The sequence below is a fragment of the Cololabis saira genome, chromosome 3 (assembly GCF_033807715.1).
Source record: "Cololabis saira isolate AMF1-May2022 chromosome 3, fColSai1.1, whole genome shotgun sequence".
Classification (NCBI taxonomy): Eukaryota; Metazoa; Chordata; class Actinopteri; order Beloniformes; family Belonidae; genus Cololabis; species Cololabis saira.
Window position 1 is genome coordinate 47,263,807 of NC_084589.1, and position 72,089 is coordinate 47,335,895.

The 72,089-nt window shown below is 40.4% G+C and overlaps 2 protein-coding genes across 2 annotated transcripts; both read left to right on the forward strand.

The window, feature by feature from the left end:
* The first annotated feature begins 15,406 nt into the window (after positions 1–15,406).
* LOC133440446 (gastrula zinc finger protein XlCGF49.1-like) lies at positions 15,407–16,438 on the forward strand. The gene has a single exon (XM_061717705.1). The coding sequence runs from the start codon at positions 15,518–15,520 to the stop codon at positions 16,208–16,210; it is 693 nt and encodes a 230-aa protein (XP_061573689.1). The 5' UTR covers positions 15,407–15,517; the 3' UTR covers positions 16,211–16,438.
* Positions 16,439–24,449: 8,011 nt separating this feature from the next.
* On the forward strand, positions 24,450–57,709 carry LOC133440710 (zinc finger protein 883-like). Its single transcript, XM_061718030.1, has 5 exons — positions 24,450–24,786; positions 25,660–25,685; positions 34,245–34,858; positions 36,852–36,939; positions 56,675–57,709. Exons 1-5 carry the CDS (start codon positions 24,450–24,452, stop codon positions 57,470–57,472), a joined length of 1,863 nt encoding a protein of 620 aa, XP_061574014.1. The 3' UTR covers positions 57,473–57,709.
* Positions 57,710–72,089: the final 14,380 nt, after the last annotated feature.

Consider the following 72,089-nt stretch of genomic DNA (forward strand, 5'->3'; position numbering starts at 1 on the left):
ACTGTGTCTCAATAATGACATTTTAATACTTTTTCAGTGTGTTGAAAACTCAAATGTGCAAGAATTTCACTGTTTTGGGTTTGTCCCCAACCCAGACTTTTTGACCGCCCCTCTATAATAAAGCAATAAAAAGTGCTAAATTCATTAAAACTTTACTTTGCATTTCCTTGTAACAACTTAAAAAGGCCTTTTTCAAATTCATATAATTTATATTTGTTCAATTTGTAATTTATTTATAGTTAAATATCGCTGTCCCTCATACATCTGTCATTACCATCACACTCAACATTTTAGAGAGCAATAAAGTTTTTACAAACAGTTACTTACATTGTTGCATGCAAATTAGATTCTCCACAGGAACATTCCCAGACATGAGGCAGAAGCCTGATTTTTTGATGCTCACATATGTAAGTAATTTGATGTTTTATACATCCTAATCTGAGAGTAGGTTTATTAGGCGTCATTACCAAACAAGTCACTAGTTGAGTATTTTAATTCATTAATAGGAGATTTCCCTTTATTTACATATATTCAGTGTACAGTGTGCCTAGCTAACCAGTTAGCTTAGCTAATCAAAAAAAATTGCCAACATTTTCTGCAAAGAGGGAGAATTGTCATTACCATCACGTGTCATTACCATCACAAAAGTGACTGTGATGGTAATGACTATCAGTGATGGTAATGACAATTTATCTGTTAATCACCTTATAACTAGAATATATTAGCTTAATTTATCATGCACTACTTTACTATGATACATAATTGAACAGTGACAAACCATAATTTACATTATTTTTGTTTGAAGATGTCAACATGGCCCCAGCTAAAGCAGCTCAACGGTCAAAAAAATACAGTGACAAAATCAAGGAAGATCCTGAGAAATATCAGCAATATCTTGAAAGAGAAGAAGAGATACAAAAAAAGAAAAGAGACAGGAAAATTGAAAGCCATCTCACAATTATCAAAGCGGGAACAAAGATGCAGGAGACGACAGTGGAAAGTTAATCAAAGAAACAGTAGGGCCAGTAATAATTCTGCAGTGTCTGTACAACCGCCTGGATGAGCCATCCAGTGTGATGTGGATCTACGAGCCAATAAGATTCGCCGCGTTTTCATTACGTAACCAAAATGCAAACCACGCCCACAACTATAAAACCGTGTAACTGCATGCGAGCGTCCGACTATCGTAGCACTGCGTGACATCAGACGCTCTCTGTCCATCTCCCTCCAGCAGCTGCCACTTAATTGAGGTTTTTGTAGTGAAATGAGGAGATATCATAGAGATAACTTCTCATTTCAACTAACTGGATCAGCCGTTCCCCATCCGTGACCGTTTCCTACAGCGCTTTCAACCGGCTTTCAACGCGAGCGACAGGAAGAAAATAGAAGCAGGGCCAACAAATGTTCAGCTCAAAACGGCGCACTGCGTCGTGCTGCGTCCAGTTAGAACAGTCCAATAGAAAATAAAGACATGGAATTGATTTTGTCGCTGGCGCTCGCTCGCATCGCATAAAGCCTGAATTATGGTTCCGCGTTAAATCGACGCAGAGCCTACGGCGTAGGGTACGGCGTAGGGTACGGCGTAGGGTACGGCGTAGGGTACGGCGTAGGGTACGGCGTAGGGTACGGCGTAGGGTACGGCGTAGGGTACGGCGTAGTGTACGGCGTAGGGTATGGCGTAGCCTACGGTGCGCGTCGCCGCGTACCTTATGCCGTAGGCCAGGGGTGGGCAATCCTGGTCCTCGAGGGCCGGTGTCCTGCATGTTTTAGATGTTTCCCTGCTTTAACACACCTGATTTGAATTAATCAACGTCATCAGCTTGTCATCCAGGGCTGCACAATTCTGTTAATGACACGGTCACTTGTATCATGTTCCAATGAAGCAGGGAAACATCTAAAACCTGCAGGACACCAGCCCTCCAGGACCAGGATTGCCCACCCCTGCCGTACGCTCTGCGTTGGTGTAACGCGGAACCATAAATCAGCCTTAACTCCGCCGGCTGGAGCTTCCACCATTTTTTCGTAGCGGTGTATCTCGTCATTCAGGCAGCCAATCAGCACAGTGCCTCATTATCATAGCCCCGCCCACTCAGAATCCCACATAGAAAATTAGGTTAGAAACGGTAAAGATAAAGACATGGCCCAGAGGCTGAATTTCCAATTTATTTAGAAAAAACAATCAAAAGCTTGTTTTTAAGACATTCAAGGCCTGTTTAAAAAATACATTAAATGCCATAATAGATCCCCTTTAATATGGGTCACGCCACTGTTGCTGTGCATGAATTAAAATGCTACACACTAATTTGAGAGTGCTGAAATCTTTATTTTCTATTTTATCATTTTTGGATTGACACCCATCATATGGGAAATTTGAGTTGAGCATGCCAATTCTCTTGTTTGATCCTTTTTTATGTCAGAATCGAACCAGCCGGCCCGAAGAAGATATTATTACATAAGCAATGCTGTGGTAGTTCACCAAATAATTATTTTAGTGGAAGGTTAAGTGTTCAAAAGGTGTTGTTTTTAAAAAGTAGTGTTTTCTTTATCTTTGTTGTCAAAAAAACAACAAAAAAAACACCAGTGTTAATTTTTATGTCATTACCAAAACATGTTGTCATTACCGGAATACATTGTCATTACCGTCACAATACACTTTTTGACAGAAAATGTTGCTTTTTTGTTAACTTGGGTTTTACCTCAATCATTGTGGTAATGTTTAATTGTACATTTGCATTTTCTGAAAAAATATGCATTGCAATTCAAATATTCTCATTAGTATGCAATATTTCATTGTTGTGACGAGGCAATATATTAAAAAGTTAGAGAGAACATGGTGTTAAAATGTATTTTAAATGTACTTACAAATATTTAGAACATGATTCTTAAAGAGCATGTTTTGTACTTACTGGAATGATTGTGAAAACTTTGCTTGTCAAATCATTTTGTTTTAAAATCAGTGTTTTGTTTTTGTGATGGTAATGACATTTTACTGTGACAACTTTGAAAAAAGCATCATAATATCAAAATGATCATGAAGTACAATCAAAGCTATGCTAAGATCTTTGTTCCAGACCAATTGATAAACCTTTTGAAATAGAAAAAACAGAGATTAAAGAACTTTTTTTTTTCAAAATTCCAAAAGTCAAAAGTGCCCCGAATTGAATAATCACCCATATATATATATATATATATATATATATATATATATATATATATATATATCAAGCAGCCCTGTCTCATGGAGATGGGGTACCTTGAGACGGAGTCAGGTCTGGTTCTTCTAAACTTTTTATCAATTTTAAGACTCTTAACACTATGCTACCCCACTGGTGGTAGGCACTGCAGATATCTTTCAAATACTCCTTTGTTTGGTTGGATTTTGATAAGATGTGTATCTTGAGGGCCGTTCTTCCCAAGGTGTGACCTCACTTAAAAATGTCATGTGTCTTTCACTCTCCTTGGTTTAGACGAGTCTCACTGAATTCCAATCTCCCCCCTCACAGATTCACAGACTTACGTGCGCGCTCCCGCAACTTGCGTAAGGGTTCAGGGCTGTCCCATTCCTAAAGTCGTTAAGGGTTCAGGGCTGTCCCATTCCTAAAGTCGTTAAGGGTTCAGGGCTGTCCCGTTCCTAAAGTTGTTAAGGGTTCAGGGCTGTCCCATTCCTAAAGTCGTTAAGGGTTCAGGGCTGTCCCATTCCTAAAGTCGTTAAGGGTTCAGGACTGTCCCATTCCTAAAGTCGTTAAGGGTTCAGGACTGTCCCATTCCTAAAGTCGTTAAAGGTTCAGGGCTGTCCCATTCCTAATGTCGTTAAGGGTTCAGGGCTGTCCCATTCCTAAATTTGTTAAGGGTTTAGGGCTGTCCCATTCCTAAAGTCGTTAAGGGTTCAGGGCTGTCCCATTCCTGAAGTCATTAAGTGCACGAGGGCTCCCAGCAGATATTTTGAGCCCTTACTGCTCACTTACCGTAAGTCCGCATCTCCGCAGACTTTTGGAAAGGGAATTATCCACAGTTCATTGCGTTGTGACATAAAAGGAGGTTACCAGGGAGAATGTAAACAAAACAGGGGGCGGAGGAAAATAATTTATGTGCGACTGCGACACAAAAGAAGTTCACCTGTAAGTATAAATACATAGCCCACTGGTGATTTAAATTCAGAAACTGTTGTCCCGTGATGATTTTTCAACGGCCCTATTATTTCCTTTACAAACAGGGAGCGACCAACAAACGGAGGGAAGAAAACCAAAAGAAGGACAAATGAAATTTTGGACTTTCTTCAAGACTAAAGACAAGAAAAGAGGCTGAGGGAGCTGGATGAAAAGGAGGAGGAGAGGGAAAAGAAGAGGGATGACCAGTTATCTAAGTTAATTGACATTTTTGGGAAGATGGTGGAAAAAATGTAGTTTTCCTCATCATTTTTTGATTCATAATTTGAGGTTCAATTTCTTTTGTTTTCATTTTATATTAGACAAATCCTCAGTTGACCTGGGGCCTGTACTACGAAGCAAGTTCAACATATCCAGGATATCTTTTCCTTATCCAGATTCACTAAGCGGGACAATTGCAATCACGCTAAGCGGTCACACGACGGCGGTTATCAACTCGGTATATCGACCCAGGTTTTTCCAATCTGGATATGAGCGCGTGCACATAAAAGGGGCAGTGTTTTCAGCGCATGACCAATCGCAAGCATGGAGAAGTCCGCTGTCAGAGCCGCTTATTTCAGTAGCGAAGAGCAAACAATAATTTTACGGAAATATGATGAGTATAGGCATAGAATACAGGCAAAAAGCAACACAGTTGCAGCTGCAAAATGCAGGAAAGACAGCTGGCAAAAGATCGCTGACTGTATAAATGCGTAAATTCATAGGGATATAAACATATATTTGAATATTCTGGGAATCTTAATCTTAAACTGTAAACCATGATCAGCAATATTAAAATAATAAAAGGCTTGCAATATTTCAGTTGATTTGTAATGAATCCAGAATGTATGACATGTATTGTTTTTGTGTTTGCATTACAGAAAATCACAATATTCTAATTTTCTGAGACAGTCCTGTATATATTGGTTCTATAACTATTGTTGTTGGCCGATAACTTGTGCTGATGCTGTACCAAAGAATTGGGTTTATTTATTTATTTTATTTAATTTTTTATTTTTTCAGGAGGGGGGTATTTAGTATTTTAAAGTGACTTGAATGTTCGAGGGACGAAATTGAAAATCCCTTTTTTCCTATCCCCTTACAAATGCATCTTCTTTTTGATTTCTTCTTGATTTATTTATTTAATTGGTATTAGTTTTGGATTGACTGTACATCGGATTTTGGGTGATGATTTGTTTTATTTATTCATTGATTGATTTATTTTTTATTTTCTCCTCCACCTCTTTTTTCTTTTTTTCCTTTTTTTTTGGATCGTTCAGTACTCATCAGGGAAAGCAAAGGGGTTTTGGTGGCCCTGAATACGCGTTCTCTTCGGAGGGATCCTCTCACGATCCGCGCACCAAGCTCCACTGGATTCTCTTCGAAAGGGCATGCCATTTTCCAAGAGAGCTGATTGGTCAGTGGGCGGTGCTTTTATACCCGGCGATCTGTATCTCGAACATAACCTGCTCCGGAGCAGGTTAGCGGTTCAGCATAAGTTACCATGGCGATGTGCCCCGATAAGAAGTGAACCACCGTCGTAGTCCTGAAAACCCAGGGTTAAACCTGAAGTTACCTCGCTAACCCCAAATCCCGCTTCGTAGTACAGGCCCCTGGTCTGCCACAAGATTTATTATAAAGCCGATGTTGAGATCCGTGTTGAAGCTGCAGATCTGCAGGTTGGAGAGCAGGAAGAAGAGGGAGGATCATCGGGATCAGATTCCAGGAAGAGGACACACTTTGGATTTAACCCTTTTATATCAGACATCCGTTTAGGAGTAAATGTGTTTTTACCTCAACTCATATTTAGTCAGAAATAATCATGAAAAGTGTAATTACGTTTTCATTTTAGATGAATTATTTTATTGTTTATAATTCTGGAATATTACACTCTCCATATGTAGAAAGAGCAGCAGTGCCCCCTGGTGGTGAGTTATAAAAGCTCAACATAAACCCAAGATTGAACAATCTATAAGCAACCAACATATTAACCATAAGCTCCTTTATTAATGACACATCTGTGCATTATATCAGCAAAACAAAATAATCACGAATTATAGGAGGCTTAGAAGTCCTCACTTATTCAAATGAAAAAAAATTCAGGCCAATCCTAGAAGCCTAATGATGTAAACAAGTCCTCTATACAATGGAGGTTAATAATAATGTGACAAACATTAACACTGTGCAACACTGGCAAAAAATCTGAAGTAAAAAACATCTCCAACAGAGATTAACATGTACGAACACTATGCATCGTTAACCAACTAAAAAAAGGCTCCCAAGCTTCTTAAACTTAAATGCAATATGTTCTAGTGGTTAAATGCTTTAAATGTGTCTTGTGTATCTATATATTTCACACCAAAATCAGTTTGATAGTTTGATAGTTTGATATTTAAATGTTTTGATGTCTCAAAGACTTACCGTGTGTATTATTTTGAAGCCCATTGCAATAAAAGTTTCTTAACAACATAAATGTTTTATAACAAATAAAGAACACATGAATTAAAAAATATTTTTCTTTTATTTATTGATATTAACAATCAGAATCTTATCATATAAATTGCGTCAGCTCTCGTTGTGTCGGAAAAAATAAAACTCTTTCTAAACCTTCTTGCTTGTGTTGTTTTCTCAGATGTAAATCACTTTGGATAAAAGCGTCTGCTAAATGACAGAAGTCGTAGTAAACCAGTGATGAAAAGAATGTTGTATGCATTTTGTTCTAAATACTTTCGTTGGTAAATGAAATACTGACTGTAACTGCGAGAAGGAACTATGTCATTTGTTCAGACTCCACTGCAGCCCTTCAGAGTTTGACTTCAAATAAAACAACAAGAGAAGATCTAGTGTTGGAAATATTAATGGTATTGTGGAGGTTCTGCAGAACTGGAATTACTGTGCAGTTTTGTTGGGTTCCTGCCCACATGGGTGTTGATGGCAATGAGAAAGCAGACAATATTGCTAAAAGAGCATTGAAATTGAGTAGTGAGGTAATTATGGAAATTCCTTTTGGTAAAGGTGAAGCTAAATCATGAATTAGAAAGGCAGTGAGGGATTCATGGCAGAAGGTGTGGGACAACGGTGTAAAAGGGAGACATTTTTATAACATACACAAGTCAATTAACGTGAAGGTTTTCAAAGGAAAGTGTAGGAGAGAGGAAGTCATCATTTCTAGATTAAGATTAGGTCATACTAGTTTAAAATCAACTCTGTATTTAATGTCAAAGTCTGTGTGTGATAAATGTGATGAGTGTGATGTCACAGAGAATGTAGAGCATGTGATTCTTAAATGTGGCAAGTATGAGGTAGAAAGGAACGCTTTAAGAGACAGGATGTACGAGCTGGGACGGGAATGGAGTTTAGTAGGTTATTAGGGAGGAGTGAGGTGATGAGGGATTGTTATAAGGAAATCCTTGTCTTTCTTAAAGATGCAGGGATAGATAATAAGATTTAAATGTGGTTATCTTATTTTATTTAGGTATTTCCTTTTTTCCCCCTTTAAGTTAGACTGTAACCTGGTGTAATAATGATCCTGATGTTACACACTCCGGTACAGCAGGTGGCGGTAGAACCTAATAACGTTGGTTGTGATCCGCCATTATACCTAGAGAAGAAGAAGGAGAGGACGGTTCTGTTGTTTCCTTTCTTTTTCCTCTTCAACAATGTCTAAGGTGAATCATCTGAGAGAGTTTATCGGTCAGCGACTAACAGCAGCTGCTGTAGAAATATTGTCAGTGTTTGAAAAAAGCATCTTGGAGTATGAAGAAGAGCTCGACCGTCAGCGCAGACTGTTGGACCTCGCCTGGAAACCTGAAATCAGACTCCACAGAGTCGGTACGTAACCCTGGAAAGTTGAATGAATGAACACATGAGTATGACTCCTACAAGATCCCTTTGTTTCCAGTTAAAAGCCGTGGTGATGAAGCAAACCAACTAAATGGGAAACTCCCCAGCTCAAGCAGCTGCTGATGTGGGATTCGGAAACATCCCGAACTAACTTGTTGTTCTGTTTACTTGGTGCTGCCTTTCATGCTCCATTCACACTCTGGACCAGACTCATATTTCACACTTTACACTTAATCCTTATTTAGTAGAAAAGATGCAGATCACAGTGGCTCCGTGTAGATTTTCTCTTTTTTTTTAAAAAAGCAAATCCACATTGGAAGAAGAATATCAAAATTAACTGTGTCAAAAGCTTTGGATAAATCAAGAAAGATTCCCAAAGTGTATTCATTATTATTGATTGCAGTGTGAATTTTATCAACCAGTTGAAGTAAAGCCATTTCTGCAGAATGATTTTTCCTAAATCCATATTGGTGTTTATACAGTATATTACAGTCCTGCAAATGTTTCATCATTCTGTTATAGACCAATTTCTCCAGGATCTTTGAGAAACATGGGAGAACAGAAATGGGCCGGTAGTTACTAAATACACTATGGTCTCCAGATTTGTAAACAGGGACTACTTTGGTGATTTTGAGGTCATTGGGTATTATTCCAGTTTCTAGAGATTTGGTGAAAATATGCCGCCTAATGGTCACACAGAGTAATGCACTTGTTTTCAAATATACTACATAGATGAAGGGGAAGACCGAAGGTTCAGGACAAACTTTAAACCTCACAAATACAACCAAACAATCAACACTGGGAAGCACTTTTGACTTGTTAAAATCCTATCTTTTTGTCCCTTTTTGTAATTCCAGAACTCCCACAAGAAAATGTTTGTAAGGTGGAGGAGGACGGGGTTTTCAGTGACCAGCACCTGGATAACCTGGAGAGGAGCTGCAGCCCGGACCAGGAGGAACCAGGGCATCCACAGACTACAGAACTGGAGGAAGACTCCAGCGGTCAGGAGATGAAGCACGAGGACGTAGAGGTGGATGTCTCATTGGTCAATGTCGCTGATGTGAAAGTTGAAAATGGTGAACCAGGACCAAACTGTGTCCAGCTGCTGTTGCACACTTCTCCTGAAGCTCAAAACAAAGATGAGGAAGGGACTGAAAGTTTACGCTCAGACTCCAGTAAAACTGCAAATCCGGAGCCAATGAGACGACACGGTGACCACGAAGATGCTGCTGTCCCGTCAGACAGCAACTGTAAATCAAAGCTGACCAGGACCCACACGGGGAAGAAGGTATTTTCTTGCAGCACCTGCAGGAAAGAGTTCAGTAAAAGTTGTAATTTAATGGATCACATGAAGATCCACACTGGTGAAAGGCCGGAAAAATCTTTACTGAATCATCAGATCTTAAGCGGCACATAACCACACACACAAACATTATTGTTGGAAGATTCTAGGTTTCAAAGACTGTAATAATTTTCCTTGTTGACTAATTAAGAAACATTTTGAGTGGATTTTTTTCCCTCAAACACTCAGAAACACAGCCATGAAACCTTTTGCATAATGTTACACAGGGAACAACCTGCCATCAAGACATTTATGAAAATATCTATATTTTTCCGTTTTGCAGGTTTCTACTGAGGAAATGCCTCCAGAAGATTCTGGTGTTACAAAGTCTTCCTCCACAATTGAAGATTTGGAACAGGTATATATTGATACTTTTAATAAACATTGTACATTATCTGAGTATGAAATACTATTTTCTGAATGAAAAGCAGCGGGGTGCAAAAAAGATTACTGTAGGTTTTAATCTTAACTCGCACACTGTGCTCGTAAATTGTTTCTTCCAGTTCACACATTTCCATTTTTAGGGGCAAGTGAAATTCTCGCTCTATATATATATATATATATATATATATACATATATATATATATATATATGTATATATATATATATATATATATATATATATATATATATATATATATATACATACATAATTCAAAAAGGTGTACTTGAAAACAGGGTTTTGTTTCTGTAAATCATATTTGTTTGTATCTGTAACCGTAGTTTTGTAAACTTGTACATAGTAGTAGCAATTAAATATTTAGCTGTATGAAAGTGAGCTTGCAAGTGTCTGAATGCACAGACTTGTAAAACGGAGTTTGCACACATGTAGAAGTTTACGAAACTAAGCTTACAGATAAATGCTTGTACTTAAATGTACAAGTTTGCAAAACTATAGTTACAGGTACAAACATAAATGCACAGCTTTACAAAACTATGGTTACAGATACAAAACCCTGTTTTCAAGCACTCCTTTCTGACTGATACAATATTCCATAAAAAAGGTGCAACCAAATCATGTGCTGGTGCAACCAACTTTCTCAGTTGTCGCACCAGTGGACAAGTTAGTCTGGAGCCTGTGCAAGACATTTTTGACCTTCTAAAGCTACATTTGCACACTTATTTTTATCCTGTCACTTAACTTAAACTTAAACAAATGAACACAGGCAGACCACGGTGTTAATTTTGAACACGTCTGCTCTTGTTCTCTATCTTAGATGGACACGGAGAATCAGTTCTGCAGTCCAACTGAAATGGAGACAGTTGTCAACAGTGAGAGGGTAAGTTGAATGTAATGTAGACATTTGATGGACATTTGTTTTTTTTAGATACTTTTAAGATAAATACATATGATTCTGAAATGTCTTGCTGCTCAAACTGTCTGGTAACAATAAATGTTACAATAAAAACATTCCAACAGTGTCAGAAACATAGCCTGGTGTGTGCAACTGTCTCCCCCTTGGACAAGTGTCTCCAGTGTGTGGGACCTGTGTCCTCCCTCAAGTGGCTTGGCTATAAATGCAGAGGTGAGATATTAAATGAATTGGCACTGTCTGGTGAAAGGTAGTAGGTGTATGTGCTGTGTTCTGTGGTACGATTAACCCCTCTATTAACACCTATGGAAAATGATCCTGGTACAGCATAGGCTACTGTACCTACTATTGTTTCAGTTTAACTATGGTGTCATTATCAAATTGAAGACAGCTACCTTACTTTATTAGAGTGAGATTGATTGCAGTGCGTGTCATATATGTCATCTAATTCAGATTACATAAAGATGTTTCATTCTGCCTTATTGGCACTGACCAGTTCTGCGAGGGTCGTACTGTAGGTTTTCCTCAATCCACCTTGTTCTCCACTTGGATGTCAAGGTCAAGGTCAAGGTTTACTTTATTAATCTCCCATGGGAGAAATTGGTCTCGGAGTAGAGGCCACAAAGCTGCAGTACAGACAGACAGACACAGACGGCACATTAACAACATCAACAACACCATCAACATTAACAAAGGCATGTGCAGCACTTGCAACAGCACTGTATAAATCAACAAACACTTGCAAATTGTTAAAAGATGATGCTAGCATCATCAGTCTTTTTAGCTTTGCTGCACAAGATCACATAATCAGTTGTTAATCAATCCACATGGGCCGGCTTCTCTCAGCCTCCTATCTTCCCCCCCAACCATTCGGGGGAGCTTATTAATAAGTTTGACTGATTGTGGAATGAAGGAGTGCTTGTACCTGTTGTACTTACACAGGAGGAGCCTGTATCTCCTACCAGAGTTCATCAGCTCATACTCAGGGTTCAGCACATGGGATGGGTCAGACAGGATCTTGTTGGCCTGCTGAATGGTGGATTGTTCAAAGATTTCTTGGAGGGTCATGGAGGGGTGGGGGACATTCCCATGATCTTCCCTGCCGTTTTGACCAGGCCAACAATCTGGGATTTAGATTTGACCGTTAGGTTCCCAAACCAGCTGGTGATGCCATCGCGTACGATGGACTCTATCGTCGCTCTATAAAAAATCAGCATGATGTTTCTGCAGACCCCAAACACTCTGAGCCTGCGTAAAAAATGGAGGCGCTGGTGGATCCTAACACAGACATTAGTCACATGCGTGCTCCAATTAAGATCCTTGTCAATATGGTATTGCAGGTACTTATAGGACGTGACCTGCTTGATGTTATGGACATGTATGATAGTTGTGCTGTGATCCCCAACTGACTTTGGGTCCACCACAATCTCCTCGGTTTTCTTAATATTGATCTGCAGGTGGTGTTCATCACACCAGCGCACAAACCCGTCCACTCCAGCTGTATGGCTGCTGATGTCAGAGCTTCTTGTAAGTAAGCTGAGGATCAGTATCATCAGAGAATTTGACCACATATTGGTCAGGTTGGGAGCTAACACAGTCATTTGTGTACAGAGTAAACAGAAAGGAGGAACTGACAGATCTCTGGGGGGCCCCAGTGCTGCTTACTGTTGTGTCTGAAAGTGCAGAGTTGAATCTCACCTGTTGTGGCCTGTCTGATTAAAAATGAGAAATACCACTTAGTTAAATAGGAATTTGCGTTCAACTTAACTAATTTTCTAAGAAGGATGTCTGGATGGATTGTGTTAAGAGCAGAGCTAAAATCAATGAAGAGCAGTCTGGCATATGCAGCTGGACTCTCAAGATGCTTCAACATAAAGTGCAGTAAGGTAGAGGCCGCGTCACTGGTGCTGCGGTCTCTAGTATACGCAAACTGAAACTGATCTAGAGATGGCTCCACCTCCCTTCGGAGCTCCTCTGTTACAATCCTCTCTAGTGACTTGACTACATTTGAGGTTAGGGCCACTGGCCTGTAATCATTATTCTCTAGGGGATGGGCTTTCTTGGGGACTGGGATTATGATCGACTTTTTCCAGAGCTCTGGCACAGTGTGTGTATCCATAGAGAGCTGGAAAAGGCGATGCCAGGCTGGTGTGAGCTCCTCAGCAAAGGATTTTAAAAGAAAAGCAGACATGCCGTCTGGTCCTGTCGCTTTATTAGTGCGTATGGTTTTAAAAACCTTGGTCACAGAGTCTTGGTCTATAACCATTCTGTCATCACCCCCATTAAAAGTTATTGCATTTAAAATATCACTGCATTCTTTAGAGGTGTCTGTCTCAAAGCGCATAAAGAAGTCATTCCGTTCATTTGCCCTCACGCTTTCGTTGTGGGCAGCCATGGGCTTCTTTTTGGGGTTCATGTTAGTCATCTTGCGAATTGAGTCCCACAGACTCCTAGTGTTCGAGTTGGACATGTCCTGCTCTGCTCGCTCCTGATGCTGCTTCCTAGCTGCCCTCAGCTGCTGATTGAGCTCTTTCTGTGCAGCCCTCACCGCTGCAGTGTCGCCTGATCTATAGGCTATCTCAGTCGGATACAGTCCTTGATTTCTTTTGTGATGTATGGTTTATTGTTGGGATATTGTTTAACAGACTTCTTTGGTATGATTGAATCCACACAAAAGGAGATGTAGGAAGTTACTGATTCTGTGGCTGTGTTGATGTCTGCCTCCTGAAAGAAGACGTCCCAATCTGTGCAAAGGAAGCAACCTTTCAGCTCCTCCATTGCATCGCTGGACCACACGTTCACAGTTTTTGTTACTGGTTTGCTGGATTTGAACACTGAACGGTATGTGGGGAGCAGATGGACAGAGTTATGGTCAGAGTTGCCCAGGGCGGGCTTAGCTCTGGCAGTGTATGCCTCCTTGATGTTGCCATAACACTTGTCCAGAATGTTATTGTTCCTCGTACCACATTTTACATACTGTTGAAAGCCTGGCAAAGACTTGTCAAGGCTACAGTGATTGAAGTCACCCATAACCAGCATCGGTGCGTCAGGCTTATTTTAAAGATGTCGGTGTACGCAGTCTGTTATCTGACTGGCTGCCCTGCCGGCATTCCCACTTGGTGGAACGTACACAACACAAACAAACAAATTGGAATGTTCCCTTGGCAGGTAGTGTGGACGCAGAGTGATGCATAAAAGTTCCAAATCGGGGTTGCATATTGTGTCTTTAATCGCAACGTTGCAACACCAGCTGTCTTTGACGTAAATACAGACGCCTCCCCCTCTAGCCTTGCCTGAGTTTACATCCCTATCCGAGCGTATATGTGAAAACCCATCGATCTGTATAAAACTGTCCGACACGTCATTTCGAAACCATGTTTCAGTGAAAACCATTAAGCCAGACTCACGGTATTCGTAGTAAGCTCCGGCATGGGAGCGTAGTTCATCCAGCTTGTTTTTCAATGAACGAGCATTGCAGAGTAGTATCGGAGGCAGTGGTAGTTTGGTGGCTCTCCGAGCCCGCTGCCTGACGCCGCCTCTCTTGCCCCGCTTCCTGGCCTTCCGAGCAAGGCAAGATGCCGGTCCGGGTTGCCTCAATAGCTCCCTGGGGATGTTGCTCAGCAGGTTTGGCGGTGGTGACACTCTGCATTCCCGCAGGTGTAGAAGCTCGCTCCCGCTGTATGACAGCTGATCAGCGAGCGCACACCCGCCAGCCCAGCCAGACAGGAATAACCATGCCACCAGCAGCCACTCCAATCTCCTCCAGTTCAGCACATTTGGACGCAGCTTGCAGTTCAGACCAGCACTCTTGTCAAGTGCATGTTGTGCCAGCCGATTCAAAACAATAAACAGAACAATAAACGGAGACGCGACAGACATCCAAACAAAATGCAGCAGGAGCCCTCCTCCATGTCGCCAGCAGAGCAGCGCCATCAGCTGATCGACTGACAGCTGATCAGTCGATCAGCTCAAATGTGCGAACATTTACATCAATAAGTTTCAGTGGGGTGCTCAAACTCGTAGTCTTTCACTTTCTTTTTTAAATCAGTCACATATGCATCAACAGTCTCTGATTTTCCTTGCACTTGAATAAAGAACAGGAGCCTCAAATACGTCACATTTTTCCTTGGCTCACAATGTTGGCGGAAAAGTTCTTTCAATGTATCATAGTCATCTACGTCTTCATCAAAGTCAAAAGTGTTATATACCTTTAATTGCTTCGTCCCCGGCCACATATAGGAACGTGGCTCTTTTCACTGAATCAGACTTTTTGTCGATTCCGCTGGCGACAAGAAACAGTTCAAATCTCTGGATCCGGACTCCAATTTTCTGCTAGATTTCCTACAGTCACAGTGCCACCTAATGGTCACACAGAGTAATGCACTTGTTTTCAAATATACTACATAGCTGAAGGGGAAGACAGAAGGTTCAGGACAAACTTTAAACCTCACAAATACAACCAAACAATCAACACTGGGAAGCACTTTTGACTTGTTAAAATCCTGTCTTTTTGTCCCTTTTTGTAATTCCAGACCCCCCACAAGAGAATGTTTGTAAGGTGGAGGAGGACGGGGTTTTCAGTGACCAGCACCTGGATAACCTGGAGAGGAGCTGCAGCCCGGACCAGGAGGAACCAGGGCATCCACAGACTACAGAACTGGAGGAAAACTCCAGCGGTCAGGAGATGAAGCACGAGGACGTAGAGGTGGATGTCTCATTGGTCAATGTCGCTGATATGAAAGTTGAAAATGGTGAACCAGGACCAAACTGTGGCCAGCTGCTGTTGCACACTTCTCCTGAAGCTCAAAACAAAGATGAGGAAGGGACTGAAAGTTTACGCTCAGACTCCAGTAAAACTGCAGATCCGGAGCCAATGAGACGACACGGTGACCACGAAGATGCTGCTGTCCCGTCAGACAGCAACTGTAAATCAAAGCTGACCAGGACCCACACGGGGAAGAAGGCGTTTTCTTGCAGCACTTGCAGGAAACAGTTCAGTAAAGGTTGTAATTTAATGGATCACGTGAAGATCCACACTGGCGAAAGGCCATACCTGTGCAACACCTGCGGAAAAACCTTTACTACATTATCAAATCTTAAACGGCACATAACCACACACACGGGCGAGAAGCCCTACATTTGCAAAACATGTGGAAAAAGTTACACAGATCGTTCCGGCCTGCTGGTTCACTCGAGGACCCACACCGGCGAAAAGCCATACCTGTGCAACACTTGCAGCAAAACCTTTACTAAATCATCACATCTTAAAAGCCACATATACACGCACACGGGCGAGAAGCCCTACATCTGCAAAACATGTGGAAAAAGGTACACAGAACGTTCAACCCTGGTTATTCACTCGAGGATCCACACGGGCGAAAGGCCGTACCTGTGCAACACCTGCAGCAAAACCTTTACTCAATTATCATCTCTTAAACAGCACATGACCACGCACATGGACGAGAAGCCGTATTTGTGCAAGACGTGCAACAAAGGTTTTAGCCGCAGAATTGATTTGCTGAGTCACATGAAAATTCACCCGGAGGAGAAGTCTGGTGACTCGTGACAAATTAAGCTCATGTGGGAGTGAGGGGGGCAGGGTAACGGCCCCTTTTGGGCGGGGGAGAAGGTTCGTCCCTCAAGACTCCTCTCCCTGGCCCTCCCCCTTTTCAACCTTTCCCCGACCCTGCACCCCAACCTGGGACTTGATGATTGGGCCGGAGCTTCGGGAGCTGCGTGCTGGCCTGCGGTCCCCACCCCTGGTCATCCCGTTGCTGCTTCCACCTGCCTGCTGTGCTGTTGCCGTCCCTGACCCACCAGTCTGGCCCTCGGCAGGAGGGTCCCCCCTTACGAGCCTGGTCCTGCTCAAGGTTTCTTCCCTCCTAAAGGGGAGTTTTTCCTTGCCACTGTTTGGCTTAAGGTTTTTCTCCCACTAGGGGAGTTTTTACCTGCCATTGTTTATGTACGGTAATAACTGCTCGGGGGTCATGTTCTGGGTATGGGTCTCTGGAAAGCGTCTAGAGACAACTTTTGTTGTATTAGACGTTATATAGATCAAATTGAATTGAATTGAAATTGAATGTTGTAGTCCTCCGGGGGCAGCTGTCCACTCCTGTCTGACCCACAGAAGAAGAACCCGCAGAAGTCCAACCACCACCTCCTGTGGCTGATTAGCCTAATCCCCTCCCCACAAGGGTTGCAGGTTCAACCCGGATTTATGCTTCTCCGTCAACTTGACGCAGAGGGAACGATGTGGTCGTGTACTTTTTTTTAAAGTTCTGCATTGAGTTTTTTTGAATCCCTGTTCCTTCTTAAAACTGTATTATTTGTTGCTGTTGGTAACTTGTCGTCTCCACGGTGCAAATAAAGAGCCGTTAGTATTTGCTGAAGTTTCTTTAAAACTAACAGTTTATTTCGTTCATCTACAAAGCCTCTCTCACACGTCCTTTTTCCCGTCTGTTTCTTCTTCACTCACATTCTCTTTGTAAAGTTAATCTGCAGCCCCATGTTGTTAAACTCTCTCCATCTACTCCGTTCAGAGGTTAGTCCAAGTGTGATATATTTACATGTTCAGTTTTTACAACGTTCCTCTGAAAAACATGAAGAAACTTCAGAGAAACGAGGACAAAAGAAGAAACGCAACCATCAACACGTCAGAAACAGAACAGCCAACCATCTGTCACCATTTTATAAACTTTAATGTCTGCAGCATTAAACAAAAAACCTTGAAGATTTCAGAAGTCAGTGCAGTCAGATACGGTTTGCTTTTATTTCCCCTAAAATGTTTTTATGATTTAGAAAACAAGAACATTTGGTTTGCAAAAGAATGAGGAAATGAGTGTGATGTGGGATACACATCACGATACTTGAGTCACGATACAATACGACATTGCGGTATCCAAATTAGTTCGCTGAAAACTGTAAAAGGCTTTATGCATTTTAAAATCTGAGCTGCACGTACATCAGATTATCGTGATAATTCATCGGACAAACTAAGTCAAAACAACTCAATTCAAATGATCCATGCTGTTATTGTAACTATACAAGCTAAAGTTACAACATATTTGTGTACGTTTTTCATATTATTTACATAATATGAAATTAACAGTATTATTTAATCACATGTATAAAATCAAGTTGTACTAAATTTACAACTCGTTTGACACATGATTTATTATAAAGCTGATGTTGAGATCCGTGTTGAAGCTGCAGATCTGCAGGTTGGAGAGCAGGAAGAAGAGGGAGGATCATCGGGATCAGATTCCAGGAAGAGGACAGACTTTGGATTTAACCCTTTTATATCAGACATCCGTTTAGGAGTAAATGTCTTTTTACCTCAACTCATATTTAGTCAGAAATAATCATGAAAAATGTAATTAAGTTTTCGTTTTAGATGGATGAATCATTTTATTGTTTATAATTCTGAAATATGTGGAAATATTATAAATATCTCCATATGTAGAAAGAGCAGCAGTGCCCCCTGGTGGTGAGTTATAAAAGCTCAACATAAACCCAAGAGTGAACAATCTATCGTAATAATAATAAAAACAAAAAAGACTTTACACTGCAAAAACTCAAAATCTTAACAAGAATATTTGTTTTATTTCCAGTTAAAATGTCTCATTTTTGGTAAAAAAAAAAAAAATCTCATTACACTTAAAACAAGACTCATCGTTGGAAAAAACAACAATTTTCACCTGTTTTCAAGTAGATTTTCACTTAAAATAAGTATAAAATAAGTACAAAAAACTGCCAGTGGAACAAGATTTTTTTGTTTGTAATGAGAAGATAAATCTTGTCCCACTGGCAGATTTTTCTACTTATTTCAAGTGAAAATTTACTTGAAACAGGTGAAAATTGTCAAATAAGTTATTTTTCTGGTAATGACTCTTGTTTTAAGTGTAATGAGATTTTCTGACTAAAAATGAGACATTTTAACTAGAAATAAGACAAATATTCTTGTTAAGATTTTGAGTTTTTGCAGTGTAGTGCAGCAACAAGAGGAAAGTTGTCAGTGACGCAGATTATTGGTACAGCCTGATCAGTACAACCAGCATTTAGCTCAGAAAACAATAGGAGCTCTCCAGGGTTCTGATGGAGCTCTCCAGGGTTCTGATGGAGCTCTCCAGGGTTCTGATGGAGCTCTCCATGGTTCTGATGGAGCTCTCCAGGGTTCTGATGGAGCTCTCCAGGGTTCTGATGGAGCTCTCCGGGGTTCTGATGGAGCTCTCCAGGGTTCTGATGGAGCTCTCCAGGGTTCTGATGGAGCTCTCCATGGTCGTGATGGAGCTCTCCAGGGTTCTGATGGAGCTCTCCAGGGTTCTGATGGAGCTCTCCTGGGTTCTGACAGTCTCATGAAGGGGGTGGGAGACATTGTCCATGATGGAGGACAGCTTAGCCACCATCCTCCTCTCCCCCACCACCTCCACCGGGTCCAGACTGCAGCCCAGGACAGAGCCGGCTTTCCTCACCACCTTGTCCAGTCTCTTCCTCTCTGCTGCAGTGATGCTGCTGCTCCAGCAGACACACCATAAAAGATGGCTGACGCCCCCACAGAGTCATAGAAGGTCCTCACTCCGAAGGACCTCAGTCTGCGCAGCAGGTGGAGTCGGCTTTGGCCCTTCTTGTAGAGAGCCTGAGTGTTAACAGGTCGTTTAGTAAGGATATAAGCGTCTGCTAAATGACAGAAGTAGTAGTAAACCAGTGATGAAAAAAATGTTGTATGCATTTTGTTCTAATTATTTTCGTTGGTAAATTAAATAATTACTGTAACTGCGAGAAGGAACTATCCGTAGAACCGTGAGCTCTACCGGAACTCCAGATTGTAACACACGGCGGAAGGTCGGAAGTTTTGAGCGAACGGAACACGTGAGCAGTGATTCCCATCCTGCTAAAGCCATCCTGGAGGACTGTTGGGAACATAATAAATCAAATATTATGAGTTTTGGGTGGGTAGGAAACATAAAAGCAGTACAAGCAGGTTTAGGTCATATACACTTCAGTCCGACAGTCCCATATTCATGTACTCCTCCCTGGGTATTCATAGAACCGTCAGTAAACTTTGACATACAGCAACAATTGAAGAAAAGGAACAGGCAGATTTCCGAGGGAAGGGTAGCTGAAAGTTACCTGGAACAACACTTTTCAGACAAAATATTAATTTTCACTGATGGGTCGAAGGACCCTGATACTGGAAGAACAGGAGCTGCAGTTTTCATTCCACACTACAAAACACATATCAAGAAAAGAACCACAGACCATTTATCAGTATATACAGTTGAACTTGCAGCTATCATTTTAGGCTTGGAATGGATAGAAGAAAACAACCATAACAAAACAGCAATAGCATCAGACAGTTGGGCAGCTCTTACAAGTATTAAAACCATGAAGTCATGTAGGCAAGATCTCATATATAAAATACATCATCTACTTCACAGAATGCACAAGAGGGGTTTGACAGTTTGCTTCATTTGGGTTCGTGCCCATGTAGGGATAGAAGGGAATGAAGGAGTGAATATTCTGGCCAAACAAACACTCAAATCACACACTGTAGATACAGAAATTCCATTATGTAGGGCAGAGGGTAAATCAATAATCAAGAAACATGTGGGGAAAGTGTGGCAAGAATACTGGGACATCCAAGACACGGGAAGAAACCTTTACAATATACAGAAAACAGTTGGGTTGGGAAGAAGGAGGGGCAGGAACCGGAGGGAAGAGGCAATCATTACACGACTCAGGATAGGGCACACAGGACTGAACAATACACTGCACAAAATAGGAAAACCCCCTGATGGCGGATGTGACCAATGTGGGCAGGCTGAATGTGTTCAGCATGTGTTGTTGGATTGTGGAGGATATGAGGTGGAAAGAAGGACATTAGCAGCAGCAGCAGAGGAAGCCAGGATGGCTTTAAATGTGGGGAACTTGCTGGGAGCAGAGTCAGGAGTTATGCTCAAGCATTTGATGGCATATCTGAAAGATACAGGGATACTGGAGAGGATTTGATTTCCTTATTTAGTTTTTGTTTTATTTTATTTATTTATTTTATTTGTATTTTTCTTTTCTTATTTATTTTTTATTATTTTGTCTGCTAGACTACTGTTCCACACTCCAGTCCAGTAGGTGGCGGTAATGCACCTTCAAGTTGGTTTGACAACCGCCAATAAACACCATTGAAGAAGAAGAAGAAGAAGAAGAAGAAGGAGCGCAGGAGGACGACGGTTCTGTTGTTTCCTTTCTTTTTCCTCTTCAACAATGTCTAAGGTGAATCATCTGAGAGAGTTTATCGGTCAGCGACTAACAGCAGCTGCTGTAGAAATATTGTCAGTGTTTGAAAAAAGCATCTTGGAGTATGAAGAAGAGCTCGACCGTCAGCGCAGACTGTTGGACCTCGCGTGGAAACCTGAAATCAGACTCCACAGAGTCGGTACGTAACCCTGGAAAGTTGAATGAATGAACACATGAGTATGACTCCTACAAGATCCCTTTGTTTCCAGTTAAAAGCCGTGGTGATGAAGCAAACCAACTAAATGGGAAACTCCCCAGCTCAAGCAGCTGCGGTCAAATCAGCCGCTCCTAAATGTTCATGTGCTCCTATTTCAGCCTTTACGGTAAATGAATGAACGCGGCTCAAAAACGTAAAGATATGAAGTTCTGAGTTTGAAATAATGCAGATATGTTTTCTTCCTTCAGGTTCTGTTTTGCAGAGACTATAAAAATTAATTCTCGCATAATGTCACCCAATGCCTCATATAGCCCTCTTCACAACTACAATCACAAGTATGCTTAATTTCAAACAATTTTACTGTGGAAAAATTGAAACTTCAAACACCTTATTTTTCTAAAAAAAAAGCATTCACCTTTTTCCCCCAATACCTCATATAGCCCTCTTCACAACTACAATCACTACAGGCACAGTGAATTTCAAACAATTTTACTGTAGAAATATTGAAATATTAACATCTAAACTTCAAACACCTTACTTTTCTAAAAACTTTTCTATATTTAGTATTTCAATGTTTTTTATCTTTTACTGTCCTAATTGTTCAGCTGTGTTTTTTAAATATTTTTTTTAAATTAAATTCCTATACTAATAATAATACATATTTATAGGCGCCTTTCAGGACACCCAAGGTTGCCGTACAAAAGGACATTAAAAACAATCAAAACATTGCCATCAATTAAAAACATATTAAAGTACAAAACATAAAACAGTAAATGCAATAGTGAGATTATTCCAGTTCCAAGATTATGAAAAGTTTTTAGAAAAGTAAGGTGTTTGAAGTTTACACCTTTTAATATTTTTACTGTAAAAACTGTAAAATTGTTTGAAATTAAGCATGCTTGTAATGATTACAGTTGTGAAGGGTTCTATATGAGGTATTGGGTGAAGTTATGGGAGAATTCATTTTTATAGTCTCTGAAAAACAGAACCTGAAGTGAAAAAGGCGACTGACCTTTGTAGAAAAGTAAGGTGTTTGAAGTTTAGATGTTAATATTTCTATTTTTCTACAGTAAAATTGTTTGAAATTCACTGTGCCTGTAGTGATTGTAGTTGTGAAGAGAGGTATATGAGGTATTGAGTGAAATTATGGGAGAATTAATTTTTATAGTCTCTGCAAAACAGAACCTTAAGCGAAAAAGGAGACTGACCTTTTAGAAAAGGTGTTTGAAGTTTAGATCTAAAAGAAAAGTGTTTCACCCTTTTCACAACTACAATCACTACAGGCACACTGGATTTCAAACCATTTTACTGTGGAAAAATTGAAATATTAAGGTGTAAACTTCAAACACCTTACTTTTCTAAAACAAATCAATCACCTTTTGCTTCAGGTTCTGTTTTGCAGAGACTGTAAAAATGAATTCTCCCATAATTTCACCCAATACCTCATATACCTCTCTTCTTACCTAGACTCACTACAGGCACAGTGAATTTCAAACAATTTTACTGTACAAATATTAAAAAGAAAACTCCCGCACACCTTCTTCTCACCGTACTCGTGTTTATTGGGCCAACTTTTCGGCCATAGACCTTTTTCAAGGCATCAAACAGATCGGAACAAAAGCTTGTCTATTATAGGCTGGTAGGACTATGTGGTCCAATCAGGCGCCGCCACACAAACACCTGAGCACCTTCAAACAAGGTCACATACCGAAATACAGTCAGTAAGCATCACCAAAAACCAGGGAAAAGAGACAAATCCCATAAAGTGCATGCATGAAATACATCAATCAATGACCATCGAATCCAAAGGTATAATCATTAGAAAGGGAGGATGATTATACCTGTAAAGTGTCAATCTTAGGTAGCAATCAATTTAAAATATTTACAATGAGGGAAGAGAGTCACACAGCAGAAATCCCATCTAAGTGTTCTGATCTTATACAGTATAAAAAAATAGGGAGGATGAATGTACTGTAAAAACACAAAGTAGATCAAAAGTTATCATAAGGAGAACATTTTAGAATAAGTAGGAGTCAGGCCCAGTCTCCTAATCCACCCATTCACTGGAGAAAGGAAGGGAAAGGAGAACTGGTCAAATTCAACTCTCAAAATGTTTAGAGATACTTTTTTTTTCCCTTGTCTGCACACATATTAATGATTGATACCATGACGGTAGAAACCAAAAGTATATATATGTACATTATTACTATATTTAATATATATACATATATATACGCATACATATGCGTACACATACATAAATATACACATACAAACCCAGTGATTTTTTTTTTTTTTTTTTTTGGGGGGGGGGTGACGACATCCACTGCCAATCCAGGAAGCAGGAACACACGGAAACACACGTCAAGCACTGGAAATCTGCAACAAAAAACCTCAAACAAAGCACGAAACCGGCACGGAGCCAACCAAAACAACAACAGCAATCGACCTAAATCTTGAGATCTGATCGCAGTCTGAGCTAAGCTACCGCTACCTAAACCCAAAAACTAGAGAGCCAGCATGCGTGTGTGTGTGTGTGTGTGTGTGTGTGTGTGTGTGTGTGTGTGTGTGTGTGTGTGTGTGTGTGTGTGTGTGTGTGTGTGTGTGTGTGTGTGTGTGTGTGTGTGTGTGTGTGTGTGTGTGTGTGTGTGTGTGTGATAAACCAAACAAAGCTCCACCTGAAGTGTATCTATAGTGGGGGAGGGGGGGAGCAACCCCGCCACCCGCGAGACCAGAGGCCGACACGGAAGAGCCCGGAACCCAGGCCACCGGCAACCCCACAGAGGGGAGAAGTGTTTTCAATGTTTAAAGATACTTAATAGAGGTTGTTAATATATATATATATATATATATATATATATATATATACACACACACACACACACACACACACACACACACACATTACACAAGTTATACATATAGATACTGGCTATCGTTATTGTGGGGAAGTGTGAGGAAGGAAACTACACATGATAAAAAACCAAATCATAACAACACTCAAAGGCAGTTCATCATTCAATCCCTTCGGTGCCAGTGTTTGTAAAGTAAAAATCCAGAAGAGCTCTCACGTTTTAGCAGCAAGTCCAGATTCCCACCCCTCCGTGGAAGGCTGACTTTTTCAAGTCCACAAAAACGTAAAGTTGAGATATCATGTTTGTTCTCGTTGAAATGAACAGCCCCCTTCCCCTTCCCATCGTGCTGGGAGACACACAGGTGGACTCTGTGGACTCTTTCCACTTTCTGGGAATCAACATGGGACTTGAAGTGGGAACTGAATTCCACGGCCCTTCTGAAAAAAGCCCAGAAAAGACTGTTCTTCCTCCGACAGCTGAGGAAATTCAGGCTGCCAAGGACCATGATGGCCCAGTTTTACACTGCCATCATTGAATCCATTATTACCCACGCCATCATCACCTGGTTCCCATTTACAGCAGCAAGGGACCTCCACAAGCTGCAGCGTGTGATACGCTCTGCGGAGGGAGTGATTGGCTGCCCCTTGCCCTCCCTGAATTCTCTGTACGACTCCAGGGCGTTGAGGAGAGCTAGGAAGATCATGGCCGATCCCTCTCACCCTGGCCATGGCCTCGTCACCGTCCTCCCCTCTGGTAGGAGGCTGAGGCTACCTAAGGCTGTGAAAGCCCGCCACAGACTCGGCTTCTTCCCCTCAGCCGCCAGGCTCATCAATGACTCAGGTTCCCTCCCCCCCTCCCGCTCCTTAGTGACAAAAAAATAATCAAAAGCTGGACTACAGTTTATTGTATATGCCTGCACTTTATTTTTGTTTATTCCTTCACTGTGGTGTTGTGTCTGTGATTTATTTATTTATACATGAAAATAATATTCCGAGTGCGCACACTGTTACCAACGTGACAATTTCCTATGTGTTTTACACAAATGGCAAATAAAAGCAATCTGAATCTGAATCACAGGATAGTTAATGTCTTTTCTCCATATGGAGCTTTTGTGTTCACTTATCCTTTGTTTTAACTATCTGGAAGTTTTTCCGACATATGCTAGACCGCAACGGCAGCGTAGCATATATATGACATGTGTAGATGCGCAAGTAATCACCTCTTTGATGGAATTTTTTTTATTAGAGTGGGGATGATAAGAAAAGTTGGTCTTGCAGGTGTTATTGCATTGTGCGCAGTTACCACACCGGTAATTTCCAGCAGGTAAGGGAGCCAACAGTCTCTGAGTAGGTGGCTTAGGTGTTTGGGTAGTATAGTCAGCGGGAACAAGTAAGGTAGTCAGTAAGGTAAAGTCTTCCAGTTCATTAGCATCAGCTTTAATTAGACAGAATATGTCATCAATGAATCTGTACCTTTTATGATTTTTGGCAAAAAAATACCGATACCAACGCAGTAACACAAGAGTACAGTCACAGTGCCGCCTAATGGTCACACAGAGTAATGCACTTGTTTTCAAATATACTACATAGATGAAGGGGAAGACCGAAGGTTCTGGACAAACTTTAAAACTCACAAATACAACCAAACAATCAACACTGGGAAGCACTTTTGACTTGTTAAAATCCTATCTTTTGTCCCTTTTTGTAATTCCAGAACTCCCACAAGAAATTGTTTGTAAGGTGGACGAGGAAGGGGTTTTCAGTGACCAGCACCTGGATAACCTGGAGAGGAGCTGCAGCCCGGACCAGGAGGAACCAGGGCATCCACAGACTACAGAACTGGAGGAAGACTCCAGCGGTCAGGAGATGAAGCACGAGGACGTAGAGGTGGATGTCTCATTGGTCAATGTCGCTGATGTGAGAATTGAAAATGGTGAACCAGGACCAAACTGTGTCCATCTGCTGTTGCACACTTCTCCTGAAGCTCAAAACAAAGATGAGGAAGGGACTGAAAGTTTACGCTCAGACTCCAGTAAAACTGCAGATCCGGAGCCAATGAGACGACACGGTGACCACGAAGATGCTGCTCTCCCGTCAGACAGCAACTGTAAATCAAAGCTGACCAGGACCCACACGGGGAAGAAGGTGTTTTCTTGCAGCACTTGCAGGAAAGAGTTCAGTAAAAGTAGTATTTTAATGGATCACATGAAGATCCACACCGGTGAAAGGCCGTACCCGTGCAACACCTGCAGCAAAACCTTTACTAATTTATGGGATCTTAGACGCCACATAACCACGCACACGGGTGAGAAGCCCTACATCTGCAAAACATGTGGAAAGAGTTACAGGCAAGATTCCCACCTGCTGGTTCACTCGAGGATCCACACCGGCGAAAGGCGGTACCTGTGTAACATCTGCGGAAAATCGTTTATAAACTCATCACATCTTAAACGCCACATAACCACGCACACGGGCGAGAAGCCCTACATCTGCAAAATATGTGGAAAAGGTTACACAGAACGTTACAACCTGGTGGTTCACTCGAGGACCCACACTGGCGAAAGGCCGTACCTGTGCAACACCTGCAGTAAAACCTTTACTAGATCATCACATCTTAAAAGCCACATAAACACGCACACGGGCGAGAAGCGATATTTGTGCAAGACGTGCAACAAAGGTTTTAGCCGCAGAATGGGTTTGCTGAGTCACATGAAAAATCACCCGGAGGAGAAGTCTGGTGACTCGTGAAAAAATGAAGCTCATGTTGTCGTCCTCCGGGGGCAGCTGTCCACTCCTGTCTGGCCCACAGAAGAAGAACTAGCAGAAGTCCAACCACCACCTCCTGTGGCTGATGAGCCTAATCCCCTCCCCACAAGGGTTGCAGTTTCAACCCGGATTTATGCTTCTCCGTCAACTTGACGCAGAGGGAACGATGTGGTTGTGTACTTTTTTGCATTGAGTTTGTTTGAATCCTTGTTCCTTCTTAAAATTGTTATTTGTTGCTCTTGGTAACTTGCCGTCTCCACGGTGCAAATAAAGAGCTGTTAGTATGTGCTGAAGTTTCTTTAAACGTTTATTTCGTTCATCTACAAAGTCTTTTTCTTCTTCACTTACATTCCCTTTGTAAAGTTAATCTGCAGCTCGATGTTGTTAAACTCTCTCCATCTACTCCGTTTGAGGTTAGTCCAAGTTTTTACAACGTTCCTCTGAAAACATGAAGAAACTTCAGAGAAACAAGGACAAAAGAAGAAATGCAACCATCAACACGTCAGAAACAGAACAGCCAACCATCTGTCACCATTTTATAAACTTTAATATCTGCAGCATTAAACAAAAAACCTTGAAGATTTCAGAAGTCAGTGCAGTCAGATACGGTTTGCTTTTATTTCCCTTTTAAAATGTTTTTATTGATTTAGAAAACAAGAACATTTAGTTTGCAAATTAATGAGGAAATGAGTGTGATGTGGGATACACATCACGATATTTGAGTCACGATACAATACGATATTGCAGTATCCAAATTTTGCTGTATATTGTGATAATATACATAGTTCCCTGAAAACTGTAAAAGGCTTTACGCTTTTTAAAATCTGAGCTGCACGTACATCAGATTATCGTGTAATTCATCGGACAAACTAAATCCAAACAATGCAATTCAAATGATCCATGCTGTGTTATTGTAACTATATAAGCTAAAGTTACAAGATATTTATGTACGTTTTTCATATTATTTACATAATATGAAATTAACAATATTATTTAATCACATGTATAAAATAAAGTTATCTAAATTTACAACTCGTCTGACACATGATTTATTTTAAAGCTGATGTTGAGATCCGTGTTGAAGCTGCAGATCTGCAGGTTGGAGAGTAGGAAGAAGAGGGAGGATCATCGGGATCAGATTCCAGGAAGAGGAGAGACTTTGGATTTAACCCTTTTATATCAGACATCCGTTTAGAAAGAAAATGTCTTTTTACCTCAACTCATATTTAGTCAGAAATAATCATGAAAAATGTAATTAAGTTTTCATTTTAGATGGATGAATCATTTTATTTTACAGCAGTGCCCCCTGGTGGTGAGTCATAAAAGCTCAACATAAACCCAAGAATGAACAATCTATCGTAATAATAATAATAAAAACACAAATAAAAAAAGACTTTAGTGCATCAACAAGAGGAAAGTTGTCAGTGATGCAGATTATTGGTACAGCGTGATCAGTACAACCAGCATTTAGTTCAGAAAACAATGTGGAAAAAGAAATGTCATCAAATGAAGTTGAAAAGTGGAGATGCACTTTTGTCCTTTATCCTCAACTTCCTCAATCACGTCATTTTGATCCAGTTTGTTATTTCACTGGTCTTGGCTTCATCAAATGACACATCCAGGGACAGAAGCCGTGCATAGGTGTTCATCCTGTCCAGGTGTTGGAAGGTGAAGTGAAGCCGAAGCCATCGCTTCATCCACTGATCTGTTGGCACGGTAGGAAAACTGATAGGAATCCACTGTGTCAGGAACCATGGAGTTGATGTGGGTTAAAAAAAGATGATCTGCTCTGTTGGTCTCTGGAGAAGGTTTAATGAAAATGTTTCTCCGTGAATAAGGACTAAAAATAACGTAAAAGTTCAAGACAGACTAATTATCCACAATATTTAACCAATAACGATGAAGACATTAATGATATGAATGAGGTGGTTATTCATTTTAACAGGTATTTTGTGAGTGTTGGACCAAAGCTGGCAGAAAAATGTGTGATCCTGGATCAGCTGATGGATGGAAGGAAACAATAATAAGTAGAAATCCAGATTCAATGTTTCTCACAGCTGTGGAGGAGAGAGAAATCATAGATATTGTAAGTAAATGTAAAAACAAGGTGTCAACTGACTGTGGTGATATGACAATAGTCAAAAAGGTTATTGATGGATTGTTAACTGACATACAGCTGTAATCAGTCGCTCAGAACTGGGACATTTCCAAAAAAAAATGTGCACGTCAATAATAAATCCACCGACTGGAAGCGCTGAACTAAACTAAGTTGGATAACTTTTGGGGTCCATTGCAATAAAAGTTTCTTAACAACATAAATGTTTTATGACAAATAATAAAGTACACATTAATTTAAAAAATCTTTTTCTTTTTTTATTGATATTAACAATCAGAAGCTTATCATACAGGACTGTCTCAGAAAATTAGAATATTAGAGATAAAGTTCTTTATTTTCTGTAATTCAATTAAAAAAACAAAAATGTCATAGATTCTGGATTCATTACAAATCAACTGAAATATTGCAAGCTTTTTATTATTTTAAGATTAAGATTCCCCGAATATTCTAATATTTAAGAGATAGGACATTTGAGTTTTCTTAAGCTGTAAGCCATGCACAGCAATATTAAAATAAAAGGCTTGCAATATTTCAGTTGATTTGTAATGAATCCAGAATGTATGACATTTTTGTTTTTTTAATTGCATTACAGAAAATAAAGAACTTCATCACAATATTCTAATTTTCTGAGACAGTCCTGTATAAATTGTGTCAGCTCTCATTGTGTCGGAAAAAATAAAACTCTTTCTAAACCTTCTTGCTTGTGTTGTTTTCTCAGATGTAAATCACTTTGGATAAAAGCGTCTGCTAAATGACAGAAGTCGTAGTAAACCAGTGATGAAAAAAATGTATGTATGTTGTTCTAATTATTTTCGTTGGTAAATGAAATACTTAGGGGTAAATCCACAAAGAACAGATTGCGCCCGCAAATAGCGCTGTGAATTGCGCTGCATTAGCGCCCGCAATTTGCCCTGCTTTAAGGTCCTATTCACAAAAGATTTTTGCTCTAATGATATACCGGAGCAAACACGCCCATAAAGTTTTGCGGCTGAGTGCAATTTGCACTTGTCTGAGTGAGGGGAGCTGTTTCCAGTGTTCTCCGTATTTCAGCACACACATTGGTCCATAATGAAAACTGCAGAGAGCACAATAGCCTCAACTTTCACGTATTTGTCCAAATCCCATATATCTAAATTGAGTATTCCAAAACGAATAATGCAAGTTACAGATCACGTCATTGGCCCCCCAGAATACAGCTTTGCCACCGAGGTGGCAAAGCGCTCTCTGCTCTGTGCGCTCTGTGCGCTCTGTGCGCTCTGAATTTGGGCACAACATAGGTCTGGGTAATGTACTCGCAAATATCCAGTGTAACAGTCTTTGTGAGGAAATATCTATTCTTCTCTTTGCCACCTCCAAAACAGACGAACAGTTGTTGCGTCTCTCTCATAGAAGGTGCGCTCCTAAACCCGAATCGCGCAAACCCGAAGCGCATGAGGAGATGAGGTCTCTCTTCCTCCTCCATTTGCACAAATTGATTAAACCAAAACAAACTAAGCAAACGTAATTCATTTGGTAGATATAGTCCAGTTACTACAGAATAGCCTACAGTTCAGTTGGCCTAACGTTACACTCCCCGAAAAAGTGTCGGGTCTGACACATACACAGCATTAATTATGCAGGGCAGGCTGCGAGAGTGCGGATGGGTTTTATTGTAATTTTCATTCACCGGCTAGTTTGCAAAATAGCCGTTTTTCTACATTAACCGTAACATATATACATACCAACAACCATTATTAATTGCATTATTACATATGTGGGAAGTTATTACAACATTGAAAGTTGAAGATTTTCACTTCCCCACAAACGTAATAAATCTCTACAAACGTAATAGTTATTACATTTGTGGGAAATCGCGTGTTACGTTTGTAGTAGGCAGGGCTATTACGTTTGTGGGAAATGTATTACATTTGCAGGATTATTACATTAAAAGCTGCATATTTTTATTACGTTTGTGGTTTATTACATTGGCGGGCGTTACAAGGCTGTGCGCATTTACGCACAAGGCACAGCACCAGTAACTTCATTAACACTGGATCGGGATCATCAGGATCTGATGGTAATTCATGTTCTTTGTTTTGCTACACACACCTATAGGTCAGCTGTTAAACACACACATTCTAGATTTATATGTTTATATGGTGAAATTATTTGTAATAAAGCAGCCCCTTATGTATGGATGAATCCTGAACTCCGCCCTGTTACTTTTATTTTTAAATCCGATAAGTCCACAACCCCACTTGATCTGATTGTCTACAGTCATGTCTGAATGTAGATTTCACCCTTAATATCATTCAGTATCACACAGGATTGAAGTTTGCGCGCAGTTTAATACACGCTTCCAAAAGACGGTATTTGCTCCACTATTTTTGCGTGTGGCAAATAGCGCTTGCCTTTCTGAGGCTTATTTGCATAGAGAGGGGGCAATTTTGCGCGGAATGTATGAATATTACCTCATTTGCATGCATGCAAATGGCACCGGCGCACCATGACACTATTTGCTTGGCAGCGCAGTTTGTGGAGCAATTCGCCCTTTGCGGGTGCTTTGTGAATTAGACGCTCTCTTTTTGTCTCATTTGCACCGGTTTAGCGGCCGCAAAAGCCGCGCAATCCTTTTGTGGATTTGGCCCTTACTGTGACTGCGAGAAGGAGCTATTCTATATTTAATGTCAAAGTCCGTGTGTGATAAATGTGATGAGTGTGATGTCACAGAGAATGTAGAGCATGTGATTCTTAAATGTGGCAAGTATGAGGTAGAAAGGAACGCTTTAAGAGACAGGATGTACGAGCTGGGACGGGAATGGAGTTTAGTAGGTTATTAGGGAGGAGTGAGGTGATGAGGGATTGTTATAAGGAAATCCTTGTCTTTCTTAAAGATGCAGGGATAGATAATAAGATTTAAATGTGGTTATCTTATTTTATTTAGGTATTTCCTTTTTTCCCCCCCTTTAAGTTAGACTGTAACCTGGTGTAATAATGATCCTGATGTTACACACTCCGGTACAGCAGGTGGCGGTAGAACCTAATAACGTTGGTTGTGATCCGCCATTAAACCTAGAGAAGAAGAAGGAGAGGACGGTTCGGTTGTTTCCTTTCTTTTTCCTCTTCAACAATGTCTAAGGTGAATCATCTGAGAGAGTTTATCGGTCAGCGACTAACAGCAGCTGCTGTAGAAATATTGTCAGTGTTTGAAAAAAGCATCTTGGAGTATGAAGAAGAGCTCGACCGTCAGCGCAGACTGTTGGACCTCGCCTGGAAACCTGAAATCAGACTCCACAGAGTCGGTACGTAACCCTGGAAAGTTGAATGAATGAACACATGAGTATGACTCCTACAAGATCCCTTTGTTTCCAGTTAAAAGCCGTGGTGATGAAGCAAACCAACTCAATGGGAAACTCCCCAGCTCAAGCAGCTGCTGATGTGGGATTCGGAAACATCCCGAACTAACTTGTTGTTCTGTTTACTTGGTGCTGCCTTTCATGCTCCATTCAGACTCTGGACCAGACTGATGTTTCACACTTTACACTTAATCCTTTATTCTGTAGAAAAGATACAGATCACACTGGCTCCGTGTATATTTTTTTAGAGCAAATTCATAGTGTAATAATTTTTGAAGAAGAATATATAAAAAAAAAAAGCTTTGGATAAATCAAGAAAGATTCCCAAAGTGTATTCATTTTTATTGATTGCAGTGTGAATTTTATCAACCAATTGAAGTAAAGCCATTTCTGTAGAATAATTTTTCCTAAATCCATATTGGTGTTTATACAGTATATTACAGTCCTGCAAATGTTTCATCATTCTGTTATAGACCAATTTCTCCAGGATCTTTAAGAAACATGGGAGAACAGAAATGGGCCGGTAGTTACTAAATACACTATGGTCTCCAGATTTGTAAAAACAGGGACTACTTTGGCAATTTTGAGGTCATTGGGTATTATTCCAGTTTCTAGCAATTGAATGTCTAGTTTTCATAATTAAGTTAGATCTGACCTCATCATGACCAGCAGCTGAGTCTTTCAGGCACATAATTATGTCCAAGATACAGAAACTCAGATGGAGACCCGGCTATAGGAGTTATCCTTTCTGAAAGAACAGTACTAATATTAACAAAATAATTGTTAAAAACATATCAACGTCAGATGGATCAGAGTAGACTCAATTTTCATCAACAAATTGAGATGGAAGAGTGGTTGTAGACTTATTCATATTTAGAAGCTGGTTAATGACTCCCCAGGTAGTTTTATGTTATTAAAAGCCTCATTGAATTTGTCGGAAAAGTTCTTGGCAGTTCTAACAAGATGATTATAATTGTCACGAAATGTCTTATAATTTTCTATATTAATTGGGGATGGATTACTGATGAATTTCTTATACAATCTATTCTTAGCTTTCAGAGACTTATGGAGATCTGGTGTAAACCAGGGTTTTCTAAATGCAGAGACCTTGTTTGCTTTTTTGCTGACAAGAGGAAAGCACCTGTTGAATACAGAGTTGAAAGACTTGAAAAATAACTGATATGCTTGTTCAACATCATCATGGGTGTATCCATCATCCCATCGGATGTCATCAACCTGCATCTCAAACCGGCCAACATTTATTTTGTTATACACTCTATACCTTAGAACTAGAACTTGTAAGATGTGAGATGACACTGGCAAAAAACATGATGGTTGGAGGATGCTCATATAGGTGTTGATATGCAGTACTTGTATTTAGATCGTTATATATGACGCGGAAGAAGCCATTTCTAGAACAACAACTTTATTCTTCAACTGTCTCGATACCAACGCAGTAACACAAGAGTACAGTCACAGTAATGGTCACTAATGGTCACACAGAGTAATGCACTTGTTTTCAAATAACTACATAGATGAAGGGGAAGACCGAAGGTTCAGGACAAAGTTTAAACCTCACAAATACAACCAAACAATCAACACTGGGAAGCACTTTTGACTTGTTAAAATCCTATCTTTTTGTCCCTTTTTGTAATTCCAGAACTCCCACAAGAAAATGTTTGTAAGGTGGAGGAGGACGGGGTTTTCAGTGACCAGCACCTGGATAACCTGGAGAGGAGCTGCAGCCCGGACCAGGAGGAACCAGGGCATCCACAGACTACAGAACTGGAGGAAGACTCCAGCGGTCAGGAGATGAAGCACGAGGACGTAGAGGTGGATGTCTCATTGGTCAATGTCGCTGATGTGAAAGTTGAAAATGATGAACCAGGACCAAACTGTGGCCAGCTGCTGTTGCACACTTCTCCTGAAGCTCAAAACAAAGATGAGGAAGGGACTGAAAGTTTACGCTCAGACTCCAGTAAAACTGCAGATCCAGAGCCAATGAGACGACACGGTGACCACGAAGATGCTGCTGTCCCGTCAGACAACAACTATAAATCAAAGCTGACCAGGACCCACACGGGGAAGAAGGTATTTTCTTGCAGCACCTGCAGGAAAGAGTTCGGTAGAAAGAGTATTTTAATAGAACATATGAAGATCCACACTGGCGAAAGGCCGTACCTGTGCAACACCTGCGGAAAATCGTTTAGACAATCATCAACGCTCAAGAACCATAAAATGATCCACACGGGCGAGAAGCCGTACCTGTGCAACACCTGCGGAAAATCGTTTAGAAACTCAGCAACGCTCAAGGAACATAAAATGATCCACACGGGCGAGAAGGCCTACATCTGCAAAATATGTGGAAAAAGTTACAGGCAACGTACCAGCCTGGTGGTTCACTCGAGGACCCACACCGGCGAAAGGCCGTACCTGTGCAACATCTGCAGAAAAACCTTTACTAATTTATCGTATCTTAAACGGCACATAACCAAGCACACGGGCGAGAAGCCCTACATCTGCAAAACATGTGGAAAAAGTTACACAGAACGTTCCACCCTGGTGGTTCACTCGAGGATCCACACCGGCGAAAGGCCGTACCTGTGCAACACCTGCGGAAAAACCTTTACTGAATCATCAGTTCTTAAACGGCACATAACCACGCACACGGGCGAGAAGGGATATTTGTGCAAGACGTGCAACAAAGATTTTAGCCGCAGATTTGATTTGCTGAGTCACATGAAAAATCACCCGGAGGAGAAGTCTGGTGACTCGTGACAAATGAAGCTCATGTTGTCATCCTCCGGGGGCAGCTGTCCACTCCTGTCTGACCCACAGAAGAAGAACACGCAGAAGTCCAACCACCATCTCCTGTGGCTTATGAGCCTTATCCCCTCCCCACAAGGGTTGCAGGTTCAACCCGGATTTATGCTTATCCCTCAACTTGACGCAGAAGGAACGATATGGTTGTGTACTTTTTTTAAAGTTCTGCATTGAGTTTGTTTGAATTTCTGTTCCTTCTTAAAATCGTATTATTTGTTGCTGTTGGTAACTTGCTGTCTCCACGGTGCAAATAAAGAGCTGTTAGTATGTGCTGAAGTTTCTTTAAACGTGACAGTTTATTTCGTTCATCTACAAAGCCTCTCTCACATCCTTTTTCCCGTCTGTTTCTTCTTCACTCACATTCTCTTTGTAAAGTTAATCTGCAGCTCCATGTTGTTAAACTCTCTCCATCTACTCCGTTCAGAGGTTAGTCCAAGTTTGATCTATTTACATGTTCAGTTTTTACAATGTTCCTCTGAAAAACAGGAAGAAACTTCAGAGAAACGAGGACAAAAGAAGAAATGCAACCATCAACACGTCATAAACAGAACAGCCAACCATCTGTCACCATTTTATAAACTTTAATGTCTGCAGCATTAAACAAAAAACCTTGAAGATTTCAGAAGTCAGTGCAGTCAGATACGGTTTGCTTTTATTTCCCCTTTAAAATGTTTTTATTGATTTAGAAACATAACATCAGATTTTTTTATTAAAATGTTATTCAAATGATCCATGCTGTTATTGTAACTATATAAGCTAAAGTTACAACATATGTGTATGTTTTTCATATTAGTTACATAATGAGATTTTAACAATATTATTGAATCACATGTATAAAATCAAGTTGTACTAGATTTACAACTCGTCTGACACTTGATTTCTTCTAAAGCTGATGTTGAGATCCGTGTTGAAGCTGCAGATCTGCAGGTTGGAGAGCAGGAAGAAGAGGGAGGATCATCGGGATCAGATTCCAGGAAGAGGACAGACTTTGGATTTAACCCTTTTATATCAAACATCCGTTTAGAAGTAAATGTCTTTTTTACCTCAACTCATATTTAGTCAGAAATAATCATGAAAAATGTAATTAAGTTTTCATTTTAGATGGATGAATTATTGTATTGTTTATAATTCTGGAATATTACACTCTCCATATGTAGAAAGAGCAGCAGTGCCCCCTGGTGGTGAGTTATAAAAGCTCAACATAAACCCAAGAGTGAACAATCTATCGTAATAATAATAAAAACACAAAAAAGACTTATTTCTAGTTAAAAATTTCTCAATTTTGTTAAAAAACAATCTCATTACACTTAAAACAAGACTCATCACTGGAAAAAAACAACAATTTTCACCTGTTTCAAGTAGATTTTCACTTAAAATAAGTAGAAAAAACTGCCAGTGGAACAGGATTTTTTTTTCTTGTAATGAGAAGATAAATCGTGTCCCACTGGCAGATTTTTCTACTTATTTCAAGTGAAAATTTACTTGAAACAGGTGAAAATTGTCAAATAAGTTATTTTTCTGGTGTTTTAAGTGTAATGAAATTTTTTGACTAAAAATGAGACATTTTAACTAGAAAAAAGACAAATATTAAGATTTTGAGTTTTTGCAGTGTAGTGCATCAACAAGAGGAAAGTTGTCAGTGATGCAGATTATTGGTACAGCGTGATCAGTACAACCAGCATTTAGCTCAGAAAACAATGTTGAAAGAGAAATGTCATCAAATGAAGTTGAAAAGTGAAGATTCACTTTTGTCCTTTATCCTCAACTTCCTCAATCACGTCATTTTGATCCAGTTTGTTATTTCATTGGTCTTGGCTTCATCAAATGACACATCCTTAGTCCCAAAAGCATTGTCACACATGTCAGGGCTGGAGGCCTGAGCCTGGACTCCAAGATCTTCAACTGCTGCTGTTACCGGCACCTCAGCTGCTCCAGCAGCTCCACGTTACACCAGGTCTTATATTTTCCTGCAGCTTTGCCGGCACATCCCAATACTTTAGCTGTCTGTGAACCACAGTCTGCTGTGTTTCTGAATGTCTTTACATTTGTGTTTAATCATCCGTCTCTCTGTTGCTGCATTTTCCAGAGCGGGCAGCGAGACCTCAAACGCCATAAAACAGTTGAGATGTTAATTTATTTTATTTTGAACATTTCGCACTTCACCTTAAAAACTGTTACTTAAATTGAACTGAAAAAAAGTTTAGTGAACTAATTAGTATTCTGAGTTGTGGAGATTAATGATATGAATACATTTTACTGAATGCCTAAAACCTAAGTAGAATGTAAGATAAAAGTATAAGAATTTGAATAAATGCAATGTCAAAATCTTTAAGATCTAAAATTAGATTTCTATAAAAGACAATAAAAAATCATGACCTCAGTTTTTATTTTCCTTAATCCTTTTATGATTCTATACATTTACCGTAATGCTAAATAAAAAAATTAGACCAGTATCTACTTTAAACATATACTGGATTCTTTTATTTTTTTTAACCACACAGTTGCAATAAATAATGGGAGAGGGACATGAATTATTTCATGAATAAGGACTAAAAATAACGTGAAAGGTATTTGGAATATATTGAATGATGCCATTAGGAAAAGTTCAAGACAGACTAATTATCCACAATATTTAACCAATAACGATGAAGTCATTAATGATATGAATGAGCTGGTTAATCATTTTAACAGGTATTTTGTGAGTGTTGGACCAAAGCTGGCAGAAAAATGTGTGATCCTGGATCAGCTGATGGATGGAAGGAAACATTAATAAGTAGAAATCCAGATTCAATGTTTCTCACAGCTGTGGAGGAGAGAGAAATCATAGATATTGTAAGTAAATGTAAAAACAAGGTGTCAACTGACTGTGGTGATATGACAATAGTCAAAAAGGTTATTGATGGATTGTTAACTGACATACAGCTGTAATCAGTCACTCAGAACTGGGACATTTCCAAAAACAAATGAAAACTGCAAAAGTCATCCCACTGTACAGAACTGGAGACAGACACCAATTCACTAATTACAGGCCTGATTCTTTACTCCCAACATTTTCTATGATCTTAGAAAAAGTATTTATTTACAGGTTGGACAACTTAATGCCAATCAAAAGGCCACGCCCCTAATTACGGATTAAACTTCTTGCTTTATATAATTCCAACCTGCCACAATACGAGGAAAAAGAGGCTTCAAACCCCTGCAGAAAACCTGTGGGTGATTCCTGCATGAATGAACCGTCATTCTGAGTTTGGGGGTTAGTTTGGGATCTTTATTCCCTCTAGTGGTTAAATGTTGGAAACTGTAGCTTTAAATGTGTCTTGTATATCTATATATTTCACACCAAAATCAGTTTGATAGTTTGATCAGTTTGATATTTAAATGTTTTAATGTCTCAAAGACTTACCATGTGTATTATTTTCAGGCCCATTGCAATAAAGGTTTCTTAACAACATCAATGTTTTATGACAAATAATAAAGAACACATGAATTAAAAAATATTTTTCTTTTATTCATTGATATTAACAATCAGAAGCTTATCATATAAATTGCGTCAGCTCTCATTGTGTCGGAAAAAATAAAACTCTTTCTAAACCTTCTTGCTTGTGTTGTTTTCTCAGATGTAAATCACTTTGGATAAAAGCGTCTGCTAAATGACAGAAGTCGTAGTAAACCAGTGATGAAAAAAATGTTGTATGCATTTTGTTCTAATTACTTTCGTTGGTAAATGAAATACTTACTGTAACTGTGAGAAGGAACTATGTCATTTGTTCAGACTCCACTGCAGCCCTTCAGAGTTTGACTTCAAATAAAACAATAAGAGAAGATCTAGTGTTGGAAATATTAATGGTGTTGTGGAGGTTATGCAGAACTGGAATTACTGTGCAGTTTTGTTGGGTTCCTGCCCACATGGGTGTTGATGGCAATGAGAAAGCAGACAATATTGCTAAAAGAGCATTGAAATTGAGTAGTGAGGTAATTATGGAAATTCCTTTTGGTAAAGGTGAAGCAAAATCCTGAATTAGAAAGGCAGTGAGGGATTCATGGCAGAAGGTGTGGGACAACGGTGTAAAAGGGAGACATTTTTATAACATACAGAAGTCAATTAACGTGAAGATTTTCAAAGGAAAGTGTAGGAGAGAGGAAGTCATCATTTCTAGATTAAGATTAGGTCATACTAGTTTAAAATCAACTCTGTATTTAATGTCAAAGTCCGTGTCTGATAAATGTGATGAGTGTGATGTCACAGAGAATGTAGAGCATGTGATTCTTAAATGTGGCAAGTATGAGGTAGAAAGGAACGCTTTAAGAGACAGGATGTACGAGCTGGGACGGGAATGGAGTTTAGTAGGTTATTAGGGAGGAGTGAGGTGATGAGGGATTGTTATAAGGAAATCCTTGTCTTTCTTAAAGATGCAGGGATTGATAATAAGATTTAAATGTGGTTATCTTATTTTATTTAGGTATTTCCTTTTTCCCCCCTTTAAGTTAGACTGTAACCTGGTGTAATAATGATCCTGATGTTACACACTCCGGTACAGCAGGTGGCGGTAGAACCTAATAACGTTGGTTGTGATCCGCCATTAAACCTAGAGAAGAAGAAGGAGAGGACGGTTCTGTTGTTGGGTCAAGCTGGGGGATGTATGGTCTATGCTCAAGCGAATGAGTGGGAAAAGGAAGTCAGCTTTAATACCAGCACTAGTAGATGGGGAGAAAATGGCAGTGTCAGACAAAGAGAAGGCTGATGTATTAGGTACAGCATTTGCTGCAGTTCATAATGGGGAGCACATTGGTGAATTACACAGGCAGCAGAAAGACCGCATATGCAGAGAAAATGAGAAAGTGAGAGAGAAGAAAGAAGATGACATGTCAACGTTGAATATGGACCTAACAAGTCCAGAACTTAAAATAGCCTTACAAGGTACAGGGTATACAGCGCCAGGACAGGACCAGTTATGTTATGCCATGTTCCGGCAGCTACCAGAGGAATCTTTAAAAATGGTATTGAGACTGTTTAATAAAATATGGAGGGAGGGAACTCTGCCCAGTGGCTGGAAAAGAGCAATAATATTGCCATTTAATAAACCAGGAAAGAATCCTAATAATCCTAGTAACTATAGACCCATAGCCTTGACGTCTCACTTATGTAAATGGATGGAGAAGATAATTGTTATGAGGCTGTCATATGTTCTGGAACAGAGAGGGCTATTTAATAATTCTCAGAGTGGATTTAGGAAAGGACGATCCACAATGGATGCTCTAGTTAGAGTTAGTAATGAAGTAGAAAAGACAATGAAAATGAAAGAGTTAATGATAATTGTATATTTTGATATAGAAAAAGCATATGACTCCATGTGGAGGGATGGGTTGCTTATCAAACTAAGTAGAATGGGTATTGGAGGGAGATTATATAACTGGGTTATGGACTTCTTAACAGGCAGGAAATTTAATGTCAAGGTTGGAACAGAAGTTTCTAAAGATTATAAAATTGAAAATGGTATTCCCCAGGGAAGTGCAATCAGCCCTGTTCTGTTTAATGTAATGATCAATGACATTTTTACAAAGTTAGATGGATGCATCGAATCAGCGCTATACGCAGATGATGGGGCCATATGGATGAGGGGAAAAAATGTGTCACATGTCTTCAGGAATATCAGGAAAGCAATAGAAAAAGTGGAAAAGTGGTCGTATGAATGGGGGTTCAAAATGTCAGCCAGCAAGTCATGTTACATGATCTTTACAAACAAGCGTAAGATTGACAATGAGAAGTTAACACTTTATGATCAGCCGATGGAGAGGGTGAATGAGTTCAAGTACCTGGGCCTATATTTAGATCACAAGTATACATGGAAAGCACACATTGAACACCTGGAAACGAATTGCAAAAAAGTTATTAATCTACTACGGGCTGTAGCAGGCTGTGACTGGGGGGCAGATAAAAAATCACTAATTGACATATACTGGGCAGTTATGAGGTCAACAATAGATTATGGCAGTATAGTTTACGGAGCAGCAGCTAAAACTTCATTACAAAAAGTAGACAGACTGCAGTATAGAGCACTGAGAATTTGCATAGGAGCCATTAGGTCAACACCCATAAACGCAATATTAATAGAAGCAGGAGAGACACCACTGGATTTAAGAAGGGATAAACTGGCACTTACATACTGGATAAGATTAAAAGGGAGTGGGGAAGAAAACCTTACAACGAGGACAATAAAGGACTGTTGGGAATACTCTAAATTCCAGAGACATGGGTTTGGGTGGTCAAGGGATGAAAGGTTGAGAAGATATGGAATGGAGACATTAAAATTCACTAAATACACACCTATGAGTAACATACCTCCTTGGCTATTTCCTGAAGCAAAAGTAGACATGAGCATACTGGAACGGAAAAAAGGATGGAGAATGAACGAAGTAGGAGGTAAAGCAAGTATTTACCTGAGAAATAGTTTCTACAACTACCTGGAAATTTACACAGATGGGTCAAAAAATCAAAAGGATTGTGTGGGAATAGGTGTATATATCCCTGAGTTTGATGTGAATATCTCTAAAAGATTATCCAACCAACTATCAGTATATACAGCAGAAATGGTGGCAGTCTATATTGGGTTACAGTGGGTGGAAGAGGTTAGTCCTGATAAGGTGGTGGTATGCACTCAATATCGGTATTAGAAAGTATAAAATCAACAACAACGTGCAGAGAAGACTTACTCATCGATATTTCTCACAGTTTATTAAGATTACACAGACGTGGCATAGACGTACAGTTCTGTTGGGTACCAGCACATGAGGGAGTAACAGGGAACGAGGCTGCTGATAAACTAGCAAAAATGGCTCTACATAAGGAAATAACATTACCAGTTCCACTAGGAAAAGGAGAAGGTAAAGCAATAATTAAAAAGAAAGGAATGGAAATATGGCAGAAAAGGTGGGAGGAAGATCAGAAAGGACAGGGATATCACAAAATACAAAAGACTATAATAACAAAGAATTATACTGAAAGGAACAGAAGGGAGGAAACGGCTATAACAAGACTCAGACTGGACCACACAGGACTAAATGGCACCTTGCATGTAATGGGAAAAAGGGATAGTGATAAATGTGAGAACTGTGGAACAAAAGAAAACGGTGAACATATCCTAATGCACTGTAACAGGTATAAAATAGAAAGAGAGCGGCTACAGGAAAAAGTGAGAGAGGCAGGACGTGAGTGGAATTTGAAGGGGATACTGGGAACAGAGGGAGAGGGGGTGGAAATCACCAGAAAGGCACTAATTCATTTCCTAAAAAACACTAGGCTGATAAACAGAATTTAAACCGGGCTAAATGAAATAATTTCACACACTCTTGTACAGTAGGTGGCGGTATGCACCTGAAAGTTGCTTGCGATCCGCCAATAAACTGAGAGAAGAAGAAGAAGAAGAAGAAGAAGACCCACGCAACAGCAGCGGAACTGATGAGCAGAGTCTGGTTCCTGACGGACGGACAGAGGAGGAGGACGGTTCTGTTGTTTCCTTTCTTTTTCCTCTTCAACAATGTCTAAGGTGAATCATCTGAGAGAGTTTATCGGTCAGCGACTAACAGCAGCTGCTGTAGAAATATTGTCAGTGTTTGAAAAAAGCATCTTGGAGTATGAAGAAGAGCTCGACCGTCAGCGCAGACTGTTGGACCTCGCCTGGAAACCTGAAATCAGACTCCACAGAGTCGGTACGTAACCCTGGAAAGTTGAATGAATGAACACATGAGTATGACTCCTACAAGATCCCTTTGTTTCCAGTTAAAAGCCGTGGTGATGAAGCAAACCAACTCAATGGGAAACTCCCCAGCTCAAGCAGCTGCTGATGTGGGATTCGGAAACATCCCGAACTAACTTGTTGTTCTGTTTACTTGGTGCTGCCTTTCATGCTCCATTCACACTCTGGACCAGACTGAGATTTCACACTTTATGAATGAATGAATTAATTAATGTTTATTTCGAACATGTATATAAAAAATAAACATTAACATCTTCATATTCACATATGTTGGAAAAAAGGAGTAGGAAGAAGTCTACACTTTTTCCTAGTTCCTACCGCTTTATAACTCTATGAATTTACATTATTGCTATTATTATATCTACACAATATCCATATAAATATAGTCTATATAAATACTATGTAAAACATGCCTATTACCACATAATTATCCATATAAGTATATAGAACATATAAATATTACATGAATATTATACCAATATATAGAAAATACAAATATTTTATAAATCTATATAAATATACACTATATAACTACATAAATATCCCTATAAATATATATATGCTACATACCTAATAAATATATAACATATATTACATAATTATAACTATCCCTCTCAACATATAATATATACTACATAAATATCCACATAAATATCTAAACATATCTTAAGCAAGTATAATATACTATTTTTCCCTATTTTATTTGTTTCTCACACTCGTTACCCCATTTCCTCTTCCATGTACCCGTTTATAAATAATTGTTTGTATCTCTTTTTAAACAGATTTATGTTAGTACCTTTTCATTTCCAGCTCCAAACTGTTCCACAGAGTCTCCACAGTTCCATATGCACATGCTGCACATTGTTGTTCTACTTTATGTTTTCTAAAATTTAGTTCTCCCCTTAGATTATAGCCCCTTTCTCTCTCAGTGAACATTCCTCTGATATTTTTTGGTAGTATTATTCCTTGCTTTGAACATTATTTTCGCTGTTTTGTATTTAACCAGATCCATACATTTCTTTAGACTTAATCGTTTATTTAGTAGAAAAGATGCAGATCACTGTGGCTCCGTGTAAGATGTGAGATGACACTGGCAAAAAACCAGATCGTTGGAGGATGTTCATATAGGAGTTCATATGCAGGACTTGTAGTTAGATCGTAATTTTTTTTTATTTATTTATTTTTTTCAAAAACTTTATTTCACAAAAACTTGAAGTTTACAAATTATATATCTTCAACAGAACATAGAAATCACATTTCATGCCAGGGGGGATAAGAGTTTACAAGAAAACATTCAAATGAGCACAGATATTAATAGTTTTGATCGCCTTTTGATTAAGAGAAAATGGAATGGAGTCTATGTTTGAGCTCATTGTAATAAGCAACTGTTAGGTTTAAACACAGCATTACATACATTCATAATGAGAAAAGACACAGAGACTACCTTGGAATGAGTTTTTAGCGCACTCCTGCAGGAGGGGGGAGAGCAGAGGAGTGCAGGGCAACTGCCCTCATTGAGAACTCCTGAGCTTCCCCAAAGATCCTCCCTCTAGAAGATGCTTTTATTAAGAAACTTTGACAGGAATTGATCATATGAGGACAATGCATAGTAAACAGTAGACAGTAGACATTGGGTAGTGGACAATGGGTGGAAGTGATAACGTTTGATTGAGTCCTGACATTACAGTGGTGACCTGTCACAGGACAGTTCAAAACCTAGTAGATCAGGAAGTGGCTGATGTGGCTTCTGTTAGCCACGCATGTGACAGTTTCACAATGACAAAACAAGTTCAAAGGTTGATTTACCTCACATTTCCCTCCTCTTGTCAATTTGAAACTTCAACTAAAATCCGTCCATTAGGCTTAGAATAATAGCCTCATAAACATTTAAGGTCAAACATTTGAGAAATAGCTAGGGCTTATCGCGTAATTATATGTCAAGGGAGAGGCGAAAACCCGATTATATGGGGCAAAATTCCTCTCCGACCCTCCTAGTGAGCAATCACTCTGGCCAAGACACATAAAAGCTTAAAACATTTCACAGTAAACAAAATGAAACAATCTATACTCCAGTGTTATCATAAACAGGTTGTCCTCAGTTAGAGTTCGATGGAGTTGTTGGCAATACTGGACTAACTTCCTTAGTCCAGTGGATGGTTGGATGGTTCTTTGGATCATTGCACTTAGACACAGAATGATACACTCAGAACCGTACAAGGACAGTAATAATCGAAATCATAATCTAGCCATTATGTCAGTCCAGGGGCCGGAAGTCAGCCAGGACCCAAAAGTGGTCTCCTGCTGAGCGTCTGTCTTCTGACACAACTTTGGCTAACTGACGTAATTCGGCTATAGTCTTGGTAACATTAGCTTCAGCACCAGTTTATGAACGTACATCAGTGTAATCATATTACAACACAGCAATGCAAGTAAAGAGTTTAAGGAACAATTCCTAACATGTCAGCATGAGTCCTTAGTGGAAAAGTTTCTTCCATCTCTCGGAGCTCCTCTCCAGTCTGTTGTCGCAAGTCAGTTTGGGCTAGTCATCTTCAGGCTAGCTTTCACTGCAACTGGTGGACGCATGTAGATCGTTCAGCCATCTTTACTGCTGTCGGTGTCCTGATCTAGACCACAAAGGGGCCATCCTGACGGGGTGATGACCATGTTTTTCGTCTCACCAATCAGGATCTGGATCTGGTTTCAGCAGTTCCTGCTAGGAGAGAGAGAGAGAGAGCAGAAACCAGCAGCCCACAAGAACTTTTGAACATTCTCATGTACATTCCGACTAATGGCCGTCATTCAGGCCATGGCTTTCCTGAGCCTTAATTTAACAGGCCATTAGTTCACTCCAAGAACGAAATCCATATGAACAACTTCAAATGGATAGGTCCTTTCACGACACTGACCTCTCTTAGGCCTCATATTGCCTTGCATATTGTATCTGCAACATGTCGGAAAGACCCTACAAAAATGTTTTAAAGGGTATTTAGTATTTAATTCTTTGTGTACTATACTATTCATCCCTCCTGTTTGAGCTATGGGACTTCCCATGGCTCAATTTATCCACCAGGGGGAACAGATTCTTTGGAAGCACCGGTCTGCTTCGCACCACACAGAGGCCTTCTGAAGTTACAGTAGCACCTTCATTTAGCCAAATGCTTTTCTCTTTTTGCAAGAGCATTGTTTCGAATGTCAACAGGGGATAGAGGGGGGTCAGGGCTGTCTGAGTCCTGACTCCTCCCCAGATAAGTGGTTTTCCCACTTCTTGACCTATGCACCCTGGCAAGTCGGCAAGTCTGACTTAATGCTTGTTCTAGGGACGGTTATCTCTACGTCCCAGAGAGATCCCCCAGATCCCCCCTCCCATCACCTTAGATTTAGAAGGGGGCAAAACCTGTTAAATTCTGTCTCCTATCTCAAGGACCACAGAACTCTCCTATTTCAAAATGTTCTCATTGCAATCCAAGTGGGTTATGGTTTAATGAAAGTAACACCACACAAAAACTGTCAGTGCAGCAACTCTCCTGTAACGTAAAAAGTAGTCTTCAGTGAACTTATATATATATATATATATAAACAATAAGTCATTGTCACAAAACGTTGGACTGAAAGGAAGCATTCTATCAAATAATGCCTTCTCAACTGTTGTTGAGCTCTATTGTAGCACGCCCAAAAGGAATACCAGAAAATTGTCTCCAGATTAATCATATAGTCTTCAGGAGATACTTAATCTTCTGTTTGCATGCTGTAATGCAAATGCATGCTTTCCTATGAAGACTTATAGAAGTCTTAAGAAAATTGTGGGATAAATTCCGATGTGTAAACTAAGCAGACAAAAACCCACTTAACTTTAAACACAAACTTCAGATCATCTGCATGTGGGTATTGTGTATTAGTGCATATGTGGAAATTACTTCTCCTCAAACTACACTAAGCAAACTCAATTGGTGCATTTCAGATGAACTCCAAACCTAAATGGTAGCAACACTGATCACAAATGTACACATTTTCAGTGTGAATAGGCTAGTATGCACTCAGAGTTCTTCTTTTCTAAAAAGATTGTTCAACGGGTTTGTTTCTTCTCCACACACTCCTTTCCTGTGTAAAATGTCACTGACTGACATGCAAATGACAATAGGCTCATGAACACGCCTCACTCCACTGTATCCAAAACACAGCGGCGCCCATTTTATGGGACAAAACTAGGGCTGAAACGATTCATCGAATAATTCGAGTAATTCGATTACAAAAAATGATCGAGGAATTTTCTCTGCCTCGGGGAATCGTTTAATTTCTTTTTTTTTTTTCTGTTTAATTTCACCATCTCAAAGCCTCGTATTAGATGGCACTGATGCACCAGACTGATACCGAGGGCCTTCACTATCAGCCGAACCTGACAATTTACCCTCTTGAATTAAGCTTAGCTTTCTATGCTGCAATTCCAACTTATCCCTCTGTCTTTTGCCTCATCTCTTCCAAAGCCAGTTCTGGCTGCCATTCATGTTTTTGCTTTAACAACAAAAGTTCCTTTTGTTGCTCAAAACTCAAAACAGTATCTGCAGAAACTGAAGAACGAGTCCCCACACCAGGTTTAAGAATTCCTTTCTCCAACAAACCTGCCTTCACACTGACTTTAACAGACTCCTTTAAATTTTCTATCTGCTACCTCAAGCTCATACTTCTCAGCAATTAGCAGCAACTGGTCCTTAGTACACTGATCTAATTGTGCTGCTGATGGCGAATCATCAAATTCATCCACTACAGATGCCATGCTACACTATCTACACAAAGTAACAAAGAAAAAATTAATAAATCAATACTTTAAGTGTTGGAACCACAAACAAAGCCTGGGGGAAAAAATAAACAAGGAAAAAAGGTAAACCCAAAAGTAAAGAACCAAAAGGAGATGGAGATCCCGGCCAAAAAGAACAAAAGAGGGGTAAGCACAGGGCCAGCCCGCAATGGGCCGTCGGACCATGCAATTTCCCCACTAAAGAAAAACCAGGTAAATCTATAACCTTAAACAAAACCGATAACAGGACTACCGGCAATCTCCAACTCAAACTAAAATAAGAAAACTCTGCCAATATGGACAGAGGAAAACACACCTTCCCCAAGACCAGTCTCAAAGTTCCAACCCTCACCTTATTTATTGCAACCAAAGCATTATAAACCACAAAAACAAAACTTAAGGACAAATGCTCTCCTACTCCCAAACTCCACCGACCAAAACCTCCTTCAAAACTGAAAATCTGGAAGAGAAGAATCACATGTGGAACTCCCAACACTGGTACCTAACTAATTGGCTTCAACAGGTGCTACCAATAAGATAAGATAAGATAAGATAAACCTTTAAATAACTTCAAATACAACTACGGCCAAACTAAAATTCCTAACAGGAACACAAACCATATGCCAACATCAAAAACCAATAGTCAGACCAAAGGGCGAGCCCCCATTTTGTCACACACTGGGCTAGTTAGTGACAAAGAGGGAGTCCACACATGAGTCACCAAATTCAAAAATGTAATTTATTAAAGTAAAAATTAAATCAAAACAAACCAAAAGTATATGTAGGTTTAAATGTAGAGTGTCAGTCATGTATTCTGTGTGTGGGTGAATGAAGTATGCTGAGTGCAAGTATTGCATGCAGGAGGAAAGAATATTTAGTTCCCCATTGGCAGGTGGAAACCCAGAACCAGCCCCTAAATACCCTGGCTCCCACACACACACACACACACACACACACACACACACACAAGTGAGGCCAATTGGGCTGACGACCTGCCACAACTTCCATCCAGGAAGCAGAATGACCAATCAGGAGGGAGAGGGGCAGGCCGTCACACGCCCCGACTACATTTAATGCAACACAACATGCTGACGCTGCGCCCAAAATAGATCCATGCCTGTGCCTACATCCATGCGCTGCGCACGTTAAAGGGGGAAGAAAGAGGCGGCGGGCATGTTTGGTTTTTATAACATGCCATGCTCAGGCAGTCTGTAATGGCCCTGACGGGAGACACATGTAGCTCAGCGTTTAACTTTTATTTTTAATCCACGCTATATTCTTCTGGTCTCTTCTCCTATGTCCCCCCTCTAAAGCCAAAATCATTGTTCCGCATTAAATCGACCCAGAGCCTACGCCGCAGCCTACGCCGCTCTCTGGCAAGGGCGGAGAGCGCCGGTCCGGCTGGCGGTGCTGCGCTACCGTGCAGGCTCTTTTGCCACGGCTACGCCTGGGGGTACGCAGCGACTTGCACCATTCTACGTTGTTGTAACGCAGAACCATAAATCAGCCTTTACCCGGTACATAAACCTCTGTTCCCGCTACAGTTTTAACTAAAAGAAAAGGCAGAAAATGTTAGACAAATAAAAACGTAATAAAGCTAAACTGGGTAGTTTACAATTTCAGCTCTGTAATCATTCATGGATAAAACAAGTAGCGCTGGTGCCTAATGTGCTCCAATACAGCAGGTCTCATAATTTTATTTTGAACACTGCTAATACTTTCACTTAAAACTTAACTAGAACTTAAAATTAGCTTGACACAAATGAAAGTTCAATTGAAACACGTGGAAAAAACACCCAACCTTTTAAGTTATGTGTGACACCAGGTGCAATGGCATTTCTAGGTTAGAAACGAGGATCTTCAACATCAACAAGGTCTTCAAATGCACAGCCATGAACCCACTGTACCACATAACTTAGTCTTAGTGATGTCAACTAACATCTAACATCTTATGTATATTTATAATTTTTCTTTAACTAAAAAAAAATATGTTTTATCCGATTACTCGATTAATCAATGGAATTTTCAGTAGAATACTTGATTACAAAAATATTCGATAGCTGCAGCCCTAAACAAAAAACACATCCTGATGAAGCTGTGGATCATCAGTATGTGACTTCAAGACAGACAAAGTAAAGACAAATTATTGATTTGTTTCACACTCATGTCACAGTCACCTTTCCATACGATTAAAACATACAAAGACCAAAAACAGTATTACAAAAGTGATCTGCAATCATTCAACAGTGAATTAACCCCATTTGACAATTCTACATCACTACACCTTCATTCAGGGCTTAGAATGATAGAAAACTATATTACTCAATTTCTCTGCCTCCTCAAGAGGGGAGTTTCTCATTTGAAACACTAAACAAAACACCCTCTGAAGCTCTTGTGTTTTCCAGCAGACAAAAAGTCTCCTTTGCAGACACAGATCCAAATACAGTTATTTGTATCATTTTAACAAACATTTCCCCATAGAAAATTTAACACTCACCAGTCTCCAAATGAGAAGACACTCCCTCTGGATCCACCAAGCCTCATCCCATGCAGCTTCTCGTAGCACTTCTTACACAAACAATCTGATCTGCAGCTGATTACACACAGACACTGACCTTTGGCCTTCTGCAGCCTTTTGCAGCAGGCTCTCTCATCAACTTCCCAATTTCCCATCAAATCACATTTCTTATACCATTCTTTTTCACAACTTTCATAATTTTATTCTTTTTCTCTTGCTTGCATTTTGAACATTTTGATCAGTTTTTGCTTTTAGCCTTAAATTAATTGATTTTCAATCTTTTAAAGTTCCCTTATATTATTTTGCACAATATTTTGTCACAAGTTTTTATTTCCTAGTTTTTTAGGGACGTCCCGTAGACTAAGCATTTTTTAGAAATTATTTTAGACATAAGTTTCAGTTTAACCACGCATCTGCTATTTTAGCCAGCTATTTTTCTTAACTTTAAGTTTCTTTTAGCTCATAAGTTTCCCTTTTTGACAGTTTAGCACTGATCTTTTCAGTGAACAATTGAAACTTGACTTCACAATTTTAGAAACCACAACATTGTCCATAAACAGTTTCAGTCATGAACATTAAACAAGAACATTAGACAAAACACACATTGGCCAAAACAAACATACACAAAAAACCTAAAACCCCATTCCAAATAGAAACCTCCTCTCGTTGGGTCCCCAGACCCGTGGGTGTTGGTGAAGTCCATGACTTCTCCACAGTGGTCCCAGACCACAGGCTAACCCCTTTAGCCCCATAACCCCATCTATTAAAGCAACATATTTAAATACCCTAGGTATTTATCGAGAGGAGCATTTCTTACCCAGTCTCAGATGCCCTCCCTGGCTCGAGGAACCCCGTCACCGGGCATCGTCCTGACGCCTCAGATGTTGGGGTCTCGGGTTTCGGGCACCAAAAATGTTAGGTTTAAACACAGCATTACATAAATTCATAATGAGAAAAGACACAGAGACTACCTTGGAATGAGTTTTTAGCGCACTCCTGCAGGAGGGGGGAGAGCAGAGGAGTGCAGGGCAACTGCCCTCATTGAGAACTCCTGAGCTTCCCCAAAGATCCTCCCTCTAGAAGATGCTTTTATTAAGAAACTTTGACAGGAATTGATCATATGAGGACAATGCATAGTAAACAGTAGACAGTAGACATTGGGTAGTGGACAATGGGTGGAAGTGATAACGTTTGATTGAGTCCTGACATTACAGTGGTGACCTGTCACAGGACAGTTCAAAACCTAGTAGATCAGGAAGTGGCTGATGTGGCTTCTGTTAGCCACGCATGTGACAGTTTCACAATGACAAAACAAGTTCAAAGGTTGATTTACCTCACAGCAACAAAAGAGGGTTTTCTATTTGTAAACTTACATTTGTGAATGTGAAATTTTGCCAACAGTATGATTGGGTTAAAAATGAATGTTTCATTGGGTTTTGCCTTAATCCTGTCAAAGTCAAAGAGTCCAAACAGCACATCCCTCCAAAACAACTTGTATCATATACATATATATCAATCCAGGGGTTTTGGACAATGGGGCAGATCCTGTAGCGGAGCCAGAGGGGGGGTTAGGGGGCGGGCTCCCCGGGGCCCACAAGCTCATAGGGCCCAATGATAGGGCCCCGCCTTGTGTGATACGTTCATATATAATCGTAAATTGTAGTCTATAATTACGATAAAATGTGCATTGTGCGGCCAGTGTAGGCTAATTCCTGTAAAAACTGTCCTGAACGCATCGGGGCTGTGAGCCAACGCTGATTGGCTGTAAAGCCTGATTTATGGTTCTGTGTTTAAAAATGACGCAGAGCCTACGCCGTAGGGTACGGCGAAGCCTACGGCGCAGGATACGCGGCGACGCGCAACGTACGTGCGCATCGCCGCATACACTACGCCGTAGGCGCTGCGTTGGTGTAACCATAAATCAGCCTTAACAGTTACAGCCAATTTTCCGACTCGGCAAATTTGCTGCCATGAAGGAGATGAGCGTGTGTGAGACCACGTAAGGAACTGTGGTGACATCATGTCTAAACAAGAATCTAATCAACTTTTTGTTCTTACCACAGTTACAGGACAAACAGATTTTGCCAATTGGAGTATCAGTCAATGATAACAGGGATAATTGTTGGGTTTTCCACTCTTGGTTGAGATCTAAAAAACATGCAAACACCACAAGGGATTGCTCCAAATACTTTTGCAAAGTCTCCAGGTGACACAGGAATATTGTATTCTGCTAGAAACTCATTATAGGAGTAGAGAAGACCGTCCCTGTTAAACAACTGAGCTACATATACAATGTTGTTATTAAACCAGTATTCAATAAATAGGGATTTATGTTTAAACAATATGTCTTTGTTGTTCCATATGAGGTATTTGTGGGGTGAAAAGTTGTGTTTGAAAATAAGAGACCATGACAGGAAGGCCTGATGGTGAAAGGGAGACATTTTTATCGGGATTTTATCAATATTGTAGTTACAGGTAAAGAAAAAGTTTAATCCACCCAGTTTTGACAGAATATGGAAGGGTAGACATTCCAGATAGAGTTAGGATTTTTTAAGAATGGTTTCAACCAATTTTATCTTAAATGTGTTATTTAGGGTGCAAAAATTTAGAAAATGAAGTACACCATTTTCATAGTCATTCATTAAAACAGATTTTTTTTCAGATAATGAGTTCTATTTTTCCACAAGAAGTTGAGAAGCAGCCTGTCATTCTGAGTAATATGTTTGTGGTCCAAGAACAGAGACAGAGATGCATATGTTAACGTGATATTCCTTCCGCCTTGGTGAGTAGAACTTTACCTCTAAGAGAGAGATCCCGTAATAGCAACTGGTTTAACTTTTTTTGAGTTTTTGGATAATAGGATTGAAATTCAGTGAAGTTCTTTTTTGTTGGTCCTTAGTTATTGTAATACCCAAGTAAACAACTTCATTTTTGTCTGGGATACAAATTGATGTTTTATCAGAATCCTTAATGGATATAATTTCGCATTTATTAAGATTCAGATTTAGGCCAGAGGCCTTGGAAAACTCATTTATGGTGTTTATTGCAATAGAAACTTGATTTTCATCCCAGAGAAAGAGTGTGGTGTCATCTGCTAGTAGATCAGACTTGTTCCCGGTGCATGTTGGACTCCGGCAGGGCTGCCCTTTGTCACCGGTCCTGTTCATAATTTTTATGGACAGGATTTCTAGGCGTAGCCAGGGGCCGGAGGGGATCCGGTTTGGGAACCTCAGGATTTCATCTCGGCTTTTTGCGGATGATGTTGTCCTGTTGGCTTCATCGGACCGGGACCTTCAGCATGTGCTTGGGCGGTTTGAGGCCGAGTGCGATGCGGCAGGGATGAGAATCAGCACCTCCAAGACCGAGGCCATGGTTCTCCACCGGGAAAGGGTGGCGTGTCTTCTCCGGGTGGGGGAAGAAGTCCTGCCTCAGGTGGAGGAGTTCAAGTATCTCGGGATCTTGTTCACGAGTGAGGGAACGATGGAGCGTGATATTGACGGACGGATCGGTGCAGCGTCCGCAGTTATGTGGTCGATGTACCGGACCGTCGTGGGGAAGAAGGAGCTGAATCGAAAGGCGAAGCTCTTGATTTACCGGTCAATCTACGCACCTACCCTGACCCATGGTCATGAACTTTGGTTAGTGACCGAAAGGACAAGATCGCGGATAAAAGCGACCGAGATGAGTTTCCTCCGCAGGGTGGCTGGACGCTCCCTTAGATATAGGGTGAGGAGTTCGGTCACCCGGGGGGAGCTCGGAGTTGAGCCGCTGCTCCTTCACATTGAGAGGAATCAGCTGAGGTGGCTTGGGCATCTGTACTGGATCCTCCTGGACGCCTCCCTAGGGAGGTGTTCCAGGCATGTCCCTCCTATCTAGGGAGGTGTTCCAGGCATGTCCCACCGGGAGGAGACCCCGGGGAAGACCCAGGACACGCTGGAGAGACTATGTGTCTCGGCTGGCCTGGGAACGCCTCGGACTCCCCTCGGAAGAGCTGGAGGAAGTGTCTGGGGTGAGGGAAGTCTGGGCATCCCTGCTGAGGCTGCTGCCCCCGCGACCCGTGAATGGATAAGCGGCGGACGATGGATGGATGGATGGATGGATGGATGGATGGATGGATGGTTAACCAGTCAGCAAAAATATTTTCAATGGATAACAGAAGGTTTACATTTTCTTTCTTTGCGTTGTAACCATAAATGTTGAAGTTATGTAGATTAACTCATTATATTCAATAACCTGGCAAATGAAGTGACCATCTGGATCGCATTTTGTGATCAAGACATTTCCTTTAAATCTATTATTCAAGGTGGCAACCCCTGCTGGGCGCTAGGTCCCATGGGACCGCCATATAGTATTACCCCATTGAGACCTCCAGAAGTTAGTATTGTCCATAGTAGAGTGAGATTCTTTAAAATAGAAAATATCTGATTTGAATTGTTTTGCAAAAAGAAATAATGGTTATCACCCCCAAGTTTTCCATTCTATTCAGCTCTGTTTCAATTTTATCTTTTAGCACGACAGGTACTTTCCTGGGAGCATGTACTACTGGAGTGACATCTGGATTCGTCACAATGTGATATACTCCTGGTATACAGCCTAATCCAGTGAATAAATCCTCTTATTCACTTAGGATGTCACTCTTTTTTAAGCGCATGCAATCTTTTGACAAGCCCCATTTTCTCACATGACTCTCCTCCTAGAATTGCAGGTGCATTGTTTTTTATGACCTCAAACTCCATGTCATACTTTTTTATCTTTGTACTGACATGTCAACATGACTTTACCTTTGGCTGGAATGTGGTGTCCTGAATAAGAAACAAGCTTGGGGTGAGATTTGCTCACCTTTCAATCCAGTCTCAGCATTCTGAGGTCTTTCATCGAAATTACGTTGCAATCAGTCCCAGTGTCCAGCCTGACTTTCAAAAATTTCTTGTTGACAATCAGATCTTCAAGCCACTTTTCTTTCTTTGAATCCACTGCATCGATTTGTGAGACTTGTTTTTCTGCTTGGATTGTGCCAATAAAGAAGTCCTGATCATCTGCCTCGGCCTTGTTTATATGTTGCACTTTATGATTATTTGTGTGCTTGCGTGAGTTGCACATTTTGGCATAGTGATTTTCCCCGTGGCAGGCTTTGCACACTTGTCCATAGGCAGGGCACTTCCTTGGCTCATGCCTGTAGCTGCATCTTGTGCAGTTTCCTTGAGTTCTCATCTTTACATTCTGTGCTGTGGCACCACTGTCTTTCTGTTTGTCACGTTGTTTTTGCTTAGTGACTTTATTGACAGGAATTTCAACCTCTTCATGTAGACTTTTTAGCTGACTCCGACTCAACTCACTGGCTCTGCCAATGTCTAATGCTTTATTTAGCGTGAGGTCCGGTTCTCTCAGTAGTCGTCCTCTCACTTGGTCATCTGTGATTCCACACACGATTCTATCTCGTATCAGTGAGTCGGTGAGGTGCTCAAACTCGCAGTGTTTCACTTTCTTTTTTAAATCAGTCACATATGCATCAACAGTCTCTGATTATCCTTGCACTCCAATAAAGAACAAGTGCCTCAAATGTGTCACATTTTTCCTTTGCTCACAATGTTGGCGTAAAAGTTCTTTCAATGTATCATAGTCATCTACGTCTTCATCGAAGTCAAAAGTGTTATATACCTTTAATTGCTTCGTCCCCGGCCACATGTAGGAACGTGGCTCTTTTCACTGCATCAGACTTTTCGTCGATTCCCCTGGTGACGAGAAACAGTTCAAATCTCTGGATCCAAACTCTCCAATTTTCTGCTAGATTTCCTTCTAGGCTTAATGAGGTTGGAGGGTTCATCTGCTCCATTTTGTCTTCGTATCTTTGTTTTACTTCAAGTTTTCACTCTGACACCATGTTATATGACGCGGAAGAAGCCATTTCTAGAACAACAACTTTATTCTTCAACTGTCTCGATACCAACGCAGTAACACAAGAGTACAGTCACAGTGCCGCAGAATGGTCACACAGAGTAATGCACTTGTTTTCAAATATACTACATAGATGAAGGGGAAGACCGAAGGTTCAGGACAAACTTTAAACCTCACAAATACAACCAAACAATCAACACTGGGAAGCACTTTTGACTTGTTAAAATCCTATCTTTTTGTCCATTTTTGTAATTCCAGAACTCCCACAAGAAAATGTTTGTAAGGTGGAGGAGGACGGGGTTTTCAGTGACCAGCACCTCGAAAACCTGGAGAGGAGCTGCAGCCCGGACCAGGAGGAACCAGGGCATCCACAGACTACAGAACTGGAGGAAGACTCCAGCGGTCAGGAGATGAAGCACGAGGACATAGAGGTGGATGTCTCATTGGTCAATGTCGCTGATGTGAAAGTTGAAAATGATGAACCAGGACCAAACTGTGGCCAGCTGCTGTTGCACACTTCTCCTGAAGCTCAAAACAAAGATGAGGAAGGGGCTGAAAGTTTACGCTCAGACTCCAGTAAAACTGCAGATCCGGAGGCAATGAGACACGGTGACCACGAAAAAATGCTGCTGTCCCGTCAGACAGCAACTGTAAATCAAAGCTGACCAGGACCCACACGAGGAAGAAGACATTTTCTTCAAGCACTTGCAGGAAAGAGTTCAGTAGTAGTATTTTAATGGATCACATGAAGATCCACACTGGCGAAAGGCCATACCTGTGCAACACCTGCGGAAAAACCTTTACTAAATCATCACATCTTAAACACCACATAACCACGCACACGGGCGAGAAGCCCTACATCTGCAAAACATGTGGAAAAAGTTACAGGCTACGTTCCAGCCTGGTGATTCACTCGAGGACCCACACTGGTGAAAGGCCGTACCTGTGCAACACCTGCGGAAAAACCTTTACTAAATCATCACATCTTAAAGACCACATAACCACGCACACGGGCGAGAAGCCCTACATCTGCAAAACATGTGGAAAAAGTTACAGGCTACGTTCCAGCCTGGTGATTCACTCGAGGACCCACACTGGTGAAAGGCCGTACCTGTGCAACACCTGCGGCAAAAGCTTTACTACATTATCAAATCTTAAAAGCCACATAACCACGCACACGGGCGAGAAGCCCTACATCTGCGAAACATGTGGAAAATGTTACACAGAACGTTCCAACCTGGTGATTCACTCGAGGACCCACACGGGCGAAAGGCCGTACCTGTGCAACACCTGCGGAAAAAACTTTACTAAATCATCACATCTTAAAAGCCACATAACCATGCACACGGGCGAGAAGCCCTACATCTGCGAAACATGTGGAAAAAGTTACAGGCTACGTTACCACCTGATATATCACTCGAAGACCCACACTGGCGAAAGGCCGTACCTGTGCAACACCTGTGGAAAAACCTTTATTCAATCATCAAATCTTAAAAGCCACATAACCATGCACACGGGTGAGAAGTGATATTTGTGCAAGACGTGCTACAAAGGTTTTAGCCGCAGAATTGATTTGCTGAGTCACATGAAAAATCACCCGGAGGAAAAGTCTGGTGACTCTTGACAAATGAAGCTCATGTTGTCGTCCTCCGGGGGCAGCTGTCCACTCCTGTCTGACCCACAGAAGAAGAACCCGCAGAAGTCCAACCACCCCCTCCTGTGGCTGATGAGCCTAATCCCCTCCCCACAAGGGTTGCAGGTTCAACCCGGATTTATGCTTCTCCGTCAACTTGACGCAGAGGGAATTATGTGGTTGTGTCGTTTTTTTTTTAAAGTTCTGCATTGAGTTTGTTTGAATCCCTGTTCCTTCTTAAAACTGTGTTATTTGTTGCTGTTGGTAACTTGCCGTCTCCACGGTGCAAATAAAGAGCTGTTAGTAGTGCTGAAGTTTCTTTAAAACTAACAGTTTATTTCGTTCATCTACATTGCCTCTCTCACACGTCCTTTTTCCCGTCTGTTTCTTCTTCACTCACATTCTCTTTGTAAAGTTAATCTGCAGCTCCATGTTGTTAAACTCTCTCCATCTACTCCGTTCAGAGGTTAGTCCAAGTTGGATATATTTACATGTTCAGTTTTTACCATGTTCCTGTGAAAAACATGAAGAAACTTCAGAGAAACGAGGACAAATGAAGAAACGCAACCATCAACACGTCAGAAACAGAACAGACAACCATCTGTCGCCATTTTCTAAACTTTAATGTCTGCAGCATTAAACAAAAAACCTTGAAGATTTCAGAAGTCATTGCAGTCAGATACGATTTGCTTTTATTTCCCCTTTAAAATGTTTTTATTGATTTAGAAAACAAGAACATTTGGTTTTCAAATGAATGAGGAAATGAGTGTAATGTGGGATACACATCACGATACTTGAGTCAAGATACAATACGACTTTGCGGTATCCAAATTTTGCAATATATTGCGATGTTATACATAGTTCGCTGAAAACTGTAAAAGGCTTTATGCGTTTTAAAATCTGAGCTGCACCTACATCAGATTATCGTGTAATTCATGGGACAAACTAAGTCAAAACAATGCAATTCAAATGATCCATGCTGTGTTATTGTAACTATATAAGCTAAAGTTACAACATATTTGTGTACGTTTTTCACATTATTTACATAATATGAAATTAACAATATTATTGAATCACATGTATAAAATCAAGTTGTACTAGATTTACAACTCGTCTGACACAAGATTTATTCTAAAGCTGATGTTGAGATCCGTGTTGAAGCTGCAGATCTGCAGGTTGGAGAGCAGGAAGAAGAGGGAGGATCATCGGGATCAGATTCCAGGAAGAGGACAGACTTTGGATTTAACCCTTTTATATCTGACATCCGTTTAGGAGTAAATGTCTTTTTACCTCAACTCATATTTAGTCAGAAATAATCATGAAAATGTAATTAAGTTTTCATTTTAGATGGATGAATCATTTTATTGTTTATAATTCTGGAATATTACACTCTCCGTATGTAGAAAGAGCAGCAGTGCCCCCTGGTGGTGAGTTATAAAAGCTCAACATAAACCCAAGAGTGAACAATCTATCGTAATAATAATAATAAAAACACAAATAAAAAAAGACTTTAGTGGATCAACAAGAGGAAAGTTGTCAGTTATTCAGATTATTGGTACAGCATGATCAGTACAACCAGCATTTAGCTCAGAAAACAATGTGGAAAGAGAAATGTCATCAAATGAAGTTGAAAAGTGGAGATGCACTTTTGTCCTTTATCCTCAACTTCCTCAATCACGTCATTTTGATCCAGTTTGTTATTTCACTGGTCTTGGTTTCATCAAATGACACATCCAGGGACAGAAGCCGTGCATAGGTGTTCATCCTGTCCAGGTGTTGGAAGGTGAAGTGAAGCCGAAGCCATCGCTTCATCCACTGATCTGTTGGCACGGTAGGAAAACTGATAGGAATCCACTGTGTCAGGAACCATGGAGTTGATGTGGGTTAAAAAAAGATGATCTGCTCTGTTGGTCTCTGGAGAAGGTTTAATGAAAATGTCTCTCCACATTTCTAGTCCATGAAAGAAGGCAGATTTTATGTCCATCAAATGCAGTGTCCATTGTTTTTGATAACTTCCTCCCACAAGGAGCCTCAGAGACTGAAGCACAGGTTGGAGATTCCTTCTGTAGCAGAAACTTGCACTTCCTCAATACCTTGTGCAACAAGCCTGGCTTTTGGTACCAGTCCATTTTCCATCTCTTTCAAAGTGCAAACTCAACGAGTGGAGATGCACTTTTGTAACAATAATAATAATAATAATAATAATAATAATAATAATAATAATAATAATAATAAAATAATATGATAATGGAGGGAGGACTTTGCTGTTTCAGAGCTGAGACCACTTGCCTTCATGGAGAGGGACATGAATTCCTTCATGAATAAGGACTAAAAATAACATTAAAGTTCAAGACAGACTAATTATCCACAATATTTAACCAATAACGATGAAGTCATTAATGATATGAATGAGGTGGTTAATCATTTTAACAGGTATTTTGTGAGTGTTGGACCAAAGCTGGCAGAAAAATGTGTGATCCTGGATCAGCTGATGGATGGAAGGAAACATTAATAAGTAGAAATCCAGATTCAATGTTTCTCACAGCTGTGGAGGAGAGAGAAATCATAGATATTGTAAGTAAATGTAAAAACAAGGTGTCAACTGACTGTGGTGATATGACAATAGTCAAAAAGGTTATTGATGGATTGTTAACTGACATACAGCTGTAATCAGTCACTCAGAACTGGGACATTTCCAAAAAAAAAGAAAACTGCAAAAGTCATCCCACTGTACAGAACTGGAGACAGACACCAATTCACTAATTACAGGCCTGATTCTTTACTCCCAACATTTTCTAAGATCTTAGAAAAAGTATTTATTTACAGGTTGGACAACTTAATGCCAATCAAAAGGCCACGCCCCTAATTACGGATTAAACTTCTTGCTTTATATAATTCCAACCTGCCACAATACGAGGAAAAAGAGGCTTCAAACCCCTGCAGAAAACCTGTGGGTGATTCATGCATGAATGAACCGTCATTCTGAGTTTGGGGGTTAGTTTGGGATCTTTATTACCTCTAGTGGTTAAATGTTGGAAACTGCAGCTTTAAATGAGTTTTGTATATCTATATATTTCACACCAAAATCAGTTTGATAGTTTGATCAGTTTGATATTTAAATGTTTTGATGTCTCAAAGACTTACCATGTGTATTATTTTGAAGCCCATTGCAATAAAAGTTTCTTAACAACGTAAATGTTTTATGACAAATAATAAAGAACACATGAATTAAAAAACATTTTTATTTTAAATATTAACATTAACAATCAGAATCATATAAATTGTGTCAGCTCTCATGTCGGAAAAAATAAAACTCCGTCTAAACCTTCTTGCTTGTGTTGTTTTCTCAGATGTAAATCACTTTGTATAAAAGCGTCTGCTAAATGACAGAAGTCGTAGTAAACCAGTGATGAAAAGAATGTTGTATGCATTTTGTTCTAATTACTTTCGTTGGTAAATGAAATACTGACTGTAACTGCGAGAAGGAACTATGTCATTTGTTCAGACTCCACTGCAGCCCTTCAGAGTTTGACTTCAGAGAAAACAACAAGAGAAGATCTAGTGTTGGAAATATTAATGGTGTTGTGGAGGTTATGCAGAACTGGAATTACTGTGCAGTTTTGTTGGGTTCCTGCCCACATGGGTGTTGATGGCAATGAGAAAGTAGACAATATTGCTAAAAGAGCATTGAAATTGAGTAGTGAGGTAATTATGGAAATTCCTTTTGGTAAAGGTGAAGCAAAATCATGAATTAGAAAGGCAGTGAGGGATTCATGGCAGAAGGTGTGGGACAACGGTGTAAAAGGGAGACATTCTTATAACATACAGAAGTCAATTAACGTGAAGGTTTTCAAAGGAAAGTGTAGGAGAGAGGAAGTCATCATTTCTAGATTAAGATTAGGTCATACTAGTTTAAAATCAACTCTGTATTTAATGTCAAAGTCCGTGTCTGATAAATGTGATGAGTGTGATGTCACAGAGAATGTAGAGCATGTGATTCTTAAATGTGGCAAGTATGAGGTAGAAAGGAACGCTTTAAGAGACAGGATGTACGAGCTGGGACGGGAATGGAGTTTAGTAGGTTATTAGGGAGGAGTGAGGTGATGAGGGATTGTTATAAGGAAATCCTGGTCTTTCTTAAAGATGCAGGGATAGATAATAAGATTTAAATGTGGTTATCTTATTTTATTTAGGTATTTCCTTTTTTCCCCCTTTAAGTTAGACTGTAACCTGGTGTAATAATGATCCTGATGTTACACACTCCGGTACAGCAGGTGGCGGTAGAACCTAATAACGTTGGTTGTGATCCGCCATTATACCTAGAGAAGAAGAAGGAGAGGACGGTTCTGTTGTTTCCTTTCTTTTTCCTCTTCAACAATGTCTAAGGTGAATCATCTGAGAGAATTTATCGGTCAGCGACTAACAGCAGCTGCTGTAGAAATATTGTCAGTGTTTGAAAAAAGCATCTTGGAGTATGAAGAAGAGCTCGACCGTCAGCGCAGACTGTTGGACCTCGCCTGGAAACCTGAAATCAGACTCCACAGAGTCGGTACGTAACCCTGGAAAGTTGAATGAATGAACACATGAGTATGACTCCTACAAGATCCCTTTGTTTCCAGTTTAAAAGCCGTGGTGATGAAGCAAACCAACTAAATGGGAAACTCCCCAGCTCAAGCAGCTGCTGATGTGGGATTCGGAAACATCCCGAACTAACTTGATGTTCTGTTTACTTGGTGCTGCCTTTCATGCTCCATTCACACTCTGGACCAGACTCATATTTCACACTTTATCAATGAATGAATGAATGAATGGATTTTTATTTCGAACATGTATATAAAAAATAAACATTAACATCTTCATATTCACATATGTTGGAAAAAAGGAGTAGGAAGAAGTCTACACTTTTTCCTAGTTCCTACCCCTTTATAACTCTATGAATTTACATTATTGCTATTATTATATCTACACAATATCCATATAAATATAGTCTATATAAATACTATGTAAAACATGCCTATTACCACATAATTGTCCATATAAGTATATAGAAAATATAAATATTACATGAATATTATATCAATATATAGAAAATACAAATATTTTATAAATCTATATAAATATACACTATATAACTACATAAATATCCCTATAAATATATATATGCTACATACCTAATACATATATAACATATATTTCATAATTATAAATATCCCTCTCAACATATAATATATACTACATAAATATCCACATAAATATCTAAACATATCTTAAGCAAGTATAATATACCATTTTTCCCTATTTTATTTGTTTCTCACACTCGTTACCCCATTTCCTCTTCCATATACCTGTTTATAAATCATTTTTTGTATCTCTTTTTAAACAGATTTATGTTAGTACTTTTTCATTTCCAGCTCCAAACTGTTCCACAGAGTCTCCACAGTTCCATATGCACATGCTGCACATTGTTGTTCCTACTTTATGTTTTCTAAAATGTAGTTCTCCCCTTAGATTATAGCCCCTTTCTCTCTCAGTGAACATTCCTCTGATATTTTTTGGTAGTAGATTATTCCTTGCTTTCAACATTATTTGCGCTGTTTTGTATTTAACCAGATCCATACATTTCTTTAGACTTAATCGTTTATTTAGTAGAAAAGATGCAGATCACAGTGGCTCCGTGTAAGATGTGAGATGACACTGGCAAAAAACCCGATCGTTGGAGAATGTTCATTAGGGCTGAACGATATGGACAAAATTTCATATCTCGATATTCATGCCAGATATCTCGATATCGATACGATACGATATGACTTCGGTTCGGTGACAACCAAGCATTTTTCAGAAAAATAAAAACATCAGAAATCAAAAGAGTGCAGTTTTATTGATTAGAACTCACTGCCTGTCATCAACATTAACATAAAGTCACTCAATAATAAATAATAATCAAAATATTTTACTGTAGCTCCGCTTTAACAATAAATAACCAATGCAGCTAGAGTTGGAGTTCAGTACATGTTATTGATTGGACGCTGCAGCTGAACGGACTGTCACAACATCACTGCAGTTTCACAACGGAGTGAAGACAGATTACAGATTAAACTCATGTTTCACTCCCAGGTTTCATATTTGATTTATTTTCTGTTAAAACATTTAAATATCTAAAAATGTTAACTTTCAATCTGATCAACAAAAGAGCCAGAAACAACTTTCTTAATTTATTACTGCGCATGTGCAATCCCCCCATTTGTTCTATCCTTGTTTTTCAGTATCCTTGGAACCGAATAGGAAATAGAGAAAAGAGTTTTCCACTCGCTGTTTTAATTCCCAATTTCGATTTTCAAACACATCAATGAAATCGGATAACGGATAATGGATAACGATCCGTTTTCCGTTTTTTATTATCAAAACAAAAGATGGGTAACGGATTACTTTGGTTTATTTCTCTATTTTTATTTTGTAATTTCAAAACAAAAAACGGATGGCTGCGAAATACACGTCGCAATTTTCACCAAGCACGACTTGCACAACACCTCGCTCTGGTCGACATCATCCTTTCTAAATCCAAAATACCTCCAAATAATGGAGGATGATTTATGTTTTTGCACAAAATTAGATTCTGCACTGCCACCGGCCGCATTATCCTCCGCACTCATGTCTCTTTTCTTCCGTTTCGATTTCTCCGCTCTTCTCCGCTCTCCTGTGTGTGTGGCTGTGTGCGTCTCAGTCAGCGTCTCCCTCCCTCCCACCCCCCTATGTTTGTCATTGGTTGGCTTCAGCTGTCGATCAACAGCAAGCATGAAATAAGCTTTGTGGTTGGCTGGCCGTAGTGGTGCGTTCAAGGGCAATCTTAAAAGTAATGTTTATGGAGACTGCTCGAGCTGTACAAGCAGGGCGAGCGGAAATATATCGTTTATATCGTTGCTTTTCTGTTATTAATGTCTTGAATATTCATATCTCGATATAGACACGATAACGGTATATCGTTCAGCCCTAGTTCATATAGGACTTCATATGCAGTAATTGTAGTAGTGGTACTACCACTGGTACTATAATGGCGCTTTTGCACTAGTACCTCCTCAGCTCGGCACGGCTCGTCGCGGCTCCACCCGTTTTGTCCCCGTTTGTTTTTCCACATCCAGGTGAGAAGTGGGGGGGTTGGGGTGAAGCTGCTGTGACGTATTCAATTGCGCAATGAAAAATCAGCTGGAGCCGCGAGCGGCTGAGAAGAAAACAGCCCATCTACATCCCTTTTTTAATTCTCTCGTCAGCCCCCAGGTTTATGAACATCTGCACCTCAGAGTTGGATCACCAAACAGACGTTTGTGCTGTATAATAAAATCGCTGCGAGCCACGAGTCGCCTCGCGCTGACTCCCGCTTCCTGATTCAAACATCTGACGGCCCCGCCCCCCGACCAATCAGCTGCCTGTAATGTGATGATGTCGGAAATAGTCCCGGCTCAGCCCGGTTAGAACCTGGCCAGAATGGTTACAGAAATAGTATCTGCTTGGCACTACTCAACCCGCCTCAGCCCGTAGTGGAAAAGCGCAAGACGGGGCCGTGGCGGGTAGAAGCGAGCTGAGTAGATACTAGTGCAAAAGGACCATAATAGTACTACAAATGGTACTACTGGAACTATAATGGCTCTTTTGCACTAGGACTTACTGAGCCCGACTCGGCTCGTCACGGCTCTACCCGCCTCTACTCGTTTGTTTTTCGACTGCGAGGGGAGAAGTGGGCAGGTTGGGGTGAAGCTGCTGTGACGTACTCGATTGCGCAACCGCTTTGTTCATGTCGGCGCTGATCAGAAATCAGCTGGAGCCGCGAGCGGCTGAGAGTAAAACAGCCCGTCTACATCCCTTTTTTAATTATCTCGTCAGCCACCAGGTTTATGAACATCTGCACCTCAGAGTGGATCACCAAACAGGCGTTTTGCGCTTTATAATAAAATCACCGCGAGCCGCGGGTCGCTCTCACACTGACTCCCGCTTCCTGATTCAAATGTTTGACGGCCCCGCCCCCCGACCAATCAGTGGCGAGGAGGGTGGTGACGGCCCCGCCCCCCGACCAATCGGTGGCGAGGAGGGTGGTGGCCTCAGAAATAGTCCCGGCTCAGCCCGCTCAGAACCTCGTTCGAATGGTTACAGAAAAAAGTATCGACTTGGAGCGGCTTTACCCGTCTCAGCCCTAATGCAAAAGCGCAAAACGGGTAGAACCGAGCTGAGGTGATACTAGTGCAAAAGGGCTATAAGTGGTACTACAGGTACTACAACTGGTACTACTTGTGCTACAGCTGGTATTACAACTGGAACTATAACTGGTACAACAACTGGTACTATAACTGGTACTTATACTGGTACTGTGACTGGTACTATGACTAGTACTGTAACTGGTACGATAACTGGTACTTCAACTGGTACTACTAGTACTATAACTGGTACTACAATTGGTACTATAACTGGTACTACTGGTACTACAAGTGGTTCTACTGGAACTATAACTGGTACTACTGGTACTATAACTGGTACTACTGGTACTATAACTGGTACTTTTATCTTTTATGTTGTGGTCTGCTGGAGCAGCAGCATCACAGCAGTAGAAAGGAACAGACTGGAAAAGGTGAGGAAAGCGGGCTCTGTCCTGTACTGTAGTAGTAGTACTAGCTCTGTCCTGTACTGTAGTAGTAGTACTAGTCATCCATCAGCACCATGGACACCTCCATCAGTGACCAGCTTCGTCATCTGCCATGCATTACTGAGAGGCATCACCATCATCATCATCATCATCATCACCATCATCATCATCATCATCATCATCATTATCGTCATCATCATCATCATCGTCATCACCATCAGCTGCACCCACAATGCATCAGAATTCTCCCACACAGGGCCCTTTCCAAGTTGTCCCTGGCTAGTGGATAGTAGGGGGCCCGACAGACGGCTGACGTGCATTGTTCTTTATGACCTCAAACTCCATGTCATACTTTTTATCTTTGTACTGACATGTCAACATGACTTTACCTTAAGCTGGAATGTGGTGTCCTGCATAAGCAACAAGCTTGGAGTGAGAATTGCTCACCTTTTTATCCAGTCTCAACTTTCTGAGATCTTTCATAGAAATTACGTTGCAATCAGTCCCAGTGTCCAGCCTGACTTTCAAGACTTTCGTGTTGACAATCAGATCTTCACGCCACTTTTCTTTCTTTGCATCCACTGCATCGATTTGTGAGACTTGTTTTTCTGCTTGGATTGTGCCAACAAAGAAGTCCTGATCATCTGCCTCGGCCTTGTTTATATGATGCCCTTTATGATTACTTGTGTGCTTGCGTGAGTTGCACATTTTGGCATAGTGATTTTTCCCGTGGCAGGCTTTGCACACTGTAGGCAGGGGCACTTCCTTGGCTCATGCTTGTAGCTGCATCATGTGCAGTTTCCTTGAGTTCTCATCTTTACATTCTGTGCTGTTGCCGTCCCTGACCCACCAGTCTGGCCCTCGGCAGGAGGGTCCCCCCTTATGAGCCTGGTCCTGCTCAAGGTTTCTTCCCTCCTAAAGGGGAGTTTTTCCTTGCCACTGTTTGGCTTAAGGTTTTTCTCCCACTAGGGGAGTTTTTACCTGCCATTGTTTATGTAATAACTGCTCGGGGGTCATGTTCTGGGTATGGGTCTCTGGAAAGCGTCTAGAGACAACTCTGTTGTATTAGACGCTATATAAATAAAATTGAATTGAATTGAAAACATTCTGTGCTGTGGCACCACTGTCTTTCTGTTTGTCATGTTGTTTTATCTTAGTGACTTTATTGACAGGAATTTCAACCTCTTCATGTAGACTTTTTAGCTGACTCCGACTCAACTCACTGGCTCTGCAAATGTCTAATGCTTTGTTTAGCGTGAGGTCCGGTTCTCTCAGTAGTCGTCCTCTCACTTGGTCATCTGTGATTCCACACACGATTCTATCTCGTGTCAGTGAGTCGGTGAGGTGTTCAAACTCGCAGTGTTTCACTTTCTTTTTTAGATCAGTCACATATGCATCAACAGTCTCTGATTATCCTTGCACTCGAATAAAGAACAGGTGCCTTAAAGCGACACTACGTAACTTTTCCACCTTAATATCATATTTCCAGAGTCATTGTGATGGTACATCAACTTCCTACAGGTTTAATGACACCTCTGTCATGATCTGAGGGGGTCTGTATCGCTTTCACTGGCACTATGTAACTTTGAGGAGCATGGTAGGAACCCTGCCACACTAAAAAACTACAAATTTTACGACTTTGACTGCTTTACGGCACATACGTCACTTCCCCCTCCTTCCCGATTCGTAGTCGAGACAAAAATGGGCGGGGCTTGGAGCGCAGAGGCTGAGCTCAGCAGAAGCTGGTGTTGAGCTAAACGAGGAGCTGGTATCATGGCCGAAGCAGCGAAAAAAACGAAGAAAATAAAAGTTTTAACGGAGCGGAGGAGGCGAAAAAAAGAAAGCGGGAGAGTAACAAGCTAAATGCCCGGTGGAGAATAAACATTGGCCCGGCGTTCTCTCGCTACAAGCCCTTGTAGCCGTCGTCTTGGACGAGATGGTTGAAGGATGTAAAGACGTTCATCACCTCCAGGTATGCACTTTTGTCAACCCCTATGTCAGTGTGTTTTACAAAAACAATTATCCTGAAACTACTACAGCTGGTGTAAGTGTTGCTACTGTATCAAATGTCAATATCTATGTAAACCTTTTGACTCTTCAGGTCTGTATATACAGATACTTATACACTGATGGTAAAAGCAACACATTTGTAGATATAGTAAAATATAGCCAGAAAAATGAAATATATAGGCAAAGTATACACTTCCAGATAAAAAAAATACAATATAAACACCATATAAGCATGTAAAATAAATCGACTTTGTTGGAATTATATTAAAATAATAACAAGAGTAGTAAAAGAAACCTTATGGTGTTTATAATGTGTCGTTTTATCTTGTGAGTGTATAAATATATACATTTCTCTAATTTTTCTATAGTGACTTCAACAAAGAAAAAAATTCAAACTTGTGATCAACAAAATATGTTGAATGATTTATAGGTCAGTAATTATCAGAAAGACATAATGTTTTTTGTATCTTTATTCTCACACTCTGCAGGACTACATCACATCTGGAAAACTTCCAGAATCCTCATGCAGGGAAGGTTCTCCTACACTCCAGCAGTGAATCGCACGCGGACTCTCCCAGCACGAAACATGGATGGACACAAGATGCTACTGCTACTATAGTCATTGTATTTATTTACAGTAACTTCTTACGCTGTTTCATAGTTCAGTTTTTATCAGTTCATTATTTTTAGTTTATTTTTCTACTACTCTATTTACACTTGTTTACTTTATTCACAGTAATTTATCCTGTCATACAGTTGTTCATTACTGCTACTGTGATACAGATTACTTATTGTTTATAATAAGTATGTATGGGATAACTGCTGTCACTATGCAAATAACAAAGTTCAAGAATTTTTCTATTTTCTGAAAGGTGTGTAAATAAAAGTCTGTCTTGTTTTGCACAAATGTCTTTATTTTAAACACACAAACAACTGTACAGGAAAAAATGGAACAAAAAAAAAACAATATCAAAATATTTGCAGTAATCCTCATAAAGGTTCCATTCTAGAGAAGACGGCGAACCCTGAAACCAGTGTACTGTCCCATTGGGTCTGGAAAGGTGTCTCTTATATTCCAAACATCATGCTGCCAGAGCACAAACTGGCGATATGTATATATATGCATATATATATATATGATATATATGCTGCGTGTCGGTTCTGTCTTTGTGGGGGTTCAAACTCTGATGATGCAGAGGTAGAGGTGTTCTCACGAACAGCAGATTCCTGATAAAACAAGAGACAGAATTGTTATGATACAAATGTAAATGTAGAATTCTATGATCAATAAGAATCAAAATTAGAATTTTTTCACATACTGGGGATTCGTCTTGGGTTTTGGTAATTCTAAAATTACTGACAATATCAACAACAGACAGAGAAATAATAGTGATCATAAAAATGTGTAATTCGCAATGAGGAAGCTTTATGAAATAATAATACATTTGAATAGAATTACAGCACTAGAGGAAATAATGCAATGCGAAGAAAATGTATAGAACATTTCTAGTATTTTTCCTGAGAACTGTAAAATTGTGCAGGGCTGATCTGCAAAATATAAGGAATGGGCATTCAGTTATTCACAGGTTATAAAGTATTTTTTTATTTTGTCAGTAAGTATGTTGGACTACTAATTTATGACGAAGTCCCTCTAAAAAACGTGACAGGAAAAAGGTGCAGAGCGTATGAGTTTGTAGGGCGCATTATCTCGCTGAAACAACTTAATAAAACCAATTTGAACTTAGTGTTTTTCAACATCGTCATATTATATTGTTTAGCCAAAAATAGATACATTACCTCTTCATTATCCATCCTGCAAACGACCGCTGAAAACAGAAAAGTAGTTTTGAAAGTCCGTCTTCTCTCATTAAAACAAATGCAGCGGCGGGGACGGGGGTTTTCCGGCAGTACGCGCTGGTGCTCATGGGAAATGGAGTGTTCTTTCTGGTAAAGCACTACCGATTTTTGTCCAAAGGAGGCGCCAAACTCAACAAAGCTGAAAGTTCCGTTGTGCTGCTTTAAATGTGTCACATTTTTCCTTGGCTCACAATGTTGGCGGAAAAGATCTTTCAGTGTATCATAGTCATCTGCGTCTTCATTGAAGTCAAAAGTGTTATATACCTGAATTGCTTCGTCCCCGGCCACATGTAGGAACGTGGTTCTTTTCACTGAATCAGACTTTTCGTTGATTCCGCTGGCGACAAGAAATGGTTTGAATCTCTCGATCCAAACTCTCCAATTTTCTGCTAGATTTCCTTCTAGGCTTAATGAGGTTGGAGGTTTCATCTGCTCCATTTTGTCTTTGTATCTTTGTTTTACTTCAAGTTTTCACTCTGACACCATGTTATATATGATGCGGAAGAAACCATTTCTAGAACAAAAACTTTATTCTTCAACTGTCTCGATACCAACGCAGTAACACAAGAGTACAGTCACAGTGCCGCCTAATGGTCACACAGAGTAATGCACTTGTTTTCAAATATACCACATAGATGAAGGGGAAGACCGAAGGTTCAGGACAAACTTTAAACCTCACAAATACAACCAAACAATCAACACTGGGAAGCACTTTTGACTTATTAAAATCCTATCTTTTTGTCCCTTTTTGTAATTCCAGAACTCCCACAAGAAAATGTTTGTAAGGTGGAGGAGGACGGGGTTTTCAGTGACCAGCACCTGGATAACCTGGAGAGGAGCTGCAGCCCGGACCAGGAGGAATCAGGGCATCCACAGACTACAGAACTGGAGGAAGACTCCAGCGGTCAGGAGATGAAGCACGAGGACGTAGAGGTGGATGTCTCATTGGTCAATGTCGCTGATGTGAAAGTTGAAAATGGTGAACCAGGACCAAACTGTGGCCAGCTGCTGTTGCACACTTCTCCTGAAGCTCAAAACAAAGATGAGGAAGGGACTGAAAGTTTACACTCAGACTCCAGTAAAACTGCAGATCCAGAGCCAATGAGACGACACGGTGACCGCGAAGATGCTGCTGTCCCATCAGACAGCAACTGTAAATCAAAGCTGACCAGGACCCACACGGGGAAGAAGGCGTTTTCTTGCAGCACTTGCAGGAAAGAGTTCAGTAAAAGTTGTAATTTAATGGATCACGTGAAGATCCACACCGGCGAAAGGCCGTACCTGTGCAACACATGCGACAAAACCTTTACTAGATTACCAGATCTTAAACGGCACATAACCACGCACACGGGCGAAAAGCCCTACATCTGCAAAACATTTGGTAAAAGTTACACAGAACGTTCCAACCTGGTGATTCACTCGAGGACCCACACCGGCGAAAGGCCGTACCTGTGCAACACCTGTGGAAAAACCTTTACTCAATCATCAAATCTTAAACGGCACGTAACCACGCACACGGGCGAGAAGCCATATTTGTGCAAGACGTGCAACAAAGGTTTTAGCCGCAGAATTCATTTGCTGAGTCACATGAAAAATCACTGTGGCAGAGTGGAGGAGCTGCAGCCACTCAGGCTGACGGGGCACAGGTGTGGCCCGTCAACCTGAGTGGCTGCAGCTCCTCCACTCTGCCACAATCACCCGGAGGAGAAGTCTGTCGACTCGTGACAAATGAAGCTCATGTTGTCGTCCTCCGGGGGCAGCTGTCCACTCCTGTCTGACCCACAGAAGAAGAACCCGCAGAAGTCCAACCACCACCTCCTGTGGCTGATGAGCCTAATCCCCTCCCCACAAGGGTTGCAGGTTCAACCCGGATTTATGCTTCTCCGTCAACTTGACGGAGAGGGAACGATGTGGTTGTTTTTTTAAAGTTCTGCATTGAGTTTGTTTGAATCCCTGTTCCTTCTTAAAATCGTATTATTTGTTGCTGTTGGTAACTTGCCGTCTCCACGGTGCAAA

What these genes read in the sequence shown, in the direction of transcription:
- LOC133440446 (XM_061717705.1), top strand. Translation starts at nt 15,518, where the DNA reads ATGAGACGACACGGTGACCACGAAGATGCTGCTGTCCCGTCAGACAGC.
- LOC133440710 (XM_061718030.1), top strand. Translation starts at nt 24,450, where the DNA reads ATGATGGCCCAGTTTTACACTGCCATCATTGAATCCATTATTACCCAC. An exon ending in CAGGCTCATCAATGACTCAG is followed by an intron (nt 24,787 to 25,659) that starts GTTCCCTCCCCC and finishes TTGTAATTCCAG; the next exon opens with AACTCCCACAAGAAATTGTT. An exon ending in AAGGGATATTTGTGCAAGAC is followed by an intron (nt 34,859 to 36,851) that starts GTGCAACAAAGA and finishes CACACATGTCAG; the next exon opens with GGCTGGAGGCCTGAGCCTGG.